This window comes from Lagenorhynchus albirostris, chromosome 2, assembly GCF_949774975.1.
Source record: "Lagenorhynchus albirostris chromosome 2, mLagAlb1.1, whole genome shotgun sequence".
In the NCBI taxonomy this organism is placed as follows: Eukaryota; Metazoa; Chordata; class Mammalia; order Artiodactyla; family Delphinidae; genus Lagenorhynchus; species Lagenorhynchus albirostris.
In genome coordinates, this window is record NC_083096.1 from 22,215,596 (window position 1) to 22,276,543 (window position 60,948).

At 40.1% G+C, this 60,948-nt stretch overlaps 1 protein-coding gene across 6 annotated transcripts; it reads right to left on the minus strand.

Moving 5' to 3' along the window:
• Positions 1-18,095: 18,095 nt before the first annotated feature.
• LBR (lamin B receptor) lies at positions 18,096-60,489 on the minus strand. 6 transcript variants are annotated; one of them, XM_060127725.1, is made up of 15 exons: positions 60,365-60,422; positions 59,460-59,708; positions 55,286-55,463; positions 53,479-53,694; positions 51,434-51,517; positions 50,984-51,176; positions 49,450-49,646; positions 47,507-47,561; positions 44,631-44,822; positions 43,792-43,895; positions 42,760-42,885; positions 39,542-39,710; positions 36,713-36,793; positions 36,493-36,615; positions 18,096-18,457 (listed from the first exon to the last, which is right to left on the minus strand). In XM_060127725.1, exons 2-15 carry the CDS (start codon positions 59,645-59,647, stop codon positions 18,423-18,425), a joined length of 1,941 nt encoding a protein of 646 aa, XP_059983708.1. In that variant the 5' UTR covers positions 59,648-59,708; positions 60,365-60,422; the 3' UTR covers positions 18,096-18,422. The 6 variants fall into 6 exon arrangements, with proteins under 6 accessions (XP_059983708.1, XP_059983722.1, XP_059983700.1 ...); XM_060127717.1 differs by lacking the exon at positions 18,096-18,457 and adding an exon at positions 33,791-35,763 and having other exon boundaries at positions 60,365-60,413; XM_060127739.1 differs by lacking the exon at positions 36,713-36,793.
• Between the last annotated feature and the right edge of the window lie 459 nt (positions 60,490-60,948).

Genomic DNA, 60,948 nt, shown 5'->3' on the forward strand with positions numbered 1-60,948 from the left:
GCAAACTGTGGAATATGACACAATAATTTCTACCAGTTTTTTCATTCATGATTCATTCAATAAATATTTATAGGGAAACTATACTATTTGCCAAAAATCATTCTAGAGACTAAGGACACAGCATCAACCAGACAGTCATTGTATCAACCTTCAAAAAGTGTGTTAAGACAGAGAGAAACAACAGAATGGCAGAAAACAATGTATCATTTTTAAAAAGAGATTAGAGAAATGTTTTTCAGAACAGAGTTTCAAAGGCTTAGTAAGAGTAATTAATGATACATTAAAAATATCCTATATTATCAGAGAATGATTAAGGGAAATTCATACTTCTTTATCAAATCAAGCCTTTAAATATTTATTACTATCACCTTAGCAGCCCACACTGGGTGAGGAAAATGTGAAAAAATTTTTCTTAAATTTAGGAATTAAAGAAATATGTTCACAAAATACTGCTAAGAGGAAAAATAGCAGGCTACAGACATGTAGCCTGTAAAGTACATGTATGTACGGTGTAATATTTTTCTTTTAAAAATGACAGAAAGAGAGATGCAGACAGAGAGGGGAAAAAGAGAAAAGTATACTTACACCTACTCTGTCGGATTTCAGATTATTTTTGTTTTTCTGTTTAATTTTTTGTTTAGTGTTTTTTTGCTTTTGTTGTTTTTGGTTTGTTTTTTAAATTAAAAAAATAATTTCAGACTTGCAGAAAAATTGCAGGAATGATACAAAAACTATACCCTTAACCTCTCTTCCTTTAAATGAGTTAATGATTGTTAACATTTGCCCTCTCATTTCTTTCATATGTACATACATGTATATGTAATGTTTTCTGAATCATTTGAAAGTAAGTTGCAGACATAATGCCACTTGACCTCTGAGTACTGCAGCGTGTATACTGATTATCGAATCAACAGAAATTAATCATGTCTAGCCTATTGTCCCAATAATATCTTTTATTGAAAAAGAAGAAAAAAGTTAGGTCCAGGTTCCAATTCAGGATTTCTCATTGCATTCGGTTGTCATGTCTCTTAAATCTCCTTTGTTCTAGAATAGTTCCTCAGTCTGTTTTTGTCTTCCACAACTTTAACATTTTGTGAAAAGTACAAGCCGGTTATTTTGTGAAGTGTCCATCAGTTTGGATTTGTCTGCTATTTTCTCATGGTTAGAGTTAGGTTATGCAGTGTTGCAGGAATACCACAGAAGTGACGTTGTATCCTTCTTGGTACATCATAGCAAGAGGCACAGGACATTAATCTGTCCCACTACTGGACAGAGTTAGGGGGGCCAGAGATAGGAAAAAGCTAGAGAAGCAGAGAACAAGGAAAGGACACAAATCCTATACTCTATACTCTGGTTTATAGAAGTATAGAATATTAATTTTGATCATTTAATTAAAGTGGTATCTACCAACTGTAGGGACTTTCAGATGATCTATACATCTCAAACTTTCACCCACTACTTTTCACTTCCATTGATAATTTTTGACTGAATTATTATTGAATTATTTGCCAAACGGTAACTTTCTAACTCCACAATTCCTTCTAAATTTATTAAATTATGTTCTACTATAAGGGAATTTTCTTTCTCCCCATTTATTATTTGTTTCTTTATAACAGCATGGACTCATGGATTTCTACTGTATTCAATGGATTATAAACTTTTACCATCGTTGTTTATTATGATGTTCAATTGTGCCAGATTTGACCAGTAGAACTCGTCATTTTGTCCTTAGTTTGTAATTTTTTCCAAGTTTTTTTGCAATAAGCCTATATCACTTTTTTTTTTTTTTTTTTTTTTTTTTTTTGGCAGTACGCGGGCCTCTCACTGTTGTGGCCTCTCCCGTTGCGCAGCACAGGCTCCGGACGCGCAGGCTCAGCGGCCATGGCTCACGGGCCCAGCCGCTCCGCGGCATGTGGGATCTTCCCGGACCGGGGCACGAACCCGTGTCCCCTGCATCGGCAGGCGGACTCTCAACCACTGCACCACCAGGGAAGCCCCCCTATATCACTTTTGTACCTAAGGGAGGGAAAACTACTTTTTCAAAATGGGAATTAATGGGTCTTATGCAACATGAAAGTTCTTATGGTTTGATTATTAAAAGGGTATCTAAGACCACTTCAAACATTAAAATAACTATGATTCTTAGAACATGTTGGTTTCATTTAAATTTTTCACATTAAGATATTTATGAATTTTTTATTTTGCAGATTTAATAGTCCAAATGTGACAATAGAGCCTGGGTTTAGGCTATGGTTAAGCTCAAAATCAGACAGTTCTTTCCCAATTCCTATGCTTCAAAAGAGATTAAAGGTAAGGACAAGGTATAACAGATTTTAATATTGACTCAGAAACACTATTTGAATGTAAATTATCTTGCATTCATAATTCTGAATTAAGAAGAGAGTGCTAATTGTAGTATGCTAAATTTCTGCTGTGCTCAGCCCTGCACTGTGGACGAGGAAGGATGCAAAAGTATAGACAAGATCCTTGCTTTCAAGTGATTCACAGTGTAGATGTTTGTTTTCTCAAACAAGGATGCTTAGGCTTCCAACTCTTATAAACCAGAGTACAGAGTATAGAATTTGTGTCCTTTCCTTGTCCTTTGCTTCTCTAGCTTTTTCCTGTCTCTGACCCCCCTAACTGTTTCATAATTTGTTATTAATTCTCTGAAAAAGGTCTGGCAAAAAGCAGGTTGAAACTATTGACTAAAAAATCCTAATTAAAAATTATCTGTGACTTCTAATCGTATCCACCACTAAATTTAAATAAATACTAAGACATGGTCGATTCTGTTAAACAAGTGTCCAGCTGACCAAAAAGTGGAGTCCTAATAGCAAAGAAAACTGACCAATGGCATAGGCAGAATGTGTGCTAGAGACTTAACAGAACTGGGATGAAGATAGAGGAAATGGGGTAGATGGGACGGTTTCCTGATAGAGTCCCAGTCCAGCCTGAGAATAAATCAAATTTACTCGTGGGAAGCAAAGAAACTTCTCCCTGTTACACTGACCCCCAGCTATTCCCCGGCCCCTGGGTGTATTTCCCCATGCCGACAGTACTGAGCCAATTCCCAACAAACCTGCCCCTGTAGAAGATGGGACATGGATTGGAGAAATCCGCAACTTTTAGTCTGAGACTCAAAGATATTCCAGTTACCTCCCAGGGCCAGACAGATGATGACGTCAAACAGCCTTTTATCTTTAGCCAGGAGCAGGGCATTTGGGAGGTGGAGGTGCTGGGGACGGAGATAGAGCTTTAAGGAACATTTTATTGTAAGTGCTCTGTGAATAAATCAAGCAGTCTTATCCTTGGTTCAGAAATCTCATGTTCACGTACACACACACGCACGCACATATCATATATACATATCTACACGCATTTATATGTATCCTATATATATACCCACACAATGTGAAATACACATATACATTTGTATGTCTATGTATGTATGTCTTTGGAAACTGTGCAAGTAAAGAAACATTTTCAGAGCCTTCAGGTTTGGACTTACAGCCACACTCTTAAAAAAAAAGCCCTCCAAGTGATTCTCTCCCCAGTTTACCTCCTGTACCTCCTCACTTCAACTTTCCTAGTTAAAAAATCAATCAAAGTGATTTTCAATTCAAGCAGAACACTTTAGTAACACACCAAATTATCTGTTATGATTAGATACTTTTGTTGGTTCCATGAGTTCTCTGTTTCCTATAATTTGGAGCCCCCTCTATCTGCTGCCTTGCTGAGGCCATGCAACCCTGATTCTGTTACAGCCATTTAGCTGCCATTGAGCATTTAGAATATAATAACTCTTCACTGTCAAACTTTCTAAAATGCTGGGAGTCCAGAGCAAACAGGAGTGCTTTTAATGACAATGTTGTACTTATTTTAAGGTATGAATTGGAGCAATAGGAAATCTGATACAATCCTTTTACAGAAGTTTTCGAATGGGAAAAGAATAACACAAGATTTTCGATTTGCCATTGAATCTTAAAAACAGTTATATTCTTAGGTAGTTCTCTATGCAAAGAAAAGTCCCCCCCTAGTCCTAGTGCCTGTATCTGTCCTCACATGTTGTTTTTATTCACATCTGTTTTAGAGATTGCACTGGAAAATCCCCAGGGGTTGAAAAGTAATTTACTTCAGACATTTGGATATAGTGGGAGTGGAGAGGTAACAGAGGAGATATTTGAAAAAGCAGACTGTGGACCATGGTGGAAAAAACTTTTATTCAGCTTATGTTTCTTCAATGCTCTGATCAATGAAAGAAAAATTTATGGAATGTTGGGCTGGAATTTTGCATACGCGTTTAGTTCTTCAGACTTGGAGGTAAGTGTGGTACCTTAAACAATAATAACAACAAATAAATAAGATACAGAACGCCTAGTGTGTACCTACACAAATACTAAGTGTTTTTCATGGTTCTAAGATAATGAACTCTGTAACTAGGCAATAAGGGCTGGCTAACATTTAAAGCATGGACTTGCCCTTTTTCGGGAATCAAATTACAGCCCCTCCGCTTGTAGCTGAACAAGGATTTACAAGCCATTGAGCAAGCTTATTAACCTCTCTGGGTCTTAGTTTCCTTGGCCAAAAAAGTACCTAGGCCAAAGGGCATTATAAGAGGCAGACTAGTCAATAGAGGCAAAGCACTTAAAACAGTGTCTGACACATATAAATCACCACAAAAGTGTTTGTTGTTTTTACTTGTTCATTTAAAGCAAGAAAGATTACATTGACCCATTGTAGGGGAAAAACTTTAGCTTAAGAGCCTTTCTTCACTATTCTCTATATAGAACCCTCTATTTGTGTTTAATACTGCAGGCTGTTGTTTTTTTTTAACTGAAGCATAATTGATTTACAATGTTGTATTAGTTTCTGGTGTACAGCACAGTGATTCAGTTATATATACTATTCTTTTTCATATTCTTTTCCATTACGGTTTATCACCAGGTATTGAATATAGTTCCCTGTGCTACACAATAGGACCTTGTTGTTTATCCACTTTATATATAATAGTTTGCATCTGCTAGTTCCAAACTCCCTATCCATCCCTCCCCTGCCCCCGACTCTTGGCAACCACAAGCCTGTTCTCTATGTCTGTGAGTCTGTTTCTGTTTTGTAGATAAGTTCATTTGTGTCATATTTTAGATTCCACACATAAGTGATATCATACGATATTTGTCTTTGACTTAGTTAGTACTTTGCTTAGTATGATAATCTCTAGGTCCATCCATGTAGCTGCAAATGGCATTATTTCATTCTTTTTATGACTGAAATATTCCATTGTGCATATATACCACGTCTTTTTTATCCATCCACTTGTCATTGGCTATTGAAAATAGTGCTGCTATGAACATAGGGGTACATGCATCTTTTCAAATTCTAACGTTGTCCGGATATATGCCCAGGAGTGAGATTGCTGGATCATAGGGCTTTTTGAGGAACCTCCATACCGTTCTCCATAGTGGCTGCACCAATTTACATTCCCACCAATGGTGGAGGAGGGTTATCTTTTCTCCATAGCAGGGTGTTTTCTTTATTGCTAAAGGAAACATGGGTAGCCCCTGCTTACATTTTTACCAGGTTAATTTTCTTGCAGTGGTGCTCTCAGTGCAGAACATTGCCTGGATGACCCACTCAGTTATATGTAACGGCAGATCCAAAAGAAACTTTCTGAGGAAAATCTGGATTCTGCCTCTGGGTGTCTATCTCCTAGACCCACCCTAGATGACTACCCTTCCACCTCTCCTACGTGTGCATTATGCTTTTCAGTTTTCACAAGGGGCTGTCATACTCACTGCAAGTCACGCTGCCTATCAGAGTATGTGCTTCTGCACGTAACCAGAACATAACATGAAACAGCTGCATTCTGGGTATTTTTCAAGGAACATGAGCTCAAGCACACGTCTGTCCAAACCTTACTCAAAGCTTAAGCAAAGGCAAACGATATACTGAGGGGGAAATACTTGCACCATGTATTAGACAAATGGTCATAAGCAATTCGCAATATAAATACAAAAAGGCAATAAGATTGTGAAAACTTGCTCAACTTCATCAGTTATTGTGACGGCTAATTTTATGTGTCAACTTGACTGTGCTGCACGATCCCCAGATATTTGGTCAAACGTTATTCTGAGTGTGTCTGTGAGGTTGATTTTGGATGAGATTCATATTTAAATCAGTAGACTGAGTAAAGCAGACTGCTCTCCCTAAACTGGGTGGGCCTCATCCAATCAGTTGAAGAACCAAATAGAACAAAAAGGGAGATCCTCTTGCCTGACTGCCTTTGAACTGAGATATTGCTCTTTTTTCCTGCCTTTGGACTTGAACTGAAACATTGGCTCTTCCTGGGTCTCGAGCCTGCTGGCCTTCAGACTAGAGCTACACCACTAGCTCTCTTGGATTTCCCACTGCCAACTGCAGATCTTGAGATCTGTCAGCCTCTACAATTGTGTGAGCCAAGTCCTTATAATAAAGCTCTTTCTATATGTATATACAACCTATTGGTTCGGTTACTCTGGAGAACACTGCCAAATGCAATCATCAAGGAAATGCTGATTAAAACCACAATGAGATACCACCTTTCACTACCACAGTGGCTAAAATAAACAAACAGAAATGCAGAGAAACAGGGACTTCCCTGGTGGTCCAGTGGTAAAGAATCCACCTCCCAATGCAGGGGATGCGGGTTCATTGCCTGGTCAGGGAACTAAGATCCCACGTGCTGTGGGGCAACTAAGCCTTAGTGCCACAACTACTGAACTTGTGAACCTCAACGAGAGAGCCTGCATGCTGCAAACTACAGAGCCCACGTGTCCTGGAGCCCGTGCACCACAACTAGAGAAGAGAAAACCCGCACACCACAACTAGAGAGAAGCCCGCGCGTGCCGTAACGAAGACCCAATGCAGCCAAAAAAATAAATAAATAACTATTAAAAAAAAAATTTTAAAATGCAGAGAAACAGGCACTATCTCATACTGCTATTGAGAATTTAATTTTTCCTCACTTTCCAGAAGACAATTTGATAATATATTTCAAAAGCCTTTAAAGAATTCCTGTTATTATTGATATAGAAGAAGTTGGTCACATTTACAAGATTGATTACTAAAATTGGGTTAGAACATGTATAGTATGATCTTATTTTTGCACATATATTTATAGTATATATTTTTTTCAATATATACTAAACCATCTGCAAGGGAAATAATGAATGGAGGATTATGAAGGGCCAGGTGATGGCAGGGTATTTTGTCATGCAAAGAGCTTGGGTGAATGCCAGCAGCGTCACTTGGTGCAGGCTGGAATTCACGGGATGCTGCCCTCCTTTTGGCATTTGGCAGAGAGGATCAATTAACCCAGAAGCAGCTGGTTACATCATGGCACTGCTCTCCAAAAGAAATACCCTTCCCCTCCTTTGTTCTCCCCTTTAATGTGGCAAATGTGAGAGCATCGTTACCAGTGGGAAGGAGACTGCCTTGCTGCCAAGATGTCTGAGTTTTGGTACCTGATGTTCAGGGAGTTGTCTAGAAATTCCAAATGCTAGCACCTTGAAACTGTGGGAAATTGGATTCATGCACAGCCCTCTCATTAAGGAAGTAGGAACTTCTGGTTCAGTGGGAAGTTGAGTTTGGACACAGCTCCTCCCACGGGGGAGTTCCAGACCCAGCCAGCTTATTGTCAGGCAACTTGGAGAGTTTCCCCAGGGGACTGACAATCTGACTGGTACTATCTACCAACCAATAGGACTAAACATCAATATATTTTCCACCATATGTAAGGCTATCACCACTGAAAGCTCCCCAAAACCTGGACCTAAGCTCCAAAGACAAGACCGGGAAAAGTAACATATCTAACGAGATCCCATAGACAAAGAGAGAAAGAACACAAGAAATAGAAAATTATAAGAACCCATAAGGATACAAAAGCTCATGCACATACACATTTTACACACACAATTTTTTTAAATGAGCGCTTGTCAAATATTTTTTTAACTCATTGATAGAAGAACCAGCAGGATGGTTAAACTGATCTTTTTAAGTATAGGAGAGGGACTTCCTAGTGGTGCAATGGTTAAGAATCTGCCTGCCAATGCAGGGGACACAGGTTGGAGCCCTGGTCTGGGAAGATCCCACGTGCCGCGGAGCAACTAAGCCCTTGTGCCACAACTACTGAGCCTGCGCTCTAGAGCCTGTGAGCCACAACTGCTGAGCCCGCGTGCCACAACTACTGAAGCCCACGTGCCTAGAGCCTGTGCTCCGCAACAAGAGAAGCCACTGCAATGAGAAGCCCACGCACTGCAACAAAGAGTAGCCCCCACTCACCCAATTAGAGGAAGCCCACATGTAGCAATAAAGACCCAACACAGCCAAAAATAAATAAAATAATTTTTTTAAAAGTATAAGAGAACAGAAATATTTGTAGTTACTGAAAGATATTGTAATGAAATATGATTACCAAATTACATATAAAACTGGTAAATGTCCTACAAGCAATAAAATTGTAACCTTTGAGTTGTAATTTTCTTTATGAGCCAGAAACCATTTGTATTTCTACAGGACAAAATTTCATTTGCATTGTTATCAGAAAGAAACAGACAGAGGGCTAACAGTTTTCCACAAGTTAGCATATACTCTCACAGAGTTGTAAAGTGCTCTAATCAATAGTAAATAGTAAGTCAAAACAAAAGTAGATACTCCTGAAGTATTTAATAATCCTTAAATGAGCATGTTAGACAATGTTTCAGTATGACATTGAAAAGATAACGTGGTCATCCTTTTGCCTTCTTCCAAATTATGGAATTTTAATTTTTGTCTTATTAGCTCAATTTATGATTATAAACTATCTCCAAAGATTATGTATTATCACAAAAAAAGGGCCAGCATCACTGTTTTGGCATGACTCATTTACACACATGTAGCAAGAGGTGTTAATTAGTGCATAGGCTCCACGTATTCTCATCAGCAAATTGGAGTTGTATACACACACCGTGATTTTTGAACTTAAAAAAAAAAAATGAGGTAGGGACTTCCCTGGTGGTCCAGTGGTAAAGAATCCATCTTCCAATGCAAGGGATGTGGGTTCAATCCCTGGTCAGGGAACTAAGGTCCCACATGCCACAGGGCAACTAAAACCCGCACGCCACAGCTACAGAGCCCACACACCCTGGAGTCCATGCACCCTGGAGTCCACGTGCCACAACTAGAGAGAAGCCCGTGCGCCATAACTAAAGAGAAGCCCATGCACCACAACAAAGAGCCCGCACCACAACAAACGATCCCGCGCACCTCAATGAAAACGAAGACCCTGCGTGCTGCAACTAAGACCCGGCACAGCCGAAAAAAAAAAAAGAGGTAGAAGAATTGAAGGAAAAAATGGTCATGGTTGAGACTTGAGTTAATGGCTAGAAAAATCAAATAGAAGGAATAACTCAGAGCATAGGAAGAAAGCTACAGTAAGATGGAAATCATAAGGCAAAAATTAAGAAGGTATTTAAAGGGAACCCCTAACATTCAAATGATATGAATTCCTGAAGAGGAAATTGAATAGATGGAAAAAACAAACTAAGAAAAAATCTATTTTATTGTCTCTTAACTGATTAAATATTTGAGTTTACGGATTGAAAATCCTTACTAATTCAGGTAGAGTTGTGATAAAGACATACATTTGGACATAAGCTGGAAAATTCCTGAACTCCAAGCTTCGAAGACAAGTTTTATAAGAACAGTGATGACATTTAGACTTGTCATCTACATCACTAGCTAGAAGATAATGGAATAACATCTAGAGAATCTGGAAGACTAAGACTGCATGCCAAGAATCTTATTCCCAGCCAAGGTGTCATTCACCCTGTCAAGGTAAAAGAAGAATATTTGCATATCAGCTAGGACTTAGATAATATATAATTCATGCTCTCTATCTGTGGAAAATGCTTTAGTAAGATCTATACTATGTACAAATATATCAGAATAGAGACCCAAAATAAAGGAAAATGAAAAGAAGTAGAAACTGTGGTGAGCAGTATATTGGTAAGCTTTTCAGTACATTATTAAATCTAAATGGATAATAATAAACGGTTGAGGGTGAGTAGTCTAAGTACTAAATATATATTATTTAAGAGGAAGAGTCATACTACAAGAAAAATTCCCTTAATAGTCTTAAGCTACGAGTACTAAATTATCTCAGCAAAGCCTAGGAGTTGGAGTAGAGGGAAGCATGTACGTGAAGAGTGAAGAGGAAAGTGAAAACCTTCTGAAGTGTTTATGTGAGGAAAGGAAAGAGGAGAGGAGGGAAGTAAAAGTTTTCTAAATGTTTCACCTTATTACTGGTTTTAACGTTAGGGAGGGCAGAGGGAAAAAAATGGGGAAATGGAAAATTTTGGTAGGGAAATAATTGATATCTTCTCTTCACTTGAAAAAAAATGTTATTTTAATATGAATTCAAGGAAAGGAAAGGTAACCTGTAATGGAAATGGTATAATGTCTAAATTAATGAAGAAGAAAAAGGCAAATAAATAACAATTTGATCAACCTACTAAAAACAAGAGGGAGGGAGAGAAACAACATACTAAAATAAACAATAATGTAAAGCAATATGAAAGGCACATTAACAGTTATTACATCAAATGTAAATGGATTGCATTCTCTTAGCAAAATTATTACATTGGGTTACAAAACAAAACTATAAGCAATTTATATGAAAAACCCTTACATTAATGGAAAAGCTTGAAACTACCAAGAAAATAAAAACAGCAAAAAGCAGGAATGGTATTTTTAATATCAGACAAAATGGAATTTAAGCTAAAAAAGCACAAAACAGTAGCAAGAGAAATAATTTATGAAGATATAAGAGTCGTGAAAATAGTTAACTTTTATAGTGCTTTCTCTCAGGCATGGTTTTAAGTACTTTATGAATTAATTAACTGAGACCTCACAACATCCCTATAAAGAAGGCAGTATGATCCTTAGTTTACAAATGAAGTACAGAGAGGTTAGGCAATTTGCCTAATGAGTGAGAACAGACACAACTCGATCACAGGTCGTCTAGCTTCAGAGTTTGTGCTCTCAGCTGTTTCACTATGTGGTCTCTAGATTAATCAGAGAGTGGTACACTATAGCACATATATACATACATGTATGTCTATATAGACATGTATATGTGTACACATACATTATATAAATGTAATTATTGTGGGAAATTTCAAAAAGCTCTTTCAGAATTAGACAGCTCTAATAAGCAAAAATAAGAAAAAGAAAAGAATAGTATAATCAACAAACTTGATTAACAGATGTATATAGAACAGATGTATATAGAACCTAACGTCTTTCTAACAGACAGTTCATATTTTTTCATATAGCTAAGGAGCTGTTAGAAAACTCAATCATAAAATGGCCACAAAGAAAAATATTTAATGATTTTATGTCACATTCTCTAATCATAAACTAATAAATAGTAAAAATTTGACCCAAGATATCTTAACAAGATGGAAAGCAAGAAACATGCCTCTAGATAAGAATATTAAAAGGGAAGATAAAGAGAATATTAAAAAGGGAAGTCACAAAATATCTCAAACACAATAGAAATGAGACTACTTCATACCAAAAATAATGTGAGAGACAAAGCTATGCTCGGGAAAAGCAAAAACAAAATCTACCTCGAATATTCATTATTAAAGAAGAAATACAAGAAATCAACATTCATCTTAAGAGATTCGAAAAAACAACAAAAAGAAGTAAAAATAATTTTAAAGTTAATGAAATATATAATATACAAAAAAGTAGAAAAGAAAAATAAATTTAAAAATTGGTTTTTGATGAGACTAATGAAGTTTGAAAATCTAGATGAAGCCAATGATTTCCCAGAAAAATATGTATTATCAAAACTGACTCAAAAAGAAATGGAAATTTTGAGTAGACCGATTGCCATGAGAAATTGCAAATAACACCAGAGTGAAATGGTTTCACAACTTAGTTCACTCTGAACTTTAAAAAACAGATATATTAACATTATTTAAACGATTCCAGGACTTCCCTGGTGGCGCAGTGGTTGAGAATCCGCCTGCCAATGCAGGGGATGCAGGTTCGAGCCCTGGTCCTGGAGGATCCCACAGGCCGCGGAGTAACTAAGTGTAACTGTGTGCCACAACTACTGAGCCTGCGCTCTAGAGCCTGCAAGCCACAACTACTGAGCCCGCATGCCACAACTACTGAAGCTCCTAGAGCCTGTGCTCCACAACAAGAGAAGCCACCGCAATGAGAACACACGCACTGCAACGAAGAGTAGCCCCTGCTCACCGCAACTAGAGAAAGCCCACGCACAGCAACGAAGACCCAACGCAGCCAAAACTAAATTAATTAATTAAAAAAAATTTTAAAACTATTCCAGACCTTAGAAAAAGATGGCAATCTCCCCAGTTGATTCTATGAAACCAGCAAAATTTTAATATGAATAATTGGTAAGGATAATATAGAAAACAACTATAGGCTAATTTCACTTAGGACTTGATATAAAAATTCTGTATTAAACTATTAATAGGTTTCAACAATGAATCAAATAATACACCATGACCAAGTAGCGTTTATTCCAAGAATGTAAGAGTGGCTCAGTATCTGGAAATCTATAATCTCAATTTGAATGATCAGATCAATAGTTGTAGAAAGGGCTTTATTACGAATTCAGGCACCGTTCCTAATAAGAACTCTTACAGGATTCAAAGGAACGGCTTAAATATGAAAACGACTACCAAAAAACTAAAGCAAATATTATTCTAAATACCCAAACACTGAAATTGTTTCAAATAAAATCAAGAATCACACATGGATGCCTTTAATCACCATTGTCATTCAACATAGCCTTAAAAGTTCTAATAAATGCATTAAGATAAGAAAATACATAATTCATATTAATGCTGTAAAAAGAGAGAAAAAAGAAAAAAATACCTTTTGTTGATGATATAATTTTATATATAGAAAACCTGAGAGACTAGTTTAAAAGAAAAAACCCCACCCTATTAGAAGTAATGAGAGAATTTGGTAAAGTGGCTGGGTAAAAACATAAACATATAAAAGCCAGTAACTTTTCCTTAGCAATAAACACCTAGAAATGGAAGTAGAGAACACATAGTACATTCACAATAATGATAAAAAAATTTTAAATGTTCAGGAAAAAATTTAACAAGAGCTGTATGTGTCCTAAATAATGAACACTGTAAATTAGGAGGAAAAAAGAAGAATAACATTTGCTGAGAGCTTAAAATATTCTTATTACTTTATATGAATTATTTAATTCTCACAACCTTATGAAATGAGTACACTAATTATCCTCATTTTAAAGATAAGGAAATGAAGCCACAGGACACTTACAAGACTCACCAAAGTTACACAGTTGTGGCAGTCTGATTCCACAGCTCTTTTTTTTAATCCTGCCTTCTCTCTTGGATGGGAAGATTTCCCATATCATAAACTACCAATCCTTCCAAAATTACTAATAAATTTAATGTCATTAGAACCCTATTAGGGAGATTTTTGAATTGATAAAATCCACATGGACGAAGACACACTGTAGAATAAACTAGAAATGCACAAAAAATTAAAATACTGCAAGAGTCTTCCTTCACCAGATATCAAAACATACCAAAAAAAAAAAAAAATCCACTATACTAAATCCAATAGTGTTTGGCAGAAGTAGACAATAAATCAGTGGGACATAATGTAAAATACAGAAATATTCTGTATTCTCCAAATATCTGAGTTTATATGAAATTTTAATATTCAACATAGAAAGTATTTTAACTCAGTAATGAGGGATTTTTTTAAAAAGTAAAGGTTACTGGTTACATTGGCCATCCAGCTGGGAGAAAATTAGTTTGGCCCTTTATCTTATACCATATACAAACATAAATTCCAGAATGGAGTAAATTTTAGACGTCTTATAAAACAATAAAAATCTTTAAAAATAAATTTGGGAGATTACATGTACAATCATGGAGTTAGGGACAACTTAATTAAAATTGGAAACCCAGAACCATAAAAGAAAAGATAGGCATATTTGATTATAAAAACTTCTATATGGCAAATGGTGACAAAATAAAGTCAATAAACAAATCACAGATTTAGGATAATATTTGCAATGCAAATAACTATCAAAGAGTAAATGCCTATAATATACAAAGAGCTCTTACATAGTAACAAGAAAAAGACAAACAATCCAAAGGAAAAATCGGTAAATGTACAGAAGATCAACTCTTGACCAATAGACGTAAGATGCTAAAAATAACCAGTAGCAAATGAAATACAAATTAAACTAACAGCAAAGTACAAAAAATGACATAAGGCAACACCTCCTAGTAGTAGAAGGGAAGAGAGAACAGTAGCAAAGAATCCTTTCACACACTGTTAGTGGAAATATGAATTGTTGCAGCCATTGAACAACGATAGCCAAGATATATTGTTCAATTTCAGGACAGTGCATATAAAGACAAGAAAACAGAAAAAAGATGGATGAGACAGAAGGAGAGATGAGAGACAGTTGAAGGACAGAGGGAGGGTAGAAAGGGATAGGGAGAGAGGAGGTGAGGTAAGGAGGGAGAAAAGGAAGAATTAAATCAATTTATGTGCATAAAGTTACATAAACTATCTATGTAAGGGTACCAAAGACATTGTTAACAGTGATGGCCTCAAGGGAGGGGATCTGATGGCTAGCGTAGGGGGCAGGAGAAAACTTCCATTCCCTTGTTTATCCTTTTGTATCTTCTGAATTCAGTACTACATGTTTGTTTTGTCTATTCAAAAAATAATAATATTAATCAATTAACTATTTCAATGTTTGTTCAACAACAAAAAAAGAATTAATGGATAAAAATGTATAGCCTAATATTTTTGTTCCTCTTTTTATTTCCACATATTGTTAAAGTGAAAATATATGTAGCTGTTTGAGTTGTCGATTTTATGTTAAATCATGAAAGCAACCTGAAAACACATACTAAAATAATGAAAACTAGTGGATTTTCTAAAGGTTGCCGTAAAAGTGTTGGAAAATTTTCTGAGCGCACAGTCCAATATTCCGTGGCAGACACTGCACTACCTGATTGGGGAGGTGGTTTACGACGGCCGGGTGACTGACAGCTGGGACAGGAGATGTTTAAACACCCTTCTCTACAAATTTTGCAATCCTGAGGTGCTGAAAGATGACTTCAGTTTCTCTACTGATGAGGTAAGAAAAGGATTTCATTTCTTAACATTACTTGATTATTTTTTAACTAAATATTGCTGCATTATTTAAAATCTGTATTTAATGTTCACTTTTAATGGCTTTTATTAACTTTCAGTATTACAAAAGTAAATTACCATTACTCTACTAATTACCATTTCGTCTACCCATCCATACTCTCAAGACCCTCCACAGGGGCGCAACCTGGAGTCTACACTGTTAAATACAGCATTATGCTGGCCAGTAAATAAAAAGAATGATAAATGGTTCATGCCCTCCAGGAACCTAGAGTATAAAATACAAAGCACAAGGAAGCAGAAGAAAGCTCACCTGTATTGATCTGATCCACACTTGTCAATTGATGTCTGTTTCTCATTTAATGCTCAAAACAACTATGTGAAATAGATGTTATCCCCAGTTTCAGATGAGGAAACTGAGGTTCTCAGGGTGCAGCCACATACAGTAAGGAGAGCTGGGATTCAAGGATTTTACCCCAACCCCAAGCACCCAAGAAGATGCGATTCTGCATCTTCCCTTGTCCTCTCTCTACTTAGTGTTTAACTTCCATCTAGACCTCCATCTTTGTGAAGCAAGAAACTCCAGTTTACCCACAGCAGTCGTGCCCCTGGCAGATGGTTGCTAGCAGAGGCACAAATCCTGCAGACCTCCGGCCTGAAAACATGGAGGGAGGACTAGACATCAGTGTGATGGGTGGGAATTTGCATAGGGGAGGTGATGGAAGATGAGAAGGAAGACAACGCCATCTGGGTGAGCATTCCTGTTAAGGCAGGAAAAGCTAGAAGTTGTTGTTTTTAAGATTTCCGTTCTAAAAAACTGTTTAACGTTTTAGTTGTTTCGAGTCTAAAGTCAACCCTTAAGATAAAATTATCCTTGAAAATCTTTTAAATTGCAAAAAAAAAAAGTGCAGTGGGCATGGTTTTTGTATACAGGCTGTTACTTTGAGTATGCACAAGAGAATAAGAAATACAGTAACATGCAGCATACAATTCCATTGGCAGAATTCTATCAGACTACAGAATGGGATTCTGAAACCGTATATTTCAGTTACTTTGTTGCTTTAAACACTGGCAGTTTTATGACAGTTCCAACTTGCCACCTCTACCTGTTCCTTGTCAAAATCTTAGTTTCTGCAGATGAATTTTTTTTTTTTTTTTTTGTGGTACGCGGGCTTCTCACTGTTGTGGCCTCTCCCGTTGCGGAGCACAGGCTCCGGACGCGCAGGCTCAGCGGCCATGGCTCACGGGCCCAGCTGCTCCGCGGCATGTGGGATCTTCCCGGACCGGGGCACGAACCCGCGTCCCCTGCATCAGCAGGTGGACTCCCAACCACTGCGCCACCCGGGAAGCCCCTCTGCAGATGAATTTTTTATCAGTGATTCTGCTTGTTAGTTGATGTTTCCCTGTGGCCCTCGTTAATTGGTCAGTGTTTTCCTTGAAGATATCAAGAAAGCCACCACTACCCACTTTCCTGGCCCTATGAACATTTGTCTTCTTTGTCAGTGATTCTTTTTTTTTCTCTCTAACACTTAAGGCCTAGGACCAGACATGACACAGAATGAGTATTCTGTACAGTGTTCTATTAGTCAAGCAGCCACAGAATCAGATTGAGAGGAGAGTTAAAGAATTTGGGGCAAGGTTTTTAAACTTTCAGAATCCACCCTCTGGCCACAAATGTTTTACATTCTTTCCATAAGCAAAATGAACTCACCTCCTCTCAGACACCTGCAAGTTCTCATTTCATTGCAGTGTTAAGGTCAAGGATCTTGTGAGGTCCTGGAGCAGATGAGACTCTTTGGGTGCAGGCCCTTGGGTATAACTCCTTAAGTGGTTCCTCTTCATATGAAGCTCTTTGAATTAAAAACACTTGATCTGGCCCAACCACCACCATATATATCACAGGGAGTGATGGGAAAAGCATAGGACTGTGCTTCCATGGACATTTCCCTTCAAAGAGGGGAAAGTGGAAGGCACGCAGCCCTCACTAGTCCACAGAAATTCTGAAATCCAAATGGGTAAATGATGCAGTTCCTTGATTAGGACTCAGTCTTACTTCCTGGGAGGACTCAGGGGCTCTTGCCTCCCTCCACCGGGATCTTGGTTCCACCCTGTGAGTTAGCCTTCCAATTCCGTAGGAAATAGCCCATGTTTGCAGCTAAATAGTTTTCTCAGCTGCTGCCTGTCAGTAGTTGTACTTCCTGTCTGAAGTGTCCTCTCTTCATGTTTTACTGTCTCTGTCCGTTTTGGTCTAGGCTGATACAATTCATTTTTAAATATTGTGGGTTCCTTATGAATCGATTTATAATCTAATAAAAACTGCACCAACATATATCCTTGGGGCAGCGTGGCTGCGTTGTTCTGGCTCAAGGTTTCTCGTAATGTTACAGTCAAGATATCAGCTGGGGCTGCTGTCGTGAAGGCTGAACTGAGGCAGGAGGATCTACTCCCAAACCCACAAGCTCATATGTTAGCCAGAAGTCTTAGCGCCTCAACATTAGGGACCACGGGGCTGCCTGATGGTCCTCAAAACATGGCAGCTGTCAGTCCCCAGCGTGAGTTAACTAAGAGAGAGAAAAGAAGCTGCAGTGCCTTTTAAGACCTGGTCTCCAAAGTCCCACTTTAGGGAGAAATGGGGAGATATTGGCCACAGGGTACAAACTTTCAGTTGTAAGATAAAGAGGCTCTGGGGATCTAATGTATAGCGTGGTGACTACAGTTAATAATGTTGCAGGAAGGGGGACCCCTTCCAGGGCCTGAGAGTGGGCTCTTGTCTGACACTCAGAAATGAATTATCCGAGGAGACACACGTGCTGACAAAGCAAAAGACTTTATTGGGAAGGGGCACCTGGGCAGAGAGCAGCAGGGTGAGGGACCCCAGGAGAACTGCTCTGCCACGTGGCTCTCAGTCTCGGGTTTTATGGTGATGGGGTTAGTTTCCAGGTTGCCTCTGGCCAATCACTCTGACTCAGGGTCTTTCCTGGTGGTACCGCGCATCATTCAGTCAAGATGGTTTCCAGCGAGGAGGACTCTGGGAGGTTGGTAGGACATATGGACTGGAATATCCTCTCTCCTTTTGACCTTTCCCGAATTCTTCCGATTAGCGATAGCTTCCATGTTCCTTAGCAGGACCTCCTGTTGTAAGATGCCTCACGCTAGTGGCTGCTATTGGGCCTGGCCGGGGCGGGTGTCTTCAGTCAGTGGTTCCCCTAACAATAATACTGTATTGTATACTTGAAATATGCTAGAGAATATGAGGGGATGGATGTATTAATTAATTTGATTGTGGTAATTATTTCACAACGTATATTTATATCAAATCATCATGTTATACACCTTAAATATATATATAGTTTTATTTGTCAATTATACCTCAGTAAAGCTGGGAAAAAAGGACAGAGGGTAGAATAATATATACTTTACGAGCTGAGTTTTTTTTAACAAAATTTCATTTTAAGGTTTAAGAAAAAAAAGTCCCACTCCATCCCTTTCATTTTATTTCTGTTTGATAGAAGAGGTCACTCAGTCCAGGCTCCAGTCAAGAAGAGAATTAGACTCCATCTTTTGAAGGGTTGAATGTTGAAGAACTTGACATATTTGTAACCAGCACAACCACATTTATCATTATCACTTAATAGGTTTTTGAAGTCATATTTTTTTCCTAATTAATTGTGACCCTGGGGATCAGTCAAAGGAATAACTGCTCTTACAGAGCTTTTATCCAGTCAGTACTTAGTTATAACTTACCAAGTGCGAGCTATAGCTGGTAAACAGGAAGAAAGAGCTTTTTCTTTCCCTATTAAATAACTTTAATTTATTTTATTATTTTTCTGCTAACTTATTTTATAACTGGAAGTTTGTGCCTTTTGACCATCTTTACCAGTTTTGCCCGCCCACCCCGCATCCCCTCAGTGGTCAGTTATTCTTAAGATCATTCTCACGTTTCTTCTACAGGTTTTACCAAAGTAAAATGATTTGTTATACTTGATTGCATCCATTATCTGTGGGTGTGGTTCATTGAGGCAATGGGTAGTCAGAATCACGCTAGCCTTTGAAATGTGTTTTTTTCCTTTTATGCAACTCAATATCAAAAAAGCAAAGAACCCAATGCAAAAATGGACAGAAGACCTAAATAGACATTTCTCCAAAGAAGATATACAGACTGCCAACAAACACATGAAAGGATGCTCCACATCACTAATCATTAGAGAAATGCAAATCAAAACTACAATGCGATATCATCTCACACCGGTCAGAATGGCCATCATCAAAAAATCTACAAACAGTAAATGCTGGAGAGGGTGTGGAGAAAAGGGAACCCTCTTGCACTGTTGGTGGGAATGTAAATTGATACAGCCACTGTGGAGAACAGTATGGAGGTTCCTTCAAAAATTAAAAATAGAATTACCATATGACCCAGCAATCCCACTACTGGGCATATACCCTGAGAAAGCCATAATTCAAAAAGACACATTCACCCCAGTGTTCATTGCAGCACTATTTACAATAGCCAGGTCATGGAAGCAACCTAAATGCCCATCGACAGACAAACAAATATTGAGAGTTTTTATCATGAAAAGATGTTGAATTTTGTCAAATGCTTTTTGTGCATCTATTGAAGTGATCATAGGATTTTTATCCTTCATTCTTATATTGTGGTATATCACATTTTTTGATTTTCATCTCTTACATCCCAGGGGTGAATCCCACTTGATCACTGTTTATGATCCTTTTAATGTAGTCTTGAATTTAGTTTGCTATTTTTTTGAGATTCAAACAAGTAAGATTAAGTGTTAGGTGGTTTGTGTATTTAAGACAGAAGAGTGTGTTAATAAACAAAGGGATGGAAAATAGGAAGCTGGAGCTACAGAACAGAAAAAATACTCCAAAACAGCTCTGCAGAGCACAGGGGCAGGAATCAACTTGACTCAGGACTGGAAGGAAAAGAGGGGGAGAAAGAAACAATGGACGGAGATGTATAGAATTTTGTATAGGGGAAGGCCAGAAAGTTGAGATTACTTATACTTAATGGCCTGTGAAGATGATCTTCCCAGATAAGGGGAAAGAGGTGGGTAGGAAGAGGGGTGGCAGGAAAGAAGATGGATTAAAGAACTTGAGAAAAATGATAAAAGACTAGCCAGGATGGAAACTTGCAAGTGTTTTATCCAAAGCACTTTTAAGATTATGCTGATTAGCCTTCAGATTTCTCATTAAGTACTTTCAGTTGGAAAACAGCATCCTCTTGCCAAGTTATTTATCCCTGGCAATTGAGTCTGTCACCAAAGTTTGCAGATATGTTCTTAATGATCCCAACGACAAATCTTTCAAAAATTATGTGCCTGTTTCTAGATCCCAACAGAAACATGCCTACAAGTCAAGTAAACCCCTCAGTTCCTGGGTTAATGATCTCATCCAGAGGCTGAATTTCTTTAATACCTGGGCCCAAATGACTTACACTGCAATACATCGTCCATATGTATGAAAGCTGCTTTACATTTCGTCTTCATTTTTGTTTTGAGCCTAATGGTTTTACAGCATAATTTCACATGCTTGGCCTCTTTGGGTTCTCATAGCAACATGTGAATTTAAGCAAAGGAGGGATTCTTATCTTCAGTTTAGAAGGAGGAAATGGAGACCTAAGAAGTTGAGAGTTTCTTCCAAGGTCACTCTGCCCTAAGAGACAGAGGTAGAAACAAAACCTGGTACGTTCCTCTTTCTATTATGCTTGTGACACTAGCAGGAAGAAATGTGAAAAGAAATAAAAAAATAGTCACATGCAATTTTTAAGTGTAATTAATACATAATACAAATAATTTGAAAGGCATGAGAGTAGTTCACATTTAAGGAGTACCTCACAGGGTGTCAAACATTTTTCGAAGTGCTTTACTCATACTAACTCAATTCTCATAGTAACCCTATGATATGAAGTAGGTATTATTATTTATGATCCTCGTTTTAGAGATGAGGAAACTGAGATACAAAAGCATGGAGTAACTTGCCCAAGGTTTCACAGCTAGAAAGTGGAAGTATTGAGATTTGAACACAGAAAATCTAGTTCCAAAGTCTGTACCAAACTGTCTCTTACACCACTGAACAATAAGTAAGTGTTACTGTTTGAAGGCAGTAACTCAAAACCAATCCACAAGATTCCACAAGGCCCAGCCAGGATTCCTACTGTAATAACAACATCCCTTATTACCCAAATCCAATGTGTTCCAGTGCTTTGTGGTCTCAAAAGCTTTAAAGCCATAGCTGGTTTTCATTAAAGTACAGGACTAGGGTCCAGAGAAAGGGGAGAGCTTGAGATGAAAAGGAATCTAGGAGAGGCTGGAAGAAATTGCTCAGATCATCTGAAAATGTGCAATTATTGTGCCCTTAACTACACCAACCTGTGGTCTGCCTTCCAATAGGTATATGAGACTTGTCACAGCTTGGAAGCACTCCAGCTCATCACCTAGCCAAAACCCCCAACACCCCACTGATCAAAAGAATGAGTTCTCTGAAGGATTTCCTGCAAGATATTGGCTCCCAGCTTTCTTCTTTCCACAAGGTGAGCATGAGAACCGGGACCAGAGACACGTGGTCCAGACAGGTCTGTCTCCAGTCCCTCCACCAGCACTCCCCCATGTCTTCCTCCCCTCTAGGATTAGACGCCCCTATGACATCCCTACCCGCCCCCCAACAGGTACCAGGACCTCTTGCATGCACTAGAGCAGTCTCTCTTCTCCCTCCCCACCCACATCCCTCCTTCGCCCCATCTCCTCATGAACCAAAATAAACCCACATCCTTGTCAGACCTCACCTGCACCCCAGCAGGTGTCTCACTTTCTCATCTCTATGCCGTTAATTCTATGAGGTCAGAGACCAACAACACTAGATTCCTCCCAAAGGCACCTACATTTTAAGAGTGGACTCCTGGAGATGGGCAGCTACCCAAGGGATTGATTCCCTGCTTCAGCCACTTCATTCATTTATTCATTTAATAAGAATAAATAAATGTTTGCCAGGTCCTAGGCCCCACCAGCTTGGCACAAACGTCCAGCAGATATCCAGCTAGAGCCTGTTACAGTAATGTGTGGTCGGGGTATAATGGGTGTTGTAAAGGGGCAGCACTAGACTGTAAGCTCCATGAAGGCAGGAACCAGGTCTATTTTTACTCCCTATTGTATTCCAAGCACCTAATGCAGCCCTCACCACCGAAAAACTTCTCAGTAAATATTCAACATTTGAAGAAAGAGCAAATGACTTTCTGAGTGAATATAAGAATAGATGAATACTCTTGGAGCCTGAAACAGGGAGACCAGAACTAAGGGTCAGGGAAGGCCACTAAGGAAATAACTTCTAAGAAGAGACTTGAAGCTTGTTACCAGTTAAGCATTATCCAGGTCAGGACCGAATAAGAGGAGAGTAATTAACACCCTTAGTACTTACTGTAGAGTACTTACTGGGTGCCAGGCACTCTTCTAAGGACTTTGGATATATGAAGTCATTCAGTTCTCTTGACAATCTTATGGTGTTGTTACTATTATTATCCCTATTTTCAGACAAGAAAACCTTGGCAGAGAGAAGTTAAGTAATTTGTCCAAAGTCACACAGCTACTAAGGGACTGAACCAAGATTTGAACTTAGCCTGTCTGACTTGGAAATTCGCATGTTTAACCACTGCACTAAACTGGGAATTGTATTTTTATTAGAGAGAATACCATTCAAAGGCACAGAGGTGAGAGAGGAAAAAAGCACATTAGAGAAACCAAATGTTCATCATGACCACAGCCACAGACTGACAAAGGGAGAATGGTTAGGATGAAGCTGGAGAGATGAGCGCAGGCCAGCTCCCAGGGAGCCTGCTCCCTCCAGCGGCAATGGGAACCGCCGCCATGCTCTAGGCAAGGGGCCCATGGTCCTTGGGGGCTGCAGCACGGTGCATGGTGCTGTCCCCATCAGATCCGAGTGCCATCAAATGCCGTCTCTCCCACTCTTCTTCTAGGGGGTTGGAAAAAATGATAAAAAACTCTCCCCTGACATAAATGAAGACTGAATGCTGCTAGGTTGGGATTTGAAGGTGGCATTTCAAACCAGTGGGGCAAACCTCTCCTGAGGGTGGCTCAGCTGAACTGCCTGCCACCCAGCAGCCTACTCATTCCAGAGTTCAGTTAGGTTCAAGGAGACACCCCCAGCCAGCCTGCAATGAAACTCAGGGCACTGGGCAACGTGCTGATTATGAATAGAGGCAGTTTAGGCGGGGAGTGTGAGTGTGCAGACAGCCGGATGCCCAAGGCCACCCCCAGCCCAGTCGCTCTCCCACCATTGCCCCACTGATGTGGAGGCCATTGTTGTTGTTTACTAAACTCCAATCTGTTCTAGGCATCTGTTTCTCTATACCAGGACCAACACCACACATGTCTAGAAGCTGTAAAGTTATATGTGGAGACTTGGTAGAGCAAGTCAGTCCTCGTTTTTCCTTTTCTTAAATCAAATTTTTATTATATTTTTACTATTTTTTATTGTGGTAAAATATACATAACATAAAATTTACCATTTTAACTACTACTTTTTTTGGTTTTGTTTTGGCTGTGCTGGGTCTTCATTGCTGCACACAGGCTTTCTCTAGTTGTGGCGAGCAGGGGCTACTCTTTGTTGCAGTGTGCGGGCTTCTCATTGCAGTGGCTTCTCTTGTTGCGGAACACTTCCTGGCTTGCAGACAGCTGCCTTCTAGCTATGTCCTCACATGACCTTTCCTTGGTGTGCATGTGTGGAGAGAGAGAGCAAGCTCTCTGATGTCTCTTCCTGTAAGGACATTAATCCTACTGGATCAAGACTCCCATCCACATGACTTTAATTACTTCTCTAGAGGCCCCATCTCTAAATACAGCTACCCTGGGTGTTAGGGCTTCAACATATGAATTGGTGGGGGTCGGGGGGGGTATAAATATTCAGTCCATAACACAACATTTTGTTCATCCACTCATCTGTCCGTAGACACTTGAGTCATTTCCATCTTTTGGCCATTGTGAACAGTGCTGCTATGAACATGGGTATGCAAATATCTGTTCGAGTCCCTGTTTCAGTTCTTTTGGGTAGATATCTAGGAGTGGAACTGTTGGATCATATGGTAATTCTGTTAAATTTTTTGAGGAAATGGCATACTCTTTTCCATAGTGGCTGCACCATTTTCCATTCCCACCAACAGTGCACAGCGTTCTAATTTCTCCACATCCTCACCAATACTTGTTATTTTCTGGCTCTTGATAGTAGCCATCCCAAAGGATGTGAAGTGGTATCTCATTGTGCTTTTGATTTACATTTCCCTAATGACTAGTGGTACTGAAATCTTTTCATGTGTTTATTGGCCATTTGTATATATTCTTTGGAGAAATATCTATTCAAGTCCTCGGCCCATTTTTAATCAGGATTTCTTGGTTATTGTTGTTGAATTGTAGGAGTTCCTTATATATTCTGGATGTTAATTCCTTATCGGATGTATGAGTTGCAAATATTTTCTCCCATTCTATGGGTTGCCAATTCACTCTGTTGATAGTGTCCTTTGATGTATAAAAGTTTTTAATTTTGAGGTAGCCCAATTTATCTATTTTTTGTTGTTGTTGTCTATGCTTTTGGTGCCATAACCAAGAAATAATTAACAAATCCAATGTCATAAAGCTTTTCCCCTATGTTGTCTTCTAAGAGTTTTATAGTTTTAGCTCTTCCGTTTAGGTCTTTGATCCATTGTGAGTAAACTTTTGTGTACAGTGTAAGGTAACAGTCCGTATTGTACATTGATATCCAATTTAACCAACACCATTTGTTGAAGAGGCTGTCCTTTCCCCATTGAATATCTTGGCACCTTTGTTGCAAATCATTTGAGCATATACATGGGTTCATTCTCTATTCTGTTCCATTGTTCTATTGTCTGTCTTTGTGCCAGTTGCACACTATTTTGATTAGTGTTGCTTTGTAATAAGCTTTGAAATCAGGAAGTGTAAGACCTCAAACTGTGTTCTTCAATATTACTTTGTTTATTCAGTTATCCTTGAGATTCCATATGAAGTTTTAAGATGGATTTCTCTGTTTCTACAAAAAACATCACTGGGATTTTGATAGAGACTATGTTGAATCTGTAGATCACTTTGGGTAGTATTGGCATTGGTGTTGTCATCCGGTCCATGAACTCATTGTTCCTTTTTAAAACTATCTTGACTTTTGTACCTTTTCTCTTCTATGTGAATTTGAGAATAGGCCGACCACATTTCACTTTTTAAACAACCTGTTGGGATTTTGATCAGCTTACATTACATTTACCTATAAATCTGGGAAAGAATTACTATCTTTTTAAAATTGAGTTTTTCCAATATTGAGTTGGCCAAAAAGTTTGGTTTTTTCCATAAGATGGCTCTAGTAGCGCTTAGTTTTGTTAGATTGTATTGTGACAGCTGTCATATCAGGGTGCATTTTTAAAAAAACATCAAAATTGGTGAATTTTTGTGTAGCTATTTTAATATCGAAGATGGAAGAAAAAAGCAACATTTTTGGCCTATTATGCTTTATTATTTCAAGAAAGGTTAAAGCACAGCTGAAATGCAAAAAAAGATTTGTGCGGTGTATGAAGAAGGTGCTGTGACTGATCAGACGTGGCAAAGTAGTTTGTAAAGTTTCGTGCTGGATATTTCTCACTGGACAATGCTCCACAGTCGGGTAGACCAGTTGATAGCCATAAAATCCAGACATTAATTGAGAACAATCAATGTTATACCACGCGGGAGAGAGCCAACATACTCAAAATACCCAAATCAAGCGCTGAAGATCATTTGCACCAGCTTGGTTATGTTAATCGCTTTGATTGTTTGGGTTCCACATAAGTTAAGCGAAAAAAACCTTCTTGACCGTATTTCCACATGCGATTCTCTACTTAAACATAATGAAAACGTTCCATTTTCAAACCAAATTGTGATGGGCTATAAAAAGTGGATACTGTACAATAATGCAGAACAGAAGAGATCGTAGGGCAAGCGAAATGAACACCACCAACCACACCAAAGGCCGGTCTTCGTCCAAAGAAGGTGATGTTGTGTATATGCTGGGATTGGAAAGGAGTCTTCTATTATGACCTCCTTCCGGAAAACCAAACGATTAATTCCAACAAGTACTGCTCCCAATGAGACCAACTGAAAGCAACACTTGGCAAAAAGCGTCCAGAATTAGTCAACAGAAAACGCATAGTCTTCCATCAGGATAACGCAAGACCTCATGTTTGTTTGATGACCAGGCAAAAACTGTTAGAGCTTGGTTGGGAAGTTCTGATTCATCCTCCCTATTCATCAGACATTGCACCTTGGGATTTCTATTTATTTCGGTCTTTACAAATTCTCTTAATGGAAATAATTTCAATTCCCTGGAAGACTATAAAAGGCACCTGGAACAGTTCTTTGCTCAAAAAGATGAAAAGTTTTTGGAAGGGCTTCCCTGGTGGCGCAGTAGTTGAGAGTCCGCCTGCCGATGCAGCGGACACGGGTTCGTGTCTCGGTCTGGGAGGATCCCATGTGCCGCGGAGCGGCTGGGCCCGTGAGACATGGCCGCTGAGCCTGCGCGTCCGGAGCCTGTGCTCCGCAATGGGAGAGGCCACAACAGTGAGAGGCCCGCGTACTGCAAAAAAAAAAAAAAAAAAAAAAGTTTTGGGAAGATGGAATTATGAAGTTGCCTGAAAGATGGCAGAAGGTAGTGGAATAAAACGGTGAATACGCTGTTCAATAAAGTTCTTGATAAAAGTGAAAAATATGTCTTTTATTTTTACTTAAAAAACCAAAGGTACTTTTTGTCCAACCCAAATAGAAACATAGTTTCTCTTTCCATTTACTTAGGTCGTTTGTATTCTTTAGTAAGTTTTGTTTTTGTCACATTGGTCTTAGAAAATTCTTGTTAGATTGTTTTCCTAAGTGGTTTATAATTGTTGCTATTGTGAATAAGATTTTTTAAATTTTTATTTTATATTGGAATATCGTTGATTTATAATGTGTTAGTGTCAGATGTACAGCAAAGTGATTTAGTTATACATATACATATATCTATTCCTTTTCAGATTCTTTTCCCATATAGGTGATTACAGAGTATTGAGTAGAGTTCCCTGTGGTATACAGTAGGTCCTTGTTGATTATTTATTTTATATACAGTAGTGTATATATGTTAATCCCAACCTCCTAATTTATCCCACCCCCCACCTTTCCCCCTTGGTAACCATAAATTTGCTTTCTAAGTCTGTGAGTCTGTTTCTCTTTTGTAAATACATTCATTTGTATCATTTTTTTAGATTCCACATATACGAGATATCATGCAATATTTGTCTTTCTCTGACTTCACTTAGTATGATAATCTCTAGGTCTTTCCATGTTGCTGCAAATGGCATTATTTCATTCTTTTTTATGGCTGAGTAATATTCCATTGTATATATGTACCACATCTTCGTTATCCATTCCTCTGTTGATGGACATCTAGGTTGCTTCCATGTCTTGGCTATTGTAAATAGTGCTGCTATGAACATTGGGGTGCATGTATCTTTTTGAAGTATGGTTTTCTCTGGATATATGTCCAGGAGTGGGACTGCTGGATCATATAGTAGCTCTATTTTTAGCTTTTTAAGTAACCTCCGTACTGTTCTCCATAATGACTGCACCAAATTACATTCCCATCAACAGTGTAGGGGGGGTTCCCTTGTGAATAGGATTTTTAATGCCCTCCAAATTACTCTTTGTCCTCTACCTGGGGTTAGCCAAACTTGACGTTAAGGGCACAGTTGTCTAAGACTAATTCTGCCCAAGACTCCTCACACCAAATGAAAAACCACCCTTAAGCTTAATAATTTGTTAGAAAGACTCATAGAGCTTCAGGAAAGTGTCACAGTTACAGTTTTATTATAGCGAAAGGATACAAATCAGAACCAGCCAAAGGAAGAGACACATAGGGCAGAATCTAGGACTGGGAGGGTTCCAAATACAAAGCTTCCACATCTTCAGGGATGTGTTACCCTCCTGGTATCGAGGTGTAGCTAGGTGTGTATGGAGTATTGCCAACCCAGGAAGCTCACCTGGGTTGCTCAGTGTTCAGTTTTCGTTTGGGGTTTCATTATGTAGCCATGTTTGATTGAATCACTGCTCACATGGCTGAATCCAATCTTCAGTCTTCGCTCATCCCCAGAGGTTGGGCTGCTATCATTTGGCTCAATGTCACAGACCTCTAATATTACAGTGGCTCTTTCTGGCATAGCCAACCCCCACCCTGAGTCATCTCATTAGCATCAACTATCCAGGGACCACCAACAACCACCTCATTAGCATAAACCTTCGGGGGTAGTCCCAGGAGCCCACCACGAATAACAAATTCCAAGGGTTTAGAGGTCACCTTCCAGGAACCAGGGACATAGACTAGCCAAATTCTTTATTATACATCCTTTTCCTCATCTCTTTTTTTTTTCCTAATTTAAACTGGCCAAGTTTGTCTATTTCATTTACTTTTTCAAATAAACCAAATTTTGCCTTTATTAATTAACTCTAATGGTGTTTTGTTCATTTGCTTTCCCTTCTTTAACCTGTTTATCTTTTTAGTTCCTTCTGCTTTCTTTGGGTTTATTGCTCTTTTACTAGTTTCTTTTTGCTTTTCACTGAGGTATAACATATACAGAGTAAAGGTCACAAATCTTAAGTATTCCACTCAGCTACTCAGATCAAGCTATAATACTACTGTCAGTCACCACCTCAGAAGGCTCCCTCACATCCCGTCCTAGTTAATGCCCTCCTCAAAGGTAATCACTATTCCGTCTTTTATCATCAATTACTTTTCCTATCTTGAACTTTTATAAAAGGGATCATGCAGCATGTACTCTTTTGTTTCTAGTTTCTTTTGCTCAACATTACATCTGTGAGGTTCATCCTTATTTTGCATATAGTAATTACTCTTTTTCATCACTTTGTAGTATTCTACTGTGTTAATGTTCCACAACTTATCTGTACTCTGACTGATGGACATTAGGGTTGTTTTCTGTTTAGAACTATTATGATTAAATGTGCTTTAACATTATTGTATATGTCTTTTGATGGACATAAATACTCATTTCTCTTGAATACATACCTGGGAATTAAATTGAGGGTCATATATTTAGCTTAAGTGTAGATACTACCAAATCATTTTTGAAAGAGATTGTACCAATCTACAGACCTATCAGTAATGTGTAAGATTAGTCCACATCCTTGCCAACATTTGGTATTATCTTTTAATTTTTGTCATTCTGGTGGGTATGTATTGATATCTCTTCATGGTATTAATTTGCATTTCCTTGGTGACTAATGAAGTTGAACACCATTTAATGTGCTTATTGACACGTGAATATCCTCTCTTGTGAAATTCCTGTTTGAGTCTTTTGCCCACGTTTTAATTGGGCTTTTTGTTATTGATTTACAGAAGTTCTTTATATATTCTGGACATAAGTCTTTTGTCAGATATATAGATGGATATATGTATCAGAAGTTTCTTCTGCCAGTATGTGGCTTTCCTTTTTACTTTATGATGTCTTCTTTTTCTCTGTTTTAATAAAATCCAGTATATCCATCTTTTCTTTGGGGGTTAGTATTTTTGAGTGTCCTTTTTAAGCAGTATTTGCCTATCTCAGGGTCATGAAAGTATTCTCCTATGTTATCTTCTAGAAGCTATATTGCTTTACCTTTCACATTTAGGCTTATGATCCACATAGAATTGAGTTTGTGTGTAATGAGGTGGGGTCAAAAGTCATTTTTTCCATATGAGTATCCAAGTATTGACTTGACACCCTTTCCTTTTTATTGAAATGGTCATCCTTACCCTACTTCATCTTTGTCACAGATCAAGTAATTTTATATGCCTGGGCCCATTTCTTGAGTCTCAATTTTGTTCCATTGATTTATTTGCCTGTCTTTGTGCCAGCACCACACTCTTTTAATTACTGTAGCTTATAGTAATTCTTTTTTTTTTTTTTTTTTTTTGTGGTACGCGGGCCTCTCGCCGCTGTGGCCTCTCCCGTTGCGGAGCACAGGCTCCGGACGCGCAGGCCCAGCGGCCATGGCTCACGGGCCCAGCCGCTCCGCGGCATGTGGGATCTTCCCGGACCGGGGCACGAACCCGCGTCCCCTGCATCAGCAGGCGGACTCTCAACCACTGCGCCACCAGGGAAGCCCTATAGTAATTCTTAATATCTGGTAGTATAAAGTCTTCCAACTTTTCTTTTTCCTTAAAGTTGTCTTGCTTTTTGGAGAACTGATATCTTAGCAATACTGAGACTTTCAATCCTGAATATTTATTTAGATCTTTTAAAACTTCGGTAGCTTATGTTGATCTTAAACATTTATTTAAATGCATAGAGTTTGGTGCAGCCACTATGGAAAACAATGTGGAGGTTCCTCAAAAAATTAAAAATAAAACTACCATGTGATCCAGCAATTCCACTTCTGGGAATATACCTAAAGGAAACAAAAACCCTATGTTTACGAGATATCTGCATTCCCATGTTTATAGCAGCATTATTTACAATAGCTAAGATATAGAAACAACCTGAGTGTCCACTGATGGATAAATGGATAAAGAAAATGTGGTATATATGCATAGAATGGAACATTTTTTCTAGTTTTACTGAGATATAATTGACATACGGCACTGTATAAGTGTAAAGTATACAGCACAATGATTTGACTTTTTTTTTTAACATCTTTATTGGAGTGTAATTGCTTTACAATGGTGTGTTAGTTTCTGCTTTATAACAAAGTGAATCAGTTACACATATGTCCCCATATCTCTTCCCTCTTGCATCTCCCTCCCTCCCAATCCCACCCCTCTAGGTGGTCACAAACCACCGAGCTGATCTCCCTGTGCTACGTGGCTGCTTCCCACTAGCTATCTATTTTACGTTTGGTAGTGTATATATGTCAGTGCCACTCTCTCACTTCATCCCAGCTTACCCTTCCCCCTCCCCATGACCTCAAATCCATTCTCTACATCTGCATCTTTATTCCTGTCCAGCCCCTAGGTTCTTCATGACCATTTTTTTTTTTTTTTAGATTCCATATATATGTGTTAGCATACAGTATTTATTTTTCTCTTTCTGACTGACTTCACTCTGTATGACAGACTCTAGGTCCACCCACCTCACTACAAATAACTCAATTTCGTTTCTTTCTATGGCTAATATTCCATTGTATATATGTGCCACATCTTCTTTATCCATTCATCTGTCGATGGACCCTTAGGTTGCTTCCATGTCTTGGCTATTGTAAATAGAGCTGCAATGAACATTTTGGTACATGACTCTTTTTGAATTATGGTTTTCTCAGACTTCTTGACTTAGATATATTGTGAAATGATTACCACGAAAAGTTTAGTTAACACCCATAGATACAAAAAGAAAAAGAAAAATGTTTTTTTCCTTGTGATGAGAACTCTTGGGATCTACTCTCTAATATACAATGGAATAAATATTATTCACCCATAAAAAATAAGGAAATCTTGCCATTTGCAACAACATCGATGGACCTTGAGAGCATTATGCTAAGTGAAATAAGTCATACAAAGAAAGACAAATACCGTATGATCTCACTTATATGTGGAATCCAGAAAAAAAAACAAAAAACAAATTCACAGATACAGAGACCAGATTGGTGGTTGCCAGAGGCTGGGGTAGGGAGGTGAGTGAAATGGGTAAAAGTGGTCAAAAGAGTACAAACTTCCAGTCATAAAATAAATTAAGACCTGCAATGTAATGTACAGCATGGAGACGATAGTTAATGATACTGTACTGCATATTTGAAAATTGCTGAGAGTAAATATTAAAAGTTCTCATCACAAGAAAAAAATTATAAATATATATGGTGATGAATGTCACCTAGACTTATTGTGGTAATCATTTTGCAATATATACATGTATCATGTCATACACCTGTGTGTGTGTGTGCGTGTCCAGTGCTGTGCTAGGTGGTGCAAATATAGAGATGAACAAAATAAGGCTCCTGCCCTCCAGATCACAGTCTATCTGATAATGATGGCACTGTTGCTTATTAGCCAACGTTTACTGAGTATCTCCTGTGTGCCAGATACTGTGCTAAGCTCTTTATCTGCATTATTTAATCCTCAAAAAGTATCCTCATTTTATAGATCAGGAAACTAAGGTTCAAAGAGGGTGAAGGGCCTGACGGCACACTTTTGAGACAAAACAGGCTCTTCTTCCCTTACAGAAATGGTCTTGTTCTGACTTCACCAGACCTCCTCTTTCCACTGAAAAACCAACCCTGAGAATTCAATGCTGAGAATTCAGAAAATTGGATAAATGTCAAAATGTGTTTCTGTAGGTAGATTTTTATTATTGAGCACCAATTATGTTGAGTAATCATAAAAATTCCTATATTATCTTAAGGCCACCTATGTACTATGTGGTATATCAACAAAATTTAATACATGAAGAAACTGCTGCTCAGAGAGATTAAGTGACTGGCCCAAGCTCACATAGCCAGGAGGAAGCAGGGCTAGGACTCAAAGCCATGTGCATCGTCACATTACCTCAGCAATGGGTCCACTGGCAGAAAACAAATCCCACGTCTCCACAAATGAAGATCAAACAATCCGTTCTGTCTGTAATAAGGGGGGGGTAGGGAGGGTGGGGCTCACACCCAGAACTAGACTCTGTAACAGCCATGAACAAAATATTAACGTCTACTTACTTTGGTGTCTAGGAAATTGTACTATCTGAAAGTCCCATTATCAAAAACACATACACTGAGAATCTAATTACACACAGCACTATAGAAAAGAATTATAAAGACCTAGCCCCTGTCATTTAGGAATCAATAAGAAAATGATAAAACATAGGATTTTAACAAAGGATACAAGGTGGGATCTTATTTGGTCCAATTCATTTGTTAAAATAGTTTTAGGAATTATCCACAATCTGCTAAAACAAAACATTCCATGAGTTATGGAAACCACCAATAAGCAAAGCCTTTTCCTCAAAGAGTACAAAAATAAGACCAGGAATCACATGATATGATGATATTTTTAGCCTACTTGGTGTTGGTGCATATTCGACACACCCACGTTCTGCAAAGCCATGTCACACTGGGAAGAGAGACGAAGACATGAAAGTGTCTCATCTCATTTCACTGACACACAAATGCCTCTCTCACACACATGTACTATCTATCTTTCACATGCACTTAGGTGCTTTTGTGAGTAATACGAATTCATTTGAAAGTATTACTGAGTGAGTCTATGATACTTTTGATCATTCCTCTGTTTGCTCAAAGAGCAAATACTAAATCCATGACCACTGTCTGGGAGTTGGGAACCCTCCACTAACCCCTTTCAAGCTCCAACTTCTGACAGCCTCAATGCAAACAGCAGTTTGCCAGGGGTCCCAGTTTGCCTTGTGGTCCAGGAGGGTCCCAAAGGATCCTAGAAAAAAACAGGGGTTGGGGTGGGGAGTGGTAATCTAAGGGCTCCTGTTTTGGTCCCAATGATCCCAGAGTTACAGGCCCAAAAAAAAAAAAACGACTCCAAAGTGATGATCAAAGCAACATCTTATTTTCAACTTTATTTCCAACTTAAAACTTCATTATAAAACTTGTCAAATAAACAAACATGTCAAAAACAAAATTAAAAACAAATTGTAGCTGATATCCAGAAACTGCAGCACTGTGTTGGAAACAGCTCTTTTCTCATTACCAAGGAAAGAATTAAAGGTCCTTCTTCCTCCCCTAAAGCTTCATTGGTGAATCTAGTATAGAACAGGCTGGGACGCCATTTTTTGATGCCAGGAGAGAAGCATTAAAAAACTGCTTGCATACATCAGTACTAATAAAACACTGACAATTTCACCAAAACGATGTTTAAAGACTAAAGGATGCGGAATGTTCTTCATGATCACATTAACGTAAGTTCTGTTATATACACTTCGAACTGCAGCGTAGAACAAACACTGCATATCTAAATGGCTCATATGTAAAATGTATAATTAAAAACCCAAACATACATATACACTACATTTATTAGATTCCCCTATGTTTAAGATTCTGGAGAACACTTTAACTCTGAATACGAAACCTTAGTGAATTTGCTACTGTTCCATTATAGGACAATTAATAATGAGACTATATCAACTGAAGTAGAATCTAATGGCTAAAGCTACCTTATGCACAGCTATTAAACTAAAAGAAACGATTTTAAACTATTCCCTTAAATTGTATTTAGATAAATAGATTTCTAAAGATGAATACAACACTCCTTTACAGGGAGTAGAGTTTTGTAAATAATATAAAGGCTATGCAAAATACACTATAAACTGCCTGAACTAACAGTAGCAAAAACACAGTTTAATTTAAAAAGTCAAAAACATATAAAAATATTAGCCTTTCAGAAATGGCAAATTTTCAAACACCACTCTGTGTAAAAATGTTTAAATAGTGATGTTATTCCAAAAATATATATTTATTCTATTTGCAACAGTTTATAAAGGCAAACAAACACCTGCGGTTGAGGTAGCAAAGCCAAATTCACAAACTTTGGATTAGGAAAAATACCCTTCCTACTCTTAATAGCATCTTTCATACAATATTAAATGAGTTCCACTTCTTTCAAAATGTTTAATTCGCATGTAGTACTTTACAAAACTTAATTTAAAATACTGCAAATGTTTGTTAAAAAGATACTTAGTCCCGAAAATTATTTCACATTCAAAATACTATACAGAAAAATCTGAAGTCCCCATATATTACATAAAAGCTATGTATTTACAGTTTCAAATGCAGTTTTACAAGTTGAGGTTAAGCAAACCACTACTAATGGTCTTCATTAAACAGTGTCCACTATCAATCATCCCCCTTCCCGTACAGCACTGAACAGAGAGGACCAGTTTTTACTTTCAAATCACATAGCTAGTAAATGACTTAATTTAAAGGGAAACAAATTCTATTCTCTTAATGCAATAAAACATAAATGTACTTTAAAATGTAACTGTTTTCATTTAAGAAAAACCAACTGGACAAAGGAATCAAACTTCGAAAGGTAATCAAAAGCCCTAAACATCAACAGTATTCAGTGCATTTGTAAGACTATTTTCTGTTTTCAGATTTTTAAGGATTGAAAATTTCCTATTAGAATGCAAATTCTAACATCTTTATTTATATTTTCCTTATGTTAATTGTTATGATTTAATAAAAATGAACACAGCTACATTAAAAGACTTACTACTTGGCTCTATAGTCCTGCCTCAAAAAGAAAGAGAAACGTAAAGATCCTGTCAGTGCAACGAAAGGTTCATTTTGGGGTTTTTTCCTTTTTTTGCCAATGGAACCAAAACTGCAGGAGCATTTAGACAGCGCCTAGACCAGAATCAGTAGATGTATGGGAATATGCGGTACGGGACGCGCTGGCAGTACTTCTCCCACGCCAGGCCGTACTTCTTCCTACAGTGGCGTTCATCGCGAGCCTCGCGGTGCACCAGCAAAATGGTGAAATAAATCACGTAGAAATAAGGAAGAATGTGATTGAAACCTGGGGACAGCAACAGTAAATAGTACTAGGTATTTTTATTATCACTACACAACTACGCAGTATTGTTTCCTGCTGGTCCCCAAATCGTCTAAAACTGGACCATCCCGTTACTTCATTTTCTCCAATGGGGGAAACAACTACACCGGTTCATAAATTCCCACTAGTGTGTGGCAGGAGGTAGTATTTGAATTAAAAGCTATTCAGAGAACAGTGATTAATCCACCCTAACAATCCTTCAAAATCAGAACCTCTGTATTTAAAGCAAATCTCCCCGTTTCCTCCCCGCCGGTGCTCAGGAAGAGGCCACCCGTGAGGGGCAGGGTGGGCAGGGCAGACAGCACTGCAGGGTATGGGCTGACACTAACACAAACAAAACAGAGTGTGCCTTTTCTTCTTCTTAAGAACCGGAGTTTTTCAGAATCTACGTACACTGAGTCACAAATAGAAAGTTAATTTCTACATATTCTTCTTAGAAAAAAAGCTACCAGGCACAGCTTAAAACTTAAAATTTTGCTTGCAGAAGTTTAGACTAAAACTTCAGGCTCGGTGAATTCCTAATTCCCCTCAGACGCTGGATGAATGAGGTGCTGGATACACCAAAAGCGCAGCACCCAGATGGGGAACGGGCAACCCAAACCTCCAACAGGCGACACCCAGACCCAATGAGCACACACACATCCTATGGTGGCCGGAGAAAGAGTCAAATCAGTTCTCTTCTTAAATGCTTACCACATGGGAGGGACCATGCCAGGGCCATGATGAGATCACCCAAGTAATTGGGATGGCGAACAAAACCCCACCATCCAGAAACGAGAAGATTTTTTCCTGTTGAAGTATGAATGGTCTTTAAATCTATACAAAAATAAAAATACATTTTTAATGATCTCTAGACAAACAGACATAAAATCTTTATGTGGTATAAATACTATAAATATAAACCAATACTTACGTGCAAGCTTTGGATCAGAGGGATTTTTCCGGAATGCATTTTTCTGAGAATTTGCACATCGGAAGATTACAAATCCACACACTGTAATTTTTTAAAAATTTCATTTGTTAACAATTTAGCTTTAATCTTTATTTAAAAGCATCTGTAATTTCATTTAGAAATTATTCCTGTGCTCCAAGGAAATTTGCAAAGTACAGAATAGCTTCATTTCTTAACAATTCAAAACCTCTCAATCTTAGAAGGTCAAAAGAAGATATGATCCCGATATCTCACTATCGTACAGCTTTCATCATCTACCATGAAGGCAAAACTAACAAATATAGTTACATCCATGAATAAAATCTAATGCAGCCCACATTACAATAAAATCAATACTGGAGTTCATCTGTTAGTTATGATACCTACTGGCCACAACATGAATGCTTTATTAATAAAACTATAGCTCAGAATCTGCACCAGAACAACTTGCACATAAATATATGCCGAATCCCACTGTAAGCCTCCAAGTTGGTGGCTTTATTTCAAATTCCGAAATGTCAAAATTAAGAGGCCCTGACATATCACTATTTATTATCAGTCCTCAATGAAGTAGTAAGAAATAACTCTACTCCCTATTTTTAGCTTAACTGTAAAATATACATATCCTGTCTTGAATAACACACAGGCACGTTTAACCAAACCAATGAAGAAACTAAATCTTAATTTCAACCAATAGCTTGAATTTCTTCTTCTACCATAAATACTGATTGGTGTAGCAAAACTAGCAATATTTGAAGTCCAGTGCTAATTTTCCCTGCCCTCCCTCTGGCGGAGGTGTTTAACCAACAGTGAAACGAAAGAAAAGCCATCCTGAAGCTAACCAACGAGCACCCGGCCAAAGTGTTCTCCTCACTCGTCTCCAGCATCCACCCTGGCCAAGTGGTTCCCTCTGTCCGATGTATCTACCTCCCCATCCCACTTTTCCCCACTGCACCACATCCTCCAATAGGTTTACACTGATGTTCCCCCAGAGAGACGCACTCTCTACCTTAAACTCCCATCATATTCGGTCTGTAAGTCCCTCCTCTAGACTCTTCCTACTACTCAATGCAGTGTCTGAGCGTCTTATTTCTCCCGCTAGAATGCAAGCTCTAGGAAGGCAAGACCAATCTCCCTACTATTTAAGGTGCTACCAGAAAAGGCAGGCACTCAACAGAAAAAATGAATCATTACTAAGACAATAAAATTTTAAATGAACTTATTATTTTAAACTAAATTTAATAAATTTTAAAACCAAATGGTTTGTTTAAAATTATGTTTGAAGAACCACTGAGAACCCAAGAAAGAAACATCCATTCTCTTTGTAAGATGCAAGAATCTTTTTATTACTCAACTCATCCATCACAGATTACTTCAGACCTGAGCCAATCATGGCCATTTAAAAGGGCATGCTAATCACTAATCACTAGAGAAATGCAAATCAAAACTACAATGCGGTGTCACCTCACACCAGTCAGATGGCCATCATCAAAAAATCTACAAACAATAAATGCTGGAGAGGGTGCGGAGAAAAGGGAACACTCTTGCACTGTTGGTGGGAATGTAAGTTTATACAGCCACTCTGGAGAACAGTATGGAGGTAACTTAAAAAACTAAAAATAGAACTACCGTATGACCCAGCAATCCCACCACTGGGCATATACCCTGAGAAAACCATAATTCAAAAAGAGTCATGTACCACAATGTTCATTGCAGTTCTATTTACAATAGCCAGGACATGGAAGCAACCTAAGTGTCCATCGACAGATGAATGGGTAAAGAAGATGGGGCACATATACAAAATGGAATATTACTCAGCCATAAAAAGAAACGAAAATGAACTATTTGTAGTGAGGTGGATGGACCTAGAGTCTGTCATACAGAGTGAAGTAAGTCAGAGAGAGAAAAATACTGTATGCTAACACATATGTATAATCTACAAAAAAAGATGGTTCTGATGAACCTAGGGGCAGGGCAGGAATAAAGACGCAGACATAGAGAATGGACTTGAGGACATGGGGAGGGGGAAGGGTAAGCTGGGACAAAGTGAGAGAGTGGCATGGACATATATACACTACCAAATGTAAAACAGACAGCTAGTGGGAAGCAGCCGCATAGCACAGGGAGATCAGCTCGGTGCTTTGTGACCACCTAGAGGGGTGGGATAGGGAGGGTGGGAGAGAGATGCAAGAGGGAGGGGATATGGGGCTATATGTATATGTATAGCTGATTCACTTTGTTATACAGCAGAAACTAACACAACATTGTAAAGGAATTATACTCCAACAAAGATGTTAAAAAAAAAAAAGGTCCAGGAAAGACTAAAATTCAATCCTGATTTTCCAAAAGAGCTCAAGGATCAGAGAAAACAAGCAACCTGTACAAGAATACACAGCTAGTGTCAAAGCTAGCATCGAGCCCCATTCTCCAGATGCCTTCTGCTACCTAAGATGATATCTTATTATGTCTGTGTCTTCTGTTCTTCCCTCCCATCAGCCTTGTTTTTCTCAGTCACTTCACTCTGATAAGATCTGTAGTTGTGTCCTATTGCTAGATAGCTGTTCCCAGTGTATAACAGCATTTTCTTGTACATAACTCTGCCATATGTGTCCCTTTTATAAACATGAACTTGGTTACTTAGTACTTAATTGGGTTGTTGGGACTAAGTGGTTATTTATCCATTTATTATAATAAAAAGAGCCATTCAGACTTGAAAAAAATAATAAAAAATAAATAAACGGGCACACTATAAATACGTAGATCCACAGCACACACAATATTTACTCCACAGAGACCGAAGTTAATACTCACGTTTCAGAGCAATGATCAGAGAAGCCATTGGCCAAGACAGTTCATTTGGATGACTGACTAAATAAAAGGCTTGGAAGCTGTAGATAAACGGAACCCACACTAGATCTCCAAAAGCCAGCATGAATCCAAATCCATCATGGATAATGTCCATGGTCGTCAGTAGTGCCTCCTGTAAGGGTATGGAGGGGGGAAATTTTTTTTTAAACTTTGGGGGACAAAAGCTTCAATGTTTAAAGTATTCAAATAAAGCTCTAGTTTACAGTCAAATTTATAAAGGGCTAAGGGAAAGTACACCAACCAAAACCGTTTTAAAGTGGGAGTGGGCATCTGGTTCCCTTGGCACGTGTATCATTCTGTTCTTCTCCTGTCGCTCTACCCTCTCCCTCCACGATCCTGAAACAACAGAGCTGCCAACGCCCCTGTGCCTCCATGCCTCTGCCTGGAACACCCCGCTCCAGCTTCAGCTGAAGCCTCGCCCATGCTGCTTTCCTCAACCCTCCCCCTAGACAAGGCACTTCTCAGATGCCACCACCCACCACGTGCTGAAGCCTGGAGCGACCATGTGACTGTCCTGTAAATAAGCGACTCTCGCCACTAGACTAGAAGATGGAAGGTTGGGAGCATGGGTTTCCACCTGCCACCCCTGCACCCAGCACACATGCACCAACCTAACTTCTGATAGCAATCTGGCTTTTCATGTAGCTTTTCCACGCTACCTGGCAACATGGGAAAATGCCTGCCTCGCTGCTCAGGGTAAATCAGGACCTGAACGCACTCTCGTGTGGATTTGGTCAGCGCAAGCCAGCAGCCAGATCCCCTGGACCAGAACCTGCAGGCCCGGCTCTGGAAGTGGAGGCTCTGGAAGTGGAGTCGGCCCTGCCCAAGGGCATCTCCAATCTGCCTGTGACACCAGTACTCCCCGCTGACTAGAAAAATTAGCAAGTATAAGTAAGCTCTGCTGAAGAATCAAACCAACACGGACCTACTGTATAGCACAGGGAACATCACCTATATGCGAAAAGATCCTAAAAAAGAATGAATATATGTATAGCTGAATCACTTTGCGGTACACCTGAAACTAACCCAACACTGTAAATCAACTATACTCCAATAAAATTAAAATTTAAAAAATAATCAATATTCTAGGTTAAAGAAAAAGCGTGATAATCTCCAAAACGCATTTTTTTCCCAGAAAGCAAGCAAAAGGACCATGGAACAGAAAAATGGATGCAACAACTCCAGGCCCTTTGGGTCACCCTCTAGTGAAGAGCGCCTGTTCTTACGCACACGGGAGCAGGTACAAGAGCAGACCAGTGATGACGACAGGGCACACGGGAGTGGGCAGTGAGCGAGGGACAAGGTATAAGCAGCTGGCGCCAGCAGGGGCAGAACCCTCAGCCCTACCCAGTTCCTGGGGCCTCAGGGGATTTGCCGGACAGCCAGCGGAGGCTCACGGGAAGGGTCATTTAAGTTCGTATTCTCCACTTTCTAAGGTGCGGCACATCAACACGCAGAAGAATTCCTAGCACCCAATCTAATAAGAAAAGTATTAAGCATCTACTAATTGCCCGAAAGTGTGCCGGATACTAAAGAAACTCGTAAAATCAAGTCCTTTCTTCAAGAAGCCTACTATAAAAAAAATAAAAAAAAAAGAAGCCTACTATAATCTGGCTGAGATACTGCTCACATATTTAAAAAAATAACTTCCCAACTTCAATCCACTACCCCTGGTGAAAAACTGCCTTAACAGTTTTGCCTTAAAATACAAACATTTTCTGTTAATTAACGGAAATCAGTGTTTGTTTAAATCTCTAGAAAATGTGAATTTCTAAGTCACTTCAAAAGTGACTACCATGACACGACAGAAAACGAGAAGGAAGACTTACTCACCACTGAAAAGCTTCCAGACAGGAAGTTAAAAAAAAAAAAATCTCTGAGGTGATAAAGCAACAGAGGAAATATCATCTGACTTGTAAAATGTAACCTACCATCTTCTTAGGGGCCCTTTATTACATAATCAAAGAAAGACCTACAACTGGCAAGACTAAGTGCATTTACAAGAATTGTTGGGTTTTTTTTTTAATTTCAAAAGCATGTTTAATTTGGAGTAGACTTGGAATTTTCAAAGGACTCTATCAGATGCTCCCACAATCTCTGCAGCTTCTAAGGCTGGGCCCAGGTCTGTGTTCAGTGGCAGGAGCTCAACAAGAATCCAAATGTGGCTACCTGCACTCGAGGTCTGTTCACCTCAAAGAGGTCCTAATCTCCTCCCAAAGAAAAGGAAGGTTATCGACAAATCAATATCAAGCTTTCAAAGTCATTTTGACTGAATATGACCAAATAAGACAGCTTTAAAAAAACACCTTAAAGGAGATGGACCTTCTCTCAAAATATCAACAGACTGCCAAGAGAATTTATTTTGTAACATTATGACATAGGGCTGCCAATTTCGTTTTTCAAACTGAAAGAAAACTCAACTTGGAATTTGGAGGAGATGATGACAAAGATAACAGTAAATGATAAAACAGTTGTAAAATAGACCCAAGGAAGAAATTATTTTCAAGAGGAATATAGTTAGGTGAGACCGAGATTAGCAAACATTTACCAGTCTTCAAGTAGCGGAAAAAACTGATGATGTATCAACGTATGAGAAAAGCCAAGTGTTAGGAAATTAGCTTTATTTAAACTGTTTTCCTCAATGTATCATGATTTCTGGTTTTATATCCATCTAATCAGAGCTACTCTTTTATTCTGAAACACCAACAATAAAACATCTCCCCCTTTATCTAAGAACTATAAAGGGCAATCTGACAGTCCAAAGAACACTATCTTAACTCGATGATAATCTGTCCATCCATTTTCATCTGACAGAATCATTAAGAAATTAATGTTCATTAATTCATATAAATAAAGTTTTATTTATATGAATCGGTCACACCCACAAAGCCAAGATCCACAGATCTTAAATATTTAGCACCTGACAGAGCAGCTGACATACACGGAAGTATCACCAAAGTTCTCGACACCTACCCGCTGTCAGTGCTCACTGTGTGTCAGCTCAATGCGTCACATGGATCCACAACTCATTTAATCCTCACAAGCCTTGCAGGCAGGTTATATTCTCCTCACTTTGTGTGGAAGAAGCTGAGGCTCAGAGGGGTCAGGTCAATCACCCACACTCAACGCCATCTGACTCCAAAGCTCTTAAAATTAATTACCTCATTCCAGAGAGCATCCACCACATACAAGAGCTGGAAACTGTTGACCAAAATCATTGCTAAGGATGGAACAGTGCGATGCTGTAGCTTCATCTCAGCCAAAAGCATCACCAGGTTAATGACCACCTGAAATAAAAGGGGCAGGTATAGTTTCTACAGAGAGAAAGGTGGTAACTTCCCAGCTGAGAAAGCTGCAGACACCACCTTACCGAGAAGCCACCATCAGTGATAAGACATATCAACCTCAGGAGTCCCTTGATAAGATTTACTGAGATGGACACTTATTCTGTGGTGTTCTTGCCAAAGACGTATAACTCACTCCAATCATGAGAAAACACTGGACTAACCCAAACTGAAGGACACTCTTACAAAATAACTGACCAGTATCTTCAAAAGTGTCAAGGTCATGAGAGACAAGGAAAGACTAGCAACTGTTACAGACTAGAGGAGACTAAGGCCAAATAACAAATAAATGCACTGTCGGACCCTGAAGAGGATTCTGGAACAGGAAAAGGCCAACAGCATGAAACACTGGTGAAACTCAAATAAGGTCTAGGGATTTAATTAATACTACTGTAACAATGTTAATTTGTGGGGGGTTTTTCTTTTTAATTGCTGTTTTTTATAACTATACTATGGTTCTGCCAAATGTTAATTAACATTGGGGAGAGTGGTATGAAGGAACTCTTTATTTTTGCAACTCGAACAAGTATAAAATTAAGTCAAAATACATTTTTTTAAAGGGGAGGAAAATACATTTTTTCTTAATTCATACACTATTATTTTCCTACATAAACATAAACTGATATAATCAAAATAAAACAAACTCTTTTAATGTTTAATAACCTGTAACAGGGCATCTTATCCCTCTGGACTATATTTACAGCAAGAAAATATTTTAAGTAGACAGATTTATGCAATGCTGTGATTATTCCTAAAAACATACCACCCACAGCTTACTTTGTCTACAATCCTTTCCAAATGCAAGACTAATTTGTACTACTGAACTGAAATTAAAAAAAAAAGACATACCCATCCAATCAATCCGGGGCGCAATTCACAGAAGTATTTGAGATCAAAAGTACCGATCCGAGGATTTAACTCACGGCCAATGAAGAAATCATAGACAGCATTTCCTATGAAGGGAAAAGTCCTTATCCAAACAGTATTCCAAACCCAATTATGAGGCTTTAAAACTGCACTGCTGTCCACTCTCCAGGGTCACAATTCAATCACCTCCAGGAGCCTGGCAAACAGCCAGAGAGGAAAGGCATGGTGGTGAGAGCCAAGAGGGGCCGTGAGGACACAGGGGGCAGGGGATGCTGGCCCCATCTGGAAACATCCATGCTGCTATAGGCATGGGGCCTATGGGGCCAGATTCCTAGATTTTGGGGGAACCAGAGCTTTTTTAAATGTAGACTCACCATTTTAAAAATAAGCCACTTAATTTTTTTTAATGTTTAAGTACTTTAGGTTAGAATCAACCAATTTGTAATCTCTATTATTTGTTGGTTGTTTTTTTTTAAAAGGATGTTTACTATTTTGGACAAAAAATATTTGTCCTAAATTGTTATACTAATGTTACTAAAATGCTGTAAGTTGTTCAAATGTCTTACTGTCATCAAGTGACTAAAAAAGGAAGAAGAAACAAATAGGAAAACACAAGGGGAAAAAATCAGATTTTCTTCCTTTTATTTTTCTCTAAATTTTTTCACCTTTTCCTTTTTTTTCCTATTTCTCTTCATCTCTCATAAACTGAAGCGAGAATTCTATGAAAGCCTAGAAACAGATGCTGAGGGGCCAGTGGGGTGAGGGTGTGGAGAGGCATTTGTGGGAGGCGTTTGTGGGACCCACGTTCTAACACTGCTCACCAGAGCTGGCCGGCGACAGTTCATCCCGGGGCGCTTTCAAAGCCCTGGCATAGAGATAAACACTCAAGACCACAGAAAAAACGGTGGCCGCAAGTGCACACTGAAGGAAATGACTGTACACGTAATAAAGCTCTACATCCCAGAAGAGAGATGCTCCGACGAGTACAGATGTCAGGATAAAAGCGTAGAATCCTTAAAAAAGGGAGGGGAGGGGAAAAAATGAATGTTAACCCAGGGTTCACATTGGATTTACACCATTATAAAATAATACAACATTATTTTGTAAAATCTTAGTTTCATTATTTAAGCTACACACACACAAATACATGAACGAGCAGTGCCCCTGAGGTTAGCAGTCTTCAATACAGATGCTGTATCTCGCACACAATTTGTGAAATATTCTCATACTTCAGTTATTATTTTTCATTGTGAACAGTCATCTGCTTTTAATGAAGAGAGAGCTGAAAAGAAGTGCACAGAAATTCACTATTAAAAAGCTGAAAAGAACCTCAAAATTCACATAATCCAAACCCCTGAGGCCAAAGTCAAATGGCTAATTATTGACAGAGCTGGGCCAAACACACAGTTTAAAGCCTTTAGGGCAATGTTGGTGGTTATAAATTATAAACATTTTTACCCGAAATAACTTATCAATAAGGGTTTCAAAGGATCCTGGTCGTACTCTACCTTCCAAACAAAGACCTCAAGACCCTGCCCTCAAAGAAAAGGCCACAACCCAAATGTTCCCCAGGGCCAGGCAGGAGACTGAGGGGACCAGCCGAGTGGGGACGTCAGGGAGGGACTGCCAGGCCCACAGATGTTCATTCCAAAGTCAGAAGCACCCACGAGGCCCCGCAGGAGGAGCTCCTGTTCCGAGCTAGCCCTGCTATGGCTCAACAGACAGAAGCTGAGTGTACTGGCTGCTTCTTCTTTGGACCCAAGAAACAGTTTTCCTTTCAGGAGCTGAGTGCCTGCAAAAACTGTTCTCTGAGTAAGCAGTCAAATCACATTTGGATAAAAACAGTCTAACACAGAAAAGACGTAGGTGTTATTTCTGTAAGAATTCTAAAACCAAAGCTTTTGTAAAGTCAAATGGTCATCTCTAATTTATTATTTAAGTCCACATTTTCCACAGTGTCAGGTTTACTCCAAAGAGTAACTTTTAACTTTTTAAACTTTTTCTTTAACTTTGTAAAGCATTCATTTAATGCTCATAAAATTTACGAATATTAAAGAAAAAGAATGGTAGATGAAGCCGTTTCTTGCTCTCTAGCCTACGTGGATTAAATTATTCAAAATGTCTTAGGACTCTCCTTAGTTGATGATGGTAAAATCTCGTAATACTAGAACCAGAGTAACGAGGAAATTTTCAAAGGAAGGATCAAGCAACTAGTTCAGCCACTGCCTGCTTGCTCGACAGCTCCGAGCCCAGTACTACTGTTCTCAGCCTCTGAGTGAGCCACGCCCTCAAAGGGAAGCAAAAACAGAAAAGAAGAGCACTTGGACGAGAAGTAAGTGGGTACCTAGAGAGAAGCCCGCAAAACACGAACAGCGACAGACCTGATGGCCCAAAGGGAACACCCCACCCCTCCCCAGACTTGGCCTCACTGAGGCCGCAAGGCGCAGGAGAGAGGGTGTGTGGGAGATTCTAAACCTGGTTCCAGCAGCAAGGAATCTGGTAAAAGTAAACAAAGTATCTGACAGTAGCAGCAAGTCAGTGCTAAGCATCTACCAGGGGTCAGGCGCGGAGCTAGGTTCAACGCCTTACCCACTTGGCACAAGAGGCAGTCATCTAAAACACCTCTGGCTTCCCTTTTAGAGCCCAGTCGAGTGATTTCAGATACAGTGGATGCTAGATGAGTCACTGAAAAAAGTATCCACAGTTCGAAAGGTGAGAAGTGATAGGATTAAAACAGGCCAAGAACTAAAATTTACAGTATAATTCCCAAGAAAAGGAAAAGAGTCCACCCAATCTAGTTAAAATGGAAAATCATTTAAGGATAACTACACTATACACGTATTTCTTAAAAGCAGGTTAACTGTACTTTATCAAAGTCTTCACGTGCCAAAGGTGGACTGTTCCTCTTACTCAGCACACACTCCTACCCCAGGAGGTGCCCACGTCAGGAGGGACAATGCCCACCCACTTCTTGAGACGCTCATCGAGACTTCCACTCCATCCGCTCAGGGCTCCTACCAACAAGCGCCTCCTACAGGCCAGTCCCTATGCTGGTACCACAAAGGGTACCACAACGAACACAGCCAAGTCCCTGCCCACGAGCCACCTTCTAGTGGGGAGACCCCAGTGAAGAGACAAGTACACTGATGTCAGGAAGACCTGTCACAGAGGAAAATAAAGCAGGGTAAAGGAAAGAAAGGGATCGGAGGGCTCCTCTGAGCAGAGACACGTCAGGGATGAAGCAGCCGACACTTTGGGGGAAAGTTTTCCAGGCAAAAGCACTGAGAATGTAGCCTAGAGACGGCCCAGAGGCCGGTGGCTGGAGCAAAAGGGCAAGAGCTCCTGAGGGCGGGAGTGGCCAGGAAGCCCACACCAGTGCAGAACTTAGGCCATGGGGATGACTCAGGATGATAAGATACACAGTCAAAATTGCTTCAATGAGCGATAAATGCTATTAAGAAAATAAAACTGGAGAGTGGAAAACAGTGACTGAGTGGCTTGTTACTTAACATGGCATAATTCTGACGTATCGGCTGCAGGTGCGAGAAGTTCACTTGCATGCTCTTCTGACTACTGAGAGAAATTTACCATTTCCTCCTCTGGCATAATCAGCTTTGACAGTTTAAAGAGTACAGCACCCAAAAGTCTGAGCTATCGAGTCATCAATTTGAGTCTTGAAAAAAAAAAAAAAAATCACCATTTAATCTGTACTTGAGTCTTCTTCCATCAGTAAGAGGTGTTCCTTCTACAACCTTAAAAGAAAAGGTTTTTTTTTTTAATTTAAAATTTTAAAAGCACAACACTTTACCATGATACACATGTCTTGTAAAATCACCTAAATTTCAACATGCCCAAGAAGGAGGATCATCTTTTAGTAGGAAACTTTAGTAACAAGTCTCAAGAATCTTCATGGCACTCCCTTACGTAAAGTAATTCCACCTTCAGGAATTTATCTCAAATACAAATCTAGTAATGACTTCTCCGTGTACTGAGACTATTGCCACAGCCACTCTCCCCCAACGATCCCATGTCCCACCACAAGACTAGACGTGTTTTCAAAAACCTGTACATCTAGTCGATCTCTAGCTCAAAACTCTTCAATGACTCCCCACTGCTTACAAAGCAGAATACAACTCCACTATCTCACGTTGGTGTCATCCTTTCAATCGGGTTCAACCCCACTTACCCAATCCCAAGGCCCATGTGCTACTTGATGATACAGACTCATATACTTACTTGCTCTGCTATTTATATATATACGCTCACTTAGTTATTCAATCATTTCATGTGATTCTTTTATCTCCAATAAGAGACCGAGAGCATGTCCACTGGACCATTTCATCTCTTCATTTGGATCACCCACAGCATCCCCATAAAAAAGGTACTCAAGAAACATACTACTTGAACAGGATGAGTTAAGAGAAAAAGTCCACCTGCCCAATGGCAGCTACATTTTACTCCCCAAAATAACTATTCAGAAATAGTGCAATTCATTATAAATTGTAAAATACTAATATGGTATCACTTGTCTTGGGCCAAACTACTTTACCCTTTCATTAGCTATGAAAGGGAACCCAGGAGAAATGTAGTATCTGTCTGAGATTATAGGATTAGCAAAACCCCACAGGCTAATTTCAAATGATTCTTATCTATTAAAGGTATCTAACAACTACTGCGTTGGGTTTTAGTCTGTGGGGAAAAAATAGATATATAGCTATCTATATATATAGATACAAACATATATATATATTTTAACCATCAAAACTGCTTTTCTCAATAAATATTACCTAGTTTGAACTAGCTTTACCTGAGTTTATCTGAATTTGTGATTTTTTACTTGAGAGCCTTATCACAAAAATACCTGAAGGTTCACATCACAAGAATCCTCTCTAGAGCCAATGTTATGGTGAGGTTCCAAAGTATTTCAAGTCTGCAGCTCTATCCTCCTATCACTGGCATTTGCCACTCCTAATAAAACTGATCCTTTGGTTTACAGACAGTTGGCAAACTTGCAAAGCTCTAAGAACAAGATCTTTAAATGAATTATTTATTGATTAGGGAATCTCATGTTCTTTTAAATATATCCAAGTAGAGTATTCTAATGAAAGAAGAAAAAACTACACTTAGCAATGAGGACCAGTTTTAAAGACACTGCATGAGTCTGAAAAGAACATTCCATGGTCCAGACAACAAATTTCTGAAAGAGATGAAAATCAGAAACTCATCATATTTTAAAAAAAAAAAAAAGTAAAAGATACGGACTAAAGTCCATTGAGCTCAGTACCTTATCAACTGGTAATTTAAAATTCTGCATCTGAAAGGACATATAGCGAGAGGGAATTTTTTTTTCCCAGCTACCTCTACCATTAGTCAGGCTATTTTGAAAAATAGCTTATTCTTCTCTATTTGGTTTGGAAAGATACACAAGAATCCTCAGTCAGATTCTTTAAGTTTCGCTTAATAAGTATGTGTTACAGAATACAAGAGTAAACGCTTAACAAACTAAAACTAAGTAAGTCTGGGTAGTTATGACCAAGGACAGCTTTTAACCTTAAAACTACTATAAATGTCTTTATATAAACGTGGGAGCGAGGGGAAGAAAATCTCATAATACCATACGCCCCACCAACAAACGCTTACCTTCCCAATCGGCAGTAAGTAGAACAGAGCCTGAAGGAAAAACCAGAGGAGGTAGGCCCCAAATACCCTGGTTTCCCATAAATCGTACAAAGCTGGCAGAGGCGGCGGAAAATTCAGAAGACTGGGCTCTTCCTGTTTACACATCAACAGCAACAGGAAGAGGAAAGCAGGCAGGCCAAGCGTGATGAGAAAAACACCTGCAAATAAGCAGTGAACATTCAAGGCTCTAATTTCAATCCAGGTTATTTTATTTTACTTTTTTCAAAACTCACTTGAATTTCTAAGGTCGAAACTCAAGTCTGGCTAGCTGTTTGAAACCAATTTCTAATGCATCATTAGAAAGTCTTAACTCTACCTGTCACATCCTGTGGGAAAGCAACCACAGGCATGAAGGTAGTAAAACAGCAAATGCCCAGCACTGAAGAGCTAAATTCCACCTCGGAAACCAAGCTCTAAAACACTGAAAATCCAACCACTATGGGAGCAAACATGTTGAAACTCCAGCAAACTGAAGATTGGAACATTTAAAAACTTGAAGATTGGAACATCTAAAAACTATCGGTCTCATCTTTAAAGAACAAAAAACTTTATACCCCTAAGTTTCTAACAATTAAAATAGTATCACATTCACGTTACATGTGCGCAGACTTTTAAGCGATGCTGGACACCATCTTTAACAGATTCAGTTAGCCAAGAGTTATAAATACAAAATACAAAGCAGTTAAGCCATGCAGGATTTTGAACCATTTAACCAAGAAGTACTTCCTTTTACTAAGTCATAAGACCTCACCAGCTCCACCCACTTAATAACTCCAAGCCTCTGAATGCTTCAGATCTTTGACCCTCAAGAGCAACCTGTCTAACAGGTAGTGTAGACACCATGAACCCACTGGATGCATGCAGCTTATTCCCAGTGCTACTGCCAAGCCAGGCCCTGTCACTGAGATCTGATTATTAGCAGATTTCCCAGTCACGAATAGCTCACCGTCCTTCCTATATACAACAGTCATACCAACCTTCCTTTCATCACTTCTTTGCACTTCTTTGCTCAAAACCTATTAAAAGATTGCTAAAGGGCTTCCCTGGTGGCGCAGTGGTTGAGAGTCCGCCTGCCGATGCAGGGGACACGGGTTCGTGCCCCGGTCTGGGAAGATCCCACATGCCGCGGAGCGGCTGGGCCCGTGAGCCAGGGCCGCTGAGCCTGCGCATCCGGAGCCTGTGCTCCGCAACGGGAGAGGCCACAGCAGTGAGAGGCCCGCGTACCGGGAAAAAAAAAAAAAAAAAAAGATTGCCAGAAGTTTTAAATATAGCCACAGTGGCACCCTTTCTACTCCATGATAACCCTCAAAAATACTCCTACTCAGGCCTTTGCACCTGCTGTCCCTTCTGACTGGAAACTCTTCCCCAGGCTCCCACCTGGCTCACTACCTGGCCGCCTTCAGATTTCTTCAGAGAAAGCCCTTTCCTGCTCACTTTATCACAACCAGCGTTTGCCCACCCTGCCTGCCCTCCCTAGGCCGGTTCTGATGCCTACCAGGTACTCCTCCAAATTCTAAGTCCTTCTGCTGTGTGGCTGTCACTTCAAAGGTTCTCAACGACGTAGGTCCTTTTGTAACAATTTTTTCTTCCTTTGAATCTATTTCTTTTAATTTGACCTCTTCTCTTCGTGGATGAAGGCTATACTGTGTAAGTATATAACTACTCTCTTGTGACAAAGAGAATTTTTCCTATTTAAAAAATAAAAAGTATTAAATATCTGTAGTCAGTAAGTATCATTAATACTACCACATTAAGTAATTCAGCATCTTAGTACAGCCATATACACTAATAAGAATAAATTTGTTAAATTATACTCAGTCTTAATTTAAGAACAGAATCTTAGAAAAGATTCTAAGAAAAATTATGTTTTTCAATGTGCTTCTTTAGAGAAAGTCACTTTAACAAGGAAAAAAATTACCTGAGAGGAAAATGAACCCCTCTGTACCTGCGTGTTTTTGTGAGGTATGTCATTCCTCTCTATGTGCTCAGGCTCCCCGTTATATCTGTTGATGCTATTTCCAAATGGCTTCTAAATTGAAGAATATAAAACATTTTAACCATAAGAATGATAACTTAGTAAAAAGGTACATGATGGTAAAAGTTCAGTACTGTGAAACCAAGCAATAAAACCAACCAAAGATTTTCACAGCCGTAATGCTGAAGAATTTCAGCCCACTTTTTAAAAAAATGAAATGGAATAAAATTGATTAGAATTTCCTAATCTTCAAAAGATTGGCTCTTACAGTAGAGGTTTCCACATAAGATCTTCCATCTTTTAAACAAAATTAGACTAAATCTTATAATTTCACTGTTCGATAACAGATGCTCTAATAATATTCACTATGAGAGGTAGATACAGTAAAAATTGGTAAATCAGCTCAATAACTCGTTAAAAAAAAAGAGGAAAAGACATTCACGGCCCCCAAACAGCTTAATAACAGGAAATTAAGAAATAGTGGCTACTTATGGAGTATTACTAGTAACCTACAAACTGCCTACTTTCTGAATTTCATCTGCCTTATTTCTATTTAACCTTACATTTTCTCTCCCTAATGTCTCCTTTCTCAATTCAGTCTCTTTCCTTGAATGTCATTCTCTTCAAGCAGTGGAGGGAATTTCTTGCTGACTGTACAGAGGAAGGACTTTCGCTTACAAAACATTTTCCAGGCAATGTAGGGCTGAAATAGGTGACTTTGCTCCTTTAAAGTCACTGACAGATTAATTAAAAAGAAAAATATATCTTTTGGGAGGCCAGCTGTCGAAAGACGGCATTAATATAGTATCAAGTTCTAGCTCAAATCAAGGTCTAACTGAGCAGTGACAGCATTCAACATATACTAAGTTTACCAAAGTGCCAACGAGCCACTTAGCAGCAAACGGACCCACCTAAAAACTACACTCTCGGTTTTTCAAAGGTCCAACGTGTAATCCACAGCAACCACAAATGTAATCCTGTAACATAGCTACTCAGCTGACCCTGAACTGTACTGACTGCAAATTGACGGGGTATTCACACAGTGAGGCAAGGTACTGCAAAGATCACAATTAGGAGTCCAAAAGAATAAGGATGATGTGATGTCAAAGCTACATGCAGGGCTTCGCTGGTGGCGCAGTGGTTGAGGGTCCGCCTGCCGATGCAGGGGACACGGGTTCGTGCCCCGGTTCGGGAAGATCCCATGTGCGGCGGAGCGGCTGGGCCTGTGAGCCATGGCCGCTGAGCCTGCGCGTCCGGAGCCTGTGCTCCGCAACGGGAGAGGCCACAACAGTGAGAGGCCCGCGTACCAAAAAAAAAAAAGTGATGCAGGAAAATACAACACAGAAGGTTATGCCCAACATCTTAAAATTTAAAAATCTGACTACAAAACACTATGTAATAAATCCAGTGTTTTAAGGTTATCAAAAATCTGTACATTTTATCCAGAAAAGAGGTAACAGTAAGTGAACAGAATAAACAATGACCTTTCTTCAATTCTGTTTATTTATTATTTCAATTTGGTCTACTATCTAAAATGTTCATTGTGCAAGGTCCTCCAGGCTCTGCACACCCTACCTAATATTTCCAACCTTGAACTCTGAAAGTAAATTCCATTAAAAGTATCATCTCCGAATAGGGAAAGCAATCAAGTACAATGATACTAAGACAGCAAGAATATGTTTTTATAAGATACAGTTATGTCTCATTATTTTCTACATGAACTTTTATTCACTATAAAAACTATTCAGTTCAGTCTACAATCTACATCTATTTCAAATTTAAACACTGCTTTTTTTAGAAAAAAAACCACAATATTAAATTGCACTCATAACTTAAAAATGTTCTTTTTCATGGTATTTAAAAGCATTATACCTTCTATTCTTCCAAACATTCATTTTTTCATGTAATCTTTAATATTATTAACTGCAAATCACTTGAGTACACATAAAGGGGAAGACATGATTTGGGCAGATTAAACACTGTGGTAAGGTTGGAGATCTCCCAAACACACGTACCAATACCAGTGGAGTCAGTTTAACTTCCAATATTTCCTTCCTTGCTTCCTTCTTTGCTTCCTTAATGTCAGCCTGGTGCGAAGCTGAGACGGATGGGCGGGAACCTTTTGGGGGCCGGCCAGGGGATCGGGAGCGCGACCTGGAGCGGCTCCCTCTGCGTCTGGAGGGAGAACTGGAAGTTGAGCCACTTTTCCTTTGCCTGAAGGAGGTTAAAGGCTAGAGGGAGGAGAAAAGGCAGAGCTTCACCATAAGTCATAACACACGCAGACCCACACTGCCAGAGGGCAGCAACGGCAATGACTGCACCAGTGACTCTAAAACCACCCTGGGAACTCATGGGATCTGAGCATCCATCAGATGAGGCCAATAACAGCTTCAGCTATAATGACCCGTCTCTCCTGAGACCAAAGCAGCCTTTCCACCCCTAACTCTTCTTTGAAGGTATTGCGAGGAAATGAGTGTTCTAAACCAAGCAGCTGTACATTTTCCTAATAACATATATAAGAGATACAAATAACATTGATTAAAACTGAGATGATAGGACAAAAAAAAAATTAGCACACAAACAATAACAAGAAAATTCATCTCAGTTTCACTCTGAATAAAACACGATCAGATCTTGAAAACGAGTCCAAGACTGGGTTACACAGCAATGTTTTACCCTGCCCTCACCTACTCCGAATATTTCCAGGAACCTAGACCTGAGGAAGGCAAACTAACCCCCAGCCCAAATCCCTCCCACCCAGTATGGGTGGCACAGGAGCGAAGAATGGCTTTACAGTTCTCAAATGACTGCAAACAAAATCAAAAGAAGAATGAAACTTGGTGGCATGTGAGAATCATCTGAACTTCAATGTCCATGAATAAAATTGCATTGGGACACAGCCATGTCCACAGTTGCTCCTGCAGTGCACGAACTATATGTACAAGTCCTTTTACTCAAAAATGTTGCCAACCCCTGGTCTAGAGCACTCAGACTGTGATCCACAGGCTGCGGGCTCAAGAACTGTTTGTTACTGATCTGCAGCAAGGAATGAAACTGAGAAGAGATGGGCAGCAATTTTTATAGCATTTTGACAAAGCAATTTTATGTCTATTGAATCTGACAGTGAAAAGTTAGGGTTTTATTTTGTACCTTTTTTTTTTCCCATTTGCCTAGTAATTACGGTATGTTACGTAAATACTTCTATACCATGGACCAGACATTTGCAAGCTCAGGTCCTCACCAGATAGGTTGAGAAGCCTTGGACTCAAATCTAATTAATGTCACTCTCCTGATTAAATCCTCGGTGTCTGGGATGAAGCCCAAACCCCTCCAGTTCTGGCTCCTTCTTTCCCCTCCTCCGGCCCTCGCCCACCACACCCTTTCAGCATTGGTCGTCTGTGACTCCCGACCCAAGCCTTTGGCATGCTGTCTGCTGTGGAAGTCCCCCCACCCCATCACCTGAGTTTTCCCTATCTGTCCTCAGCACTCAGCTCTGAAAGCCTTCCCCAAAACCCAGTGCCCTTCCCTACCCTTGATGTGCTCCAACGCCACGCATGACAAACTGTCACAGAATGACAGAGTGCATTAAACTAGGGAGAGGACGATGTAAGTGTCTGACTTCAGCAGACTGACAGCTTCTTAGCAACAGGGCACTGTGCCTCATTCATACATTCCCAAAGCCAAAAAACAGGATCTGACCTAAAGCAGGAGAGTGACCCTACGCCTGCAGAGAGCCAGACCTGACTGCTCTAAAGCTTAAAAACCACACCTACAGTGATTTCCCAACTATTATAAACATGCTCTGTAAACCAGAGTGCTTACCTTGATATCACTCTCTTTCAATTCAAGTTCAGTTCCATCTTTGTATCTTACGTTGTAAAGCTGGGAGTTGCTGTCATGGCTCAGAATTTCTACTTCATAATAAAGTGAACTCCCGGGCCATCGACCTCTTACCACCTCACCATCGGCAAATTTCCTACTTGGCATTTTGAAAATCAGTCTGAATAGTTTAAAAAAAAAAAATAGAGTCAGCGCATACACACTTACATTTGTCTTTTTTCATAGATTAAACGCTAAAGTACAACTTTCCAAAATGTTTAACTGGTCAAGACTTTCAGGCTACAAAAGCCTCTAGAGGAGAGGGTGAACAACTCCTATTTTAAAGGTGAGAAAACTGAAGCTTAAAGATGTTAACTGTTTTGTTCAAGGGCATAGAAAGAGATGGCATGAAGAGGCAGAGTCAGGACATAGAGGTTGTTCCTTCTGCTACACCATAACTCACTGGGAATCACTTTATACAGCCACTGTACACGGAAGTGGCACTAAGGATTAAATATGACAAAACATAAAGGCCCCAAATGATTTGCACCATGCAATACGCTACCCACCTACAGTAACTATACTTCTTTAATTAATAAGGCACAATCTCACAAAGGACACACATTTTCTGATTGATAACTCTGCATATACAGTAGTCCCCTCCTTATCCAAGAGGGATATATCCTAAGACCCCCAGGCATCCCTAGTGGATGCCTGAAACCACAGATAGTACAGAGCCCCATACATACCGTGTTTTTTCCTATACATACACACCTATGATAAAGTTTAATTTATAAATTAGGCACCGTAAGAGGTTAACAACAATAACTAATAATAAAACAATTATAACAATATACTTTAATAAAAGTTATATGAAGGTGGTCGGTCTCTCTCTCAAAATACCTTAAAGGCACAAATTTAATGCCTTTTCCATCTTAACTAAGCACTTAACCCCACACTGTGGCCGTAACTTGCAGTTTGAGGTACAACAGCGAAACTAGCAGGAATTTCTGTTTCCTTCTTCACAATTTCACAGACAGAAGATTCGTTCTTACCATAGGTCTCAGCAACCTCAGCATAGGATTTTTTTTCTTTCCCTATTAAGCCAAGAATTGTCACCTTTTCGCTTAAAGGAAGCACTTTACAGCTTCTCTTTGGCGTATCTGAATTGCCAGCGTCACTACTCTTGTGCTTTGAGGCCATTATTAAGTAAAATAAGGGTCACTTGAACACAAGCAGTGTGATACCTCGACAGATTACCGAGATGGCTACTAAGTGACTAATGGGCAAGATGCGCTGGACAAAGGGACGATTCACATCCCAGGCTGGATGGAGAGGGACAGCCCAAGATTTCATCCCGCTACTCAGAGTGGCACATAATTTAAAACTTATGAACTATTTATTTCTGGAATTCTCCATTTAATATTATTGGACCGCAGGTGACCACCTCAGAAAGTGAAACTGCAGATAAGGGGGGATGACTGTAGTCTTACAAAAGCTTTAAAGATGTATTATCTAATTTTTAACAAACTACCTTTACTAAAAACAGTAAACGAGGCAACAGATGGGGAAAATCAAGGCTGTGTACTTAGCATTACTATAACCTACCAACAGGGAGAACAATATAACTCCAAATCTAAAATGAATAGCAAATTTGGGGTTTTCACCAAGCTTTCAAGTCTTACAGCTGAAGTCTCAAATGCCTACCAAGTAACTGCCAACCACATACCTGGGCCAGCATCCTAGCTCTTTTTTCAAAAGCCTACAGCAGACATCAACCCCCAGTTATAACCCTCTTCTCCACTGAACCAAAACGTGGCCCATGAAGCCTGGTATGAAAACAACACTCTAAGAAGCCACAAGCAACCTGCAGCAATTGTCACTTACATGAGGCCTGTTTTTCAAACATCAACTGACTGCTGGGTGCTTCAAGCTCTTAGGTAGTAATGTTTCTCCCTCCTCGGACCAGCAGATTCACCTTTCCACAGGACAAAACCAGCGCCTGCCGACTGCTCCAACACCAACTGAACTAGCTGGGCCTCGTCTAAGAAGGAGACAGGAGGACCCAAAAATCTCTCCTTACAGTCACCCTCATTCCACCAACTAAGTAATTCCCGAAACATCCTCTGGGCATATAAAGATACAATCCTCACCCGGCTCCTGTCAACAAAAACAACACTTGAGAACTTCTGAAGACTCTCCAGAGTTAAGAAAGGAGAAAGATTACCACACCCCTCCTGAGAAAAAGTCTTTCCCAAGCACCACATTTCTTCACTGTTAATCGCCTGAGGAAAAAACTTCACAAGCTTCACTTGCTTAGATAGATAGGAGCTAGGTCAGTAGATGAAAGAAAACACAGAGACTTAGGTGGTGATTAGAGGATGTCAGTCCATTTACACATTAGGTACAAGAGATGGCTTTCTTCCCAAACCTACCTGAGAGAGCATCACTGTGGTAATGAGAAGGTTTGGGCTTGGGGGGGGGGGGTGGTCGGGGCACGGGGAGGACCCCAGACACTCTGGGAATGAAGTCACACCTGGCTGAGGAGTCACGTGAGGGGCACTTGGGAAGCAGAGGGCGGTAGACACCTTGGGACCCGGACGAGGGGCACAAAAAAGGAAGGTGACAACAGCAAGTTTTGCCTATTTCAACATTTAGCTCTGAGCCTCCAAACACTAAGAAAGAGGAAGGAAATGTGCCCTCCTCTCGTGCCCCCTCCTTCTCCTCGGACCCCCTAAAATCAAACCACTGCTATTAGTACTAGTTCTCTGACATTGGTCAACCAGGGCGGGCAGAAGGCAATTACATCTTTCTACGTGAAGATGCCATCCGAGTTTCAAACAACTCTTTGTAAACTTTTGAAACACAGGCCCTCAGGACTTGGGAGCCACCTGGATTTTTTAAAAGGCCCTTGAGCAGATTCTGTCCTTTTTGGAAAATTCATTTATTGACATCTTTCCGTTGTACCTATTTTACACCACACACACAGTATCTGTGCAATACCGGACACAGGTCAATGCCAAAGAGGTTTTTCTGCTATCAATTAAATATTTGGGGTTAAACAAATTAAGATAGCTGGTGGATATCTGTTAGGTCTCTAAACATTTTTAAAAAAAGAGTTAGGAATTAGGACTCGATAACGATCTTTCATATAATGGCTGAAAAAAAAGAAAAAATAGGAACAAACCAGCACGCTCCTTCGGAGACCACTATCTCACACACAAATGTTCCAAAAGGCGAAACTACCAACATTATGTGCACCTCCACTTCGCACAAGATCCACACACAAGTGTCACACAGTGCATCACATCCTAATTCTGCAGGAGTGAATTAGCCAGGTAGGACAGAAAAGCCCCAGGACATTTGCGCACATCGCTATGCTCACCTGATGGAGTCAAAACACACAGGGATCAGCCTCCCTCAGAAGGGAGGTTTTAGCCAAGTAGGTTGGCAAAGAAAGATTTTGTTTACTGAGCACAATGTCTCCATTCCCCATTAGCAGTGGAAACATGGGGACCCTCAGGCTTTTCTCTATTAAGCTACAACATGCTTGCTAACCTCAGTGGCAATTGGCACTGGAATCCCCACACGTATCAGCTCCAATATGTTACTGTTTATCAGCACAACTGAATGTGCTATTCTCTGCTGATCGCAGTGTTACAGAGGCCTTTGGTCATCTTTCCTCACTTTCCCAAGTTAGTCTAAACGTGGCAGAGAAAGGGAAGCTCAAATGAAGTTTGACAGCTTCCCTCTTCAACACCTGGGCCCAAGGCTGGCCTGGCAGGCAAAACCCAAACGGGAACCCCTGGCCTATCTCCTGCCCCTGTCGCAGAAAGCAGAAGAAACGCCACCTTCTTGGCTGTAGGGGCGGCACGGCCTGACTTCTCCCCTAAGCAATATAAAGAACTGAAGGTAACAATAATTCTCCTCCTACTCACTCTCTTCCCTCCTCCCTAGACAGCTCTCAGAAACTAAACTTAAACTGGACTTGGTGCCCAGTCTAAATTAGCGCGCGCGCGCGCACACGCACACACGCGCGCGCGCACACACACACACACACACACACACACACACACACCCCGTTTCCTCCACGGCAGTTGCTACAAAGTGTAATTACAGATTTGCACGTATTTATTTGCAAGGTCCCTGAGGGCTGGGACCAGGAGCGTGTATCTACCTGGGCTCCGGCCGGGTGCATGCCCGCCACAGCCCGTGAGCAAGCTCGCTCGCTCCAGGCTGAACCCTTGCACTGTCCACGCGCTGTCCAATGTATCTACTGGGTCGTTCTGAATATCCACAGCCTGACTCCCGACCAGACCGTGCAATCATTTTGATGGAACCGCCTGGAACCAGGCCCTCTGCCATCAAGCGCTAAGTGTCCCTTGCGAGTGTCGGAAGGTGTCATTACGAAGAATTTTTTTAAAGCCTTTAAAAAGATGAAAAAGTAGGATCGAGCTTTAGCTGGAGTACGCAAACCTGCCTAAGTACCCGTTTCTTGAGTGTGAGGAAACACCGGGCGAGGGAATGCAACGCGCGCAGCCAGCACTGGAGAATAGCCGAACAGAGACCGCCACGACCCTCAAGGCCAGTGACAACCAGCGAGAATTAAAGGCAACTTTGCAACCTCACTTCCCCGTCCGCCAGGCTGCCGCGCCTTTTCCGCCTCCCCGAGAGCAGGGCCCACCAAGCCACCCGCTAATCTGTCAAAAAGGCGCTCGGAGCCGGCTTGGGAGGGCTGGTGCTGCAGGGCGGGGACAAAGGGACCGGGGTGGGTCACCCACCCACTCATCCTCCCCAGCCAACATCATTTTACACCGACGCGGCGCGTCCAAAATGGAGGGAAACGTCTGCAATTTAAAACCGCAGCTCCATTTCCGCAGCTGGCCGGGCCGGACGCACCTTCAGCCTCGCCAGCAGCGGCCCGGACCGACTCGGAGAAGGGGAGGGCGAGGCCGCGGCACCAGGCCCGGCGCCCAGGAACCCCGGTCCACCCGCCGCGCCCGCCCCGCCCGCCCTGCGGGCCTCCCCGCGGCCCCTCGGAGACTGCGCCGTGGGGAGCGGGGCGTGGGTACGGGCGCTCACCTGCTCCGGACTCCGGCGGGAACACGAACAGCTCCGGGAGAGTTGCTGAGCAGCTACCCGGCGGCGGTTCCGCGCGCGCGACACTGCCGGCTCTCGCGCTCTCGCGCCCCGCGGTCCCGCAGCCCGGGCGCGCGCCCCCCCGGCCCCGCCCTCTCCTCGTCCCGCCCCCCAGTTGGCCTCCCAGGGCTCCCATTGGTCCCTCGGCCTTTTGAATAGTGCCCGGCGCTGTCGATTGGTTTTGAGACATGGCGCGTCCGCCCGCCCCGCCCCACTCCGCGTCAAGGCCCGCGATGGGGGAAGAGGATCCTCGCGGGTCTAGCTGTGGTGAGGCCCAGAAGGCATATTTGAGCGGGCCTTATCTCAGCCGCCCAGGCACTTTTCTAGCCCGCTGACCGCGCGCATTCCCCGCCCTTTCCCTCCCGGCATTCGCCACAGTTGTCTTGCGATGCACAGTAGGGAAATTGGTGTGTGAAGTGGCTTGGCGAGAGATATAAAAGGGCTATAAAGTAAATTTGCGTAGTGATAACTAAAGATCAATTGACCGAGACCGAAAGTACTTCTTGCTAAAACACTATTACTGCTCT

Bases quoted from the DNA above. Each gene is read 5' to 3' on its own strand.
- LBR (XM_060127717.1), bottom strand. From the start codon at position 59,647: ATGGCAGAGGGCCTGGTTCCAGGCGGTTCCATCAAAATGATTGCACGG. The intron at 55,464-59,459 runs GTAGATACACGC...TAAACTATTCAG, and splicing joins TGCACCCGGCCGGAGCCCAG to ACTGATTTTCAAAATGCCAA. The intron at 47,562-49,449 runs GTAAGCGTTTGT...TTTTCTTTTAAG, and splicing joins ACTTACTGCCGATTGGGAAG to GTTGTAGAAGGAACACCTCT.